General features: G+C 44.6%; 1 protein-coding gene across 1 annotated transcript; it reads left to right on the forward strand.

The window, feature by feature from the left end:
* Positions 1–24974: 24974 nt before the first annotated feature.
* On the forward strand, positions 24975–25379 carry LOC147984901 (uncharacterized). Its single transcript, XM_087541312.1, has one exon. It carries the CDS (start codon positions 24975–24977, stop codon positions 25377–25379), a length of 405 nt encoding a protein of 134 aa, XP_087397438.1.
* The last annotated feature ends 46710 nt before the right edge of the window (positions 25380–72089 follow it).

The raw sequence follows: 72089 nt of genomic DNA on the forward strand, positions 1-72089 counted from the left end.
TAATAGGCGGCCTCACCCCCGGTCCATAGTGGTCACCAATGTTTGGACTATGGAGTGTATGAGGATGCCGCCGAAACGCATCATCGGAGGGAGTGGCGACACCGGGGCTGGTGAAGCACCCGCGCAACACGTGAAGCTGGGCACATAGGTTGTCGTCCCCACCTACGAGGTCCTACGCAGGCAGCAGCACGACCTTGACTTCGGCGGCGCCGTCGTGCCCCCCCCCCCCCCCAAGCCGGAGCCGGAGGTCAACAACAACTCCGGCAATAACTGTGACTCCGACGGAAAACCAGTTAGTCATCTATATACCCATTTTATGCGGCAAACATATAATGTGTTTTCTCTGGTTACTCCCCCCCCTCTATAATTTTTCTAGAGTACAAATCCTATGGTTAGGTTCTCTCAGTCCATGAAATTAGAGTAATAAAGATCCTTTAGATGCAGGTAGTGTATTGACTGTTTGAATGTTATCCTTATAGAGTTAGTGATTAATTGTTTGTTCTGTATGAATGATTTTTGCTAATAATCCGACTAGGGTTAGCTTGTGTGCTAATAATTCGTGGCCAGATCTTGAGAATTGATTTTGAATGTCCTACATATATATATGTGCCTTTTTTCTTCTAGATCTTGAGAATTTATTTTGAATGTACTACATGTATGTTTGTGCCATTTTTTTCTTTCAGATTGGTATGTACACAGATGAGGCTCCGGCCAGCGCCGCTACCAGATGTAGATCTTGGACCCGGCTGTGCGGCCAGAAGCGAACCCTCCTAGACCTGAGGAACGAGTAGAATCTCCGGTGGACCGCATCAGCAATCTCCCGGACGACATCCTTAGGGAGATTATTTCCTTCTCCCCACCAAGGATGGCTGCAGCACACAAGTCCTCGCATCTCGGTGGTGCAGTCTATGTCGTGTCGCGCCTCTTAATCTCGACTATCGTCAGCTATCTGTCGATGATGATTTTGAAATCCCCGGAGCCATCATCTCCTCCCACCATGGCTCCATTAAACGCATCTGCATCCCGGCATGCTACTTGCTAGAGATACCCTGCACGGTGGCCGCCTGGCTGACATCCCGTCATTTTGTTAAACTCCAGCATCTTGAGTTCTACCATGACTATGTATGTAACATACCACAAACCGATGTATCTGTGCCCTCACCACCGATGTCCATCACGTGGTTTTCCTCCTCTCTCCACACAGCCACATTCGCTCGGTGCCGTCTAGCAGACAATCTGGTACAAATGCTTCGAATCCCACTGTTAAAAAAACTTGTGCTTTTGGTGGTTGATCTGTCGGAGGCCGCACTTGTAACGCCCTTGATGCGGCTATATCTCCCACGTGTCGAAGCACGACTTAGAGGCATAACCGCATTGAAAGCAATGTCGCAAGTGAGGTAATCTTCACACAACCCATGTAATACATAAGGGAAGAGATACATAGTTGGCTTACAATCGCCACTTCACACAATACATGAATAAAGCATTACATCATCCAGATACAATCAAGGTCCGACTACGGAACCAAAATAAAAGAAGACTACCCCAAATGCTACACAGATCCCTGATCGACCCCAACTGGGCTCCACTACTGATCGACTAGAACGAAACAACACAAAGGGCAAGATCTTCATCGAGCTCCTCCTTGAGCTCGGTTGCGTCACCTGCACGGTATCATCGGCACCTGCAAACTGGTTTTGGAAGTAAACTGTGAGTCACGGGGACTCAGCAATCTCACACCCTCGCGATCAAGACTATTTAAGCTTATGGGTAGGTAAAAGGTATGAGGTGGAGCTGCAGCAAGCACTAGCATATATGGTGGCTAACATACGCAAATAAGAGCGAGAAGAGAAGGCAAAGGCACGGTTGAGAAACTATGATCAAGAAGTGATCCTAGAACAACCTACGTCAAGCATTACTCCAACACCGTGTTCACTTTCCGGATCCCGCAGAGAAGAGACCATCACGGCAACACACGCGGTTGATGCATTTTAATTAAGTTAAGTTTCAGGTTTTTCTACAACCGGACATTAACAAATTCCCATCTGTCCATAACCGCAGGCACGGCTTTCGAAAGTTCAATCCTTGTAGGGGTGTCCCAACTTAGCCCATCACAAGCTCTCACGGTCAACGAAGGATATTCCTTCTCCCAAGACAATCCGATCGGACTCGGCATCCCGGTTACAGGACATCCTCGACAATGGTAAAACAAGTCTAGCAACACCACCCGAATGTGCCGACAAATACCGATAGGAGCTGCACATGTCTCGTTCTCAGGGCACACCGGATAAGCAATCCGTACAACTAAAACCAACCCTTGAGTTTCCCCGAGGTGGTGCTGCAAGGGGCTCTAGTTTGGACCAACACTCAGAGGAGCACTGCCCAGGGGGTTTAATAAAGATGACCCTTGAGTCCGCGGAACCCAAGGGAAAAAGAGGCTAGGTGGCTAATAGTAAAACCAATGTTGGGCATTGCTGGAGGAGTTTTATTCAAGGCGAACTGTCAAGGGGTTCCCATTATAACCCAACCATGTAAGGAACGCAAAATCTGAGAACATAACACCGATATGACGGAAACTAGGGCGGCAAGAGTGGAACAAAACACCAGGCATAAGGCCGAGCCTTCCACCCTTTACAAAGTATATAGATGCATTACATAAATAAGATATATTGTGATATCCCAACATGAACATATCCGAACAATAACCATGTTCCAACAAGGAACAAACTCCAATCTTCACATGCAACTAGCAACGCTATAAGAGGGGCTGAGCAAAGCAGTAACATAGCCAAACAACGGTTTGGTAGGACAAGGTGGGTTAGAGGTTTGGCTTAACAATATCGGAGGCATGATAAGCAAGTGGTAGGTATCGCGTCATAGGCATAGCAAAAGAGCGAGCAACTAGCAAGCAAAGATAGAAATGATTTCGAGGGTATGGTCATCTTGCCTGAAATCCCGCAAGGAAGAAGAACGAGTCCATGAAGAAGACAAATGGACGTAGTCGAACGGGTCCTCACAAACGCGACATTATCGGAACCAACCCGAAGAAGCAACACCGGAAAGAAGCACACAACATAGTAAACAACCAACACATGAACATGGCATTATATGCGGGATGCGGTATGCGGTGATTAATGCATGATTTGGGAAGGAATGATTGAACCTTGCATCAACTTGGAAATCCAAGATTGCCACTGCGAATTTGAGTTGATTTCATTCGAAATCGATATAAAGATGACCGGAAATGGATGCACGGTTTGGAAATGGCAAGCAAAACAAATATGGCACCGGTCTGCGATTAACATCAGGAGACCATATAAATGCATCAAGAACAACATGCTACAGCACTCCAACATGACAACAAAATACATGGCAGGGATCCACTCATAATGCTTGACAAAGGATGAACACTGAGTTACGGCTAATTCACTCAATAACAGGTTCAAACAAGCATGGAAAAAATGCAAAAGATAACATGTTTCAGACTTAGTGAAATTAACCACAAGTGAGGAATTTATCATCAGGAAGCAATGTTTAGATCACGATAACTACATGCTACAGGTACATAACATGGCAAAGCAAGTCATGGCATGAAGCCACTCAAATCATACAACAAAAGTCCCTTACTGACCATGAGCCAAAAGGGATCAGAAATACGATTGCAAGCATGTGAACATTGCAATTAACGAAAACAGATTTAGACTTAGTGAAAAACTGGAGCTTGGCAAAACAGATAACGAGTAGGCATGTTTACGAGCTCGATGCACTCACTACGACGCATTGCATGGCAAACTAAGTAGACATCCAGCAAGTAGACACGGCATAGAAGCTAGACATGGCAAGGCCAACAACATAGCATGCACGGATGAATTACAACAAGCTCGGCAAAATTGCTAAACATGTTAACAATTTGCCAGGAACATTTTATAGCAAAAGTAGAGCTCGATTGACTCTAGCTAGGGTGCTCCATAATTGCAAACAAATACATGGATGGATAGAGCACAACAATATCTACAAAACATCCTTACTGATCATGCTCAAAAGAGGCACGGATCACTAGGAAACAACATGAACATATGGCATAAAAATAATGACAGGGCTAGGACTTAGTGAAATTCCAAGTCCCTGAAATCAGCATCATCGAGTAAGCTACTTTGCATGCTTGTGCTAGTCACCACAAAGATCAAAAAAATACATGGCATACACCCCTATAAATATGGCATGGCATACTTCAAAGCACATATAGAGTTCAGGATCATAGCATGCACACATTAATCATGGCAAAAATCACAAAAGTGCAATTGCTGAAACAGATCTGAACTATCATCACATAGCCCTCTTCCAACAGCATTTCGGGCATCAAGATGAGCTCAAATGAAAATGATGCAATGAGATAAATTATGTACTCGTCTAGACGAACATTTTGATATGCTACACGCACGAATCGGAGCAATGATGATGAATTTATGATGCGATGAAAAGTGCATAATATTACTGGGACTTAGGAGAAATTTAAATCTCTCCGAGAAAGTCAACGGGATCAGACGGAGCGGGATGATGAGATCCGGATCGAGAGATGCGCGTTTGGATGGATGAAGGGGTGGATCTGATCCACCTTGCCCAGATCTGGCGAGGGGCGGTTCCGGCGAGGTTGCAACTCCGGCGAGGGGCGGTACCTGCACGGTGACGGTGGGTCGGAGCCGGCGCGAGGTGGCGCATGGCGGCGGCGACGCTCGGCAGGGAGGCGTGGAGGCGCGGGGCGGCGCCGTGCGGACGGCGAGGCGGCGAAGAGCGGCGGAGGCGGTGGTGCCGGCGAGCCGGACTGCGACGGCGGCGACGAGAGCGAGGCGGCGGGGCTGGAGCTCGGTGGCGGCGCGGGGCGAGGTGCAGCCTCGGGCGGCGGCGCGGCTCCAGGCCCGCGCGGGCCCCGGATGGGCTCCGCGGGCCGGCAGGCGCGGGGGCGAAGTGGGGCGCGGGCGCCGGACAGGTGGCGCGCGCTGAGTGGGAGGAGGCGGCGGTCATGCTGAGGTGTCGTGCTCCCATTGGTCAGGTGAGGTGGTCGGGCGAGCGGACACGTCCGGCGGCGAACGGGGAAATTCTTAGGGTTTCAACTGCGCGAGAGTTTTGGAGGGGATCACATATATATATGTAGAGGGAGCTAGGAGAGTCCAAAAGAGGTGCGGTTTGCGGCCACGCGATCGTGATCGAACGGCCTAGATGATGGAGGAGGTTTAGGTGGGTTTTGGGCCACTTTGGAGGGGTGTTGGGCTGCAACACACACGAGGCCTTTTCGGTCCCTCGGTTAACCATTGGAGTATCAAACGAAGTCCTAATGGCACGAAACTTGATAGGCGGTCTACCGGTAGTAAGCCAAGGCCGCATGACAAGTCTCGGTCCAATCCGAAAATGTTTAACACCCACACACGAAAAGAGGTAGAAAGGGACACTGGAGGACATAGGAGCGCCGGAATGCAAAACGGACAACGAGAAAAATGCTCGGATGCATGAGACGAACATGTATGCAAAAGAAATGCACATGATGACATGATATGCAATGCATGACACGCTAGCAAAGACAAGGCAACAACAGCGAATAACTGGAACACACCTGGCACATCGGTCTCGGGGCGTCACAACACTCCACCACTATGAGAGGATCTCGTCCCGAGATCTAGAATGGCACCGGAGGGAAAAACGGAAGAGAGAGAGAAGAGGTAAAAACTAAGTTTCTTCTTTGACAAACGAGTGAAACCAAAGAACCTTGCAAGGTTGAGCAAATTTGAAAGTAAGAATACAACAAAGATGAACATAGTTGAAAACCTCTGTTAGTAAAGAGGAACAAGGATGAACAACTTTGGGCAGCACTCCGGTTGAGAAGGGATGCAAGACTTTATAAGATGAAAAGAACTAGAAGAGATGACACAACACTCCGGTTAGATGGATAAGCACAGGAAAGAACATGATCTTTGATGAAACGAGATGATGGTTGAAGAAAGCAATATCACAATGCCTCCGAAATGAAAGAATAGAAGTTGGATCGTCGGAACAAAAGAACAGAGAAGAAAACGACATCTTCTACCTCCGATGAGCCTGAAAAGCATCTTAAAGAGAAGGGTCGCACGGAGTTGTTGGAAAACCAACAACGAAAAGAACAAGTTTGTAGTGGACTTATGGAAAACATCTCAAAATTATGAGGTGAAATTCTGCCATTACTAGAAGCAATAGATTGGATTGATAAGAACAAGTAGACCAGAAAACTTATCTCACCGGGAGGATAAACGAAGAACTTGGGTCATTTATAAACACCATAAATAGCAACAATCCTTAGGGAAGGCTTTAGGTGAACTATAACCCAAGATAACTCCAATGACGAGATTGATGGGTTTAAAATATCTCATTCTTACAACATGTGAATCATGAAACATGAACTCAAATTATCAAGAATGACATAATACCACCTCGAATGATACGGTTGAAAGAATTGCACTTTGAAATGCAAGATAAAGAATACTTGAGCTCCTATGAAAATAATCTCGATGAACACTTCGAGAAGGAATTAAATCCTTGATGAACCACCATGTAGAACCTTCATGAGGAACTCTGGTAAACAAAGGAATGTTCAAACGAAAAGAAAGATGAAAAGAGTAAGGGTGAAGCCTTGCAATGATTAGATGAAGCTTTGTGATGAGATAAAGTGGAAACTTGGAACTCCGGAAAAGAAAAGACGAAACAAGTGAAACCGAGAATTTGACGGACCTCCGAAATAAGCAATTAACCACTTGGAAGAAACAAGAATAAGAATTACGTTATGCTTATCCTTCATCAATTTAAATTGATGACAAGCAACGGATTTGGCACACTACTTATTCTCGTAGCAAGGATTAAGAGAGATATAACATAAACTTGGGAAAAAACTTCAATGAACCACCGGTAGAATCGAAACAATGAATGAATTGATATGATAAAGAAGGAAGAGAAATCTTGAACGAACCACCGTAAGGATTGAAAATGAACGAAGTAAAGGGATGAATCACTGGTAAGAATTACCAAATGAACAAAGATACATGAGAGTGTTTAAATACAAAAGAACGAAGAGATCATGAATTGATTAGAGGATATTTGATCGATGCACCGGTAAGATTTGGAGAACGAGAGCTGAAAGATGAATATGAATAATCCCGAAATGATGGCCTCCGGAGAATCAAACTGAAAAGACTCTTGAATAGCTCTGGATGGGTGAAAAGAATTCTGACAATCAAAAACAATTATGAGAGGATGACAATAAGCTAGAACCATGAATCTTGAAGAGAATGGAGCAAGATGTGGAGAAAATTTCTTCTTCGGTCTTCAAATGTCGAGAATGACTATGAGAAACACCACCATGAATTTTTGAGTCACTCTGGAATGGAAAATTAGAAAGGTTGAACCAACAATGCAAAGAATTTGAAAGATCTTGGAGAAATACATATGACTGATGATGAATCATTCTTACGTCAAACTTCGAAAATAATTTGGGAGTAACTCCGGGAAAAATTAGGAGAGTCAGGTAAGATCCTGGGAAAAGACCTGTGGGTTAGGGCCCACTCAAAAGAAACACCATTGAACGATTGCTTGAAAAGAGAGATTCCGCTAGTTGATTTAAATGGCTTGAATTCGATAACAACCTCGAAATAGGTTGAACGGATCTTGAATGACAAGACTAGCCTTTTGAGATATCGTGAGCACTCCGGAACAAATGAATAGCGAGAAGTGAATTATTATGAGGTGCACCGGTATGAGAAGGCATTTGAAACAAGGAAAAAGGGATAAGAACAACATTGAAGGCTTGATTTGCATCTACCGGAGGAGAAAAGAACGCATAATGATGAACTTGTAGAGCATCTTCATGAGAAACACCGGGTAAGAACAAGACGGAAAAAGAATGGAGAGACTTCCATCACTAAAATGGATAGTGATTAAGAAATCTGAATCCTTGAAGAAAAAAAAGGTGGGAGAGCGGGGGAAAACAAAGACAACTTGGGACAGATGAAACAAACAACGTTGAGAAGAACTGATAATTGATCTTGCGGATGTTGAGATGATCGGATCCACTTGAAGAGAAACACACCGGTGAAAAGGATTGACATGACAATCTCGATTATCATGAAGGATTGGAATTCGCATCGGAGTATGACAACACCATTAGGGAAGGTATGGAATCAACACTTGACATTGAAGCAACTCGAATACCACAACTAAAAACAAAACAAAGGATTGGCTTGCAAAATAAGCCAGAACAAACATATGATAGAGATTTCGTCCGAAGTTTTCGTGGTGGGGCCTACACGGGTTTGATCGTACAGCACCATCATGTACAAGGCAGTGCACATGACATACGAAGCGTCCCCGAGTTGGCATAGCCAAGGACTCTTTAAGACACAATGAGACCACTGTAAAACCAACCGTGGATAGGCGGACCACTAGACGTCGAACCCCAATTTCATATCATACATCTGTCAGAAAGATATCCTAAGAGCTACTTGAATTCCCACTTATAAACTCCCGCAACTTTCCAGTTATGCAATCAGGTGTTGGGGATACAGGGGAAGCATAATATCTCACCCAAAACTAGCAAATCCTACATCCAGATGTATCCATCCTTCAACACATAACCAAGAAACCTTCGGAAATCATTTACCTCAACCTTCGAAAAGCATCCGTTATACGAGTTATGGCAATACTCCCAAACTCCCGCCCCAGTACTGGGTAGCATCGAGGTTATCTCACTAAGAACTACATAAAAGAGATTTTTGATGTCGGCGAAACTCAGGTATTCCAGAATTGCAACAATAAAATTGTGACGACAACACCTCAGAGCTCAACTCCCCGGGACACTGCCACAACCCCTAAATGTCAGGAGGCACCAAGAACAATGTTCTCGTCACAAAACCATCGGAACGATTCCAAGATACCCGTGTGATCCTAAAAAAAATTTAAGTGAAATTTGAGAAGAGAAGAGTCAAAACTCTACGTCAGGATGCCTCACCAGAGTGACGAAGGGACTGAGGAGTAAAAAGAATTCCTAACTCTCCGATATATATAATCCTAAATGACTCAAAGCATTTTTCTAGACTCAACAACGCCAACGATTCGATCAAGCAGGGGGCTCCTAAGTCGGGGAAGGCTCTGATTACCAACTTGTAATGCCCTCGATGCGGCTATATCTCCCACGTGTCGAAGCACGACTTAGAGGCATAACCGCATTGATAGCAATGTCGCAAGTGAGGTAATCTTCACACAACCCATGTAATACATAAGGGAAAGAGATACATAGTTGGCTTACAATCGCCACTTCATACAATACATGAATAAAGCATTACATCATCCAGATACAATCAAGGTCCTACTGCGGAACCAAAATAAAAGAAGACTACCCCAAATGCTACATAGATCCCCGATCGACCCCAACTGGGCTCCACTACTGATCGACTAGAATGAAACAACACAAAGGGCAAGATCTTCATTGAGCTCCTCCTTGAGCTCGGCTGCGTCACCTGCACGGTATCATCGGCACCTGCAAACTGGTTTTGGAAGTAAACTGTGAGTCACGGGGACTCAGCAATCTCACACCCTCGCGATCAAGACTATTTATGCTTATGGGTAGGTAAAAGGTATGAGGTGGAGCTGCACATGTCTTGTTCTCAGGGCACACCGGATAATCAATCCATACAACTAAAACCAGCCCTCGAGTTTCCTCGAGGTGGCGCTGCAAGGGGCTCTAGTTTGGACCAACACTCAAAGGAGCACTGGCCCGGGGGGTTTAATAAAGATGACCCTTGAGTCCACGGAACCCAAGGGAAAAAGAGGCTAGGTGGCGAATAGTAAAACCAATGTTGGGCATTGCAGGAGGAGTTTTATTCAAGGCGAACTGTCAAGGGGTTCCCATTATAACCCAACCATGTAAGGAACGCAAAATCCGGGAACATAACACCGATATGACGGAAACTATGGCGGCAAGAGTGGAACAAAACACCAGGCATAAGACCGAGCCTTCCACCCTTTACCAAGTATATAGATGCATTAAGTAAATAAGATATATTGTGATATCCCAACAATAACCATGTTCCAACAAGGAACAAACTCCAATCTTCACCTGCAACTAGCAATGCTATAAGAGGGGCTGAGCAGAGCGGTAACATAGCCAAACAATGGTTTGCTAGGACAAGGTGGGTTAGAGGTTTGGCTTAACAATATGTGAGGCATGATAAGCAAGTGGTAGGTATCGCAGCATAGGCATAGCAAAAGAGCAAGCAACTAGCAAGCAAAGATAGAAATGATTTCGAGGGTATGGTCATCTTGCCTGAAATCACGCAAGGAAGAAGAACGAGTCCATGAAGAAGACAAACGGACATAGTAGAATGGGTCCTCACAAACGCGACGGTATCGGAACCAACCCGAAGAAGCAACACTGGAAAGAAGCACACAATATAGTAAACAACCAACACACGAACATGGCATGATATGCGGGATGCGGTATGCAGTGCATAATGCATGATTTGGAAAGGAATGATTGAACCTGGCCTCAACTTGGAAATCCAAGAGTGCCACTGGAAAGGTGAGTTGATTTCAGTCGAAATCGATATAAAGATCACCGGAAACGGATGCACGGTTTGGAAATGGCAAGCAAAACAAATATGGCACCAGTCTGCGATTAACAGCTCGAGACCATCTAAATGCATCAAGAGCAACATGCTACAGCACTCCAACATGACAACAAAATACATGACATGGATCCACTCATAATTCTTGACAAAAGATGAACACTGAACTATGGCTAATTCACTCAATAACAGGTTCAAACAAGCATGGCAAAAATGCAAAAGATAACAGGTTTCAGACTTAGTGAAATTAACCACAAGTCAGGAATTTATCATCAGGAAGCAATGTTTAGAGCACGATAACTACATGCTACAGGAACATAACATGGCAAAGAAAGGCATGGCATGAAGCCACTCAAAGAATACAACAAAAGTCCCTTACTAACCATGAGCCAAAAGGGATCAGAAAATACGATTGCAAGCATGTGAACATAGCAATTAATGAAAACAAATTCAGACTTAGTGAAAAACTGAAGCTTGGCAAAATAGATAACGAGTAGGCATGTTTACGAGCTCGATGCACTCACTACGAGGCATTGCATGACAAACTAAGCATACATCCAGCAAGTAGACATGGCATAGAAGCTAGACATGGCAAGAACAACAACATAGCATGCTCGGATCAATTACAACAAGCTCGGCAAAGTTGCTAAACATGTTAACAATCTGCCAGGAACATTTTATAGCAAAAGTAGAGCTCGATTGACTCTAGCTAGGGTGCTCCATAATTGCAAACAAAGACATGGATGGATAGAGCACAACAATATCTACAAAACATCCTTACTGATCATGCTCAAAATAGGCACGGATCACTAGGGAACAACATGAACATATGGTATAAAAATAATGACAGGGCAAGCACTTAGTGAAATTCCAAGTACCTGAAATCAGCATCATCGAGTAAGCTACTTTCCATGCTTGTGCTAGTCACCACAAAGATCACCAAAATACATGGCATACACCCCTATAAAGATGGCATGGCATACTTCAAAACACATACAGAGCTCAGGATCATAGCATGCACACATTAATCATGGCAAAAATGGCAAAAGTGCAATTACTGAAACAGATCTGAAACTATCATCACATAGCCCCCTTCCAACAGCATTTCGGGCATCAAGATGAGCTCAAATGAAAATGATGCAATGAGATGAAATAATGTACTCGTCGAGGCGAACATTTTGATATGCTACACGCGCGAATCAGAGCAACAGTGATGAAGTTATGATGCGATGAAAAGTGCATAAATTTACTAGGACTTGGGCGAAATTTAGACCTCTCCGAGAAAGTCAACAGGATCGGACGGAGCGGGGTGACGAGATCCGGATCAGGAGATGCGGGTTTGGATGGATGAAGGGGTGGATCTAATCCACCTTGCCCAGATCCGGCGAGGGGCGGTTCTGGCGAGGTTGCAACTCCGGCGAGGGGCGGTACCGGCAAGGTGACGGCGGGGCGGCGCTGACGCGAGGCGGTGCATGGCGGCGGCGGCGCTCGGCACGGAGGCGTGGAGGCGCGGGGCGGCGCCGTGCGGACGGCAAGGCGGCGAAGAGCGGTGGAGGCGGCGGCGGCGACGAGAGCGAAGCGGCGGGGCTGGAGCTTGGTGGCGGCGAGGGGCGAGGCGCAGCCTCGGGCGGCGGCACGGCTTCAGGCCCGCGCGGGCCCCAAATGGGCTCCGCGGGCCAGCGGGCGCGGGGGTGAAGTGGGGCGCGGGCGCCGGCCAGGTGGCGCGCGCTGAGTGGAAGGAGGCGGCGATGATGCTGAGGTGTTGTGCTCCCATTGGTCGGGTGAGGTGGCCGGGCGAGCGGACACGTCCGGTGGCGGGACAGACATGTCCGTCTGCGAACGGGGAAATTCTTAGGGTTTCAACTGCGCGAGATTTTTGGAGGGGATCACATATATATAGGTAGAGGGAGCTAGGAGAGTCCAAAAGAGGTGCGGTTTGCGGCCACGTGATCGTGATCGAACGGCCTAGATGATGGACGCGGTTTAGGTGGGGTTTGGGCCACTTTGGAGGGGTGTTGGGCTGCAACACACACGAGGCCTTTTCGGTCCCTCGGTCCGCTGGACTATCAAACGAAGTCCAAATGGCACGAAACTTGACAGGCGGTCTACTGGTAGTAAGCCAAGGCCGCATGACAAGTCTCGGTCCAATCCGAAAACGTTTAACACCCGCACACGAAAAGAGGTAGAAAGGGACACCGGAGGACATAGGAGCGCCGGAATGCAAACGGACAACGGGAGAAATGCTCGGATGCATGAGACGAACATGTATGCAAAAGAAATGCACATGATGACATGATATGCAATGCATGACACGCTAGCAAAGACAAGGCAACAACAGCAAATAACTGGAAGACACCTGGCACATCGGTCTTGGGCGTCACAACACTGCACAGCATCATCCACTCCAGCTGCCCTGCCCTGGAGAGCTTGCTGCTTGTTTTTGGAATAGAAATTCATATCCATTGTCTCAAAATAAAGTCGCCCCACCTTCTAAGCATGGGAATTTTTTTGGACATGATCTCATCATGGAAGATGCCCCGTCACTTCAAAGGTTGCTCCTTGATTCTATTATAGTTCCTTCGCAAATAACTATAGTCTCTGCGCCAAAGCTGGAGACCTTGGGGAGCAATTCGTGATCCTTTTAGATGGTTCAAGATGGTGTTTGGCTCCACACCTATTGAGTTATTGTATATTATTCACGTAAACTTTTGTAATTCGCTTTTTTCATTTGTGCGCATAAGTATTATCTTGGAGTACACTTTTAGTACTAATATTATGTTCTTTTCTCAATGAAGAGCTTGCCCATCCTATCAGTGGTATTGGATTCTTTTAAGACCTTACATATCAGTATGTGGTGTTTTGATCTGAACTTGATTATTAGCTTGCTGCAATGCTTTCCATGTATGGAAAAATTTGTATATAAAAGTGATGATTTCACGCACATTGAAAGTATATATAATGTACTATAATTAATTGTTCACCTATCACTCTTTCAACATAATCTTTTTTAGACATTAAGTGTTTTCAATCTTCATCTCTATTTAGGCACTAACACATGGAAAAAAGTATAACCAATCGATGGTTCAAGAAGCACCGTGATTTTCTCAGATCTCATGACATTCTTTTGAAGATAGTAACACTGGAAGGATACACATCCGACAATGCAAACACTAGCTTTGTCACATTGTTCATGTTGAATGCGAGGGCACTATTTTCCGTGAGGATTCCGTTTTTCGACCTGAAATTTCTTACAGCTGCAAGTGTTGAACAATATAAAAAGAAGATTCAGGTGGACCTAAGGGCTTCTGATCATGCTCGGCTTCTATTTACAACAGATTGTCATCATGGACCAGTAGAATTCCTGGGCCAGGATCTTGATTTTATGAATCAGACCGATCCATTTGATTGTGACAGTTGAAAACTTTGGTTGAGTTAGATGTCATTGTCATGTTCAATCTGGATTTTGTCTAAACCTGATGAGCAATTAATCGTCGTGCTTTTGTACTGTTTGTAAGCTGGATTTAGATATTGTTGCCCTTTTCAACTCGGCTTTGACCCATGTTTTCTTTCATACTGGGCCAATGGCTTGCCATTTCTTTAATTAAGACATAAATATTATAAGCATTCACGACATAGGGAAAGAACATCACTCTCACGGGATCCTTGAGATCTTTGTTCATTACAGAACCGCAAGTTCTTAGCTCCCACAAACTTATTTTCAGCTAGCACACCAGATGGGATGTAATTCTTAATAAGAAAAGCTGCATGGTAGTGACAGATTTGGATTTGTCATTTGGGACCCACGAGGAAAAAGTTTATCCAGGGCGGTGCCGACTCGACAGTAAACATTGGGAAACCTGGTTTTAAAATTACTATAAATCCAAAACTTGCCTCAAAATCATGAAACTTGGCACGGTGTTATGACATAGCACCAACAAGCTGTGGTAAAAAATTAGTCCAATTTGGGACAAGTTTTGGTACGAACTTCTTACAAACCGGAGCTTCTCTCAAAAAGGCTCATGGTTCCAAGAGGGAACTTGTCACCTATGTGTGTGAAACGACAAAGTTGTCCCTTCCCGCCTTGATTTATTTTACAGAGGCAACATGCAACGATAGTAGCATCTTCCTAAAAATATGAAATTATTCAGGGTTCGTTTTGCCTTTTTACACATTATTTGAGTTTTCTAGGAATTTTGGAACATACTTTGGTGTGTGCAAAGGTCATGTGTGTACTAGCCACATATGTAATTGGATGTTCAATCTGTGTATGGAACCAAGTCCTTACAAGTTATAAGTACATATATTGTTGTTCTGTGTGCAATGGCATCGCACACGGACCATACTAGGAAACCCGTCGGTTATGATTTCATCAATCGCTGACAATTGTATACCACCAAGTGTTTGACCACAACACACATGGTTTATTAGAAGCAATCATCTGTATCATTATCGGTCTTTGCACACATTTCTTGTCACAGACCTGTTTGCTGCGTATCACACACATCTTAGTAAATTGAACTGTTTCTGTTCTCTTGGCTCAAAGCAAACAGTTCATGGAAGTGAACCATATGTCGTATATCGCACACACCTTGATATGGCTGACAGTTTCTTTTGTGTTGCCTAATCACAAACAGTTCATCCGAGTGAACTGTATGTCGTATATCGCACACGCCTTCATCTGGCTGCCCATTTCTTTTGTTCTGCCTCATCACAAACAGTGCATTGAACTCAACTGTATGCCTAGAATTGCACACGCAACTAAAATATGAATCGTGTTTGATGTATCCGCCATCGCAAACATTTTGCACCTTTTTTGACGGGTTTTTACATCGTCGTTTGCGATTAATGCATCATACACAGTTTCGTCGAATGGTCTCTGATTGTAGTGTCGCATTAGCAGCATCCTGCATTAGTGAAATGAAGGCCATCATTAAGCATAACTAACACCGAACAATGCACCACAAGTAGGATGTAATTTCATTGCATAGCTATTCACTTTCGTTCTTGCATAGGGAATCACAAACCTTAACATCAATATTCTTACTAAATCATAATTAATCATCAATGCGACTCACATATTATATCATCATATCGCAAAACTATTACAAGGAATCTAGTTTATTTTCTCCAATGATCTTCATGAAAGTTTTTATTATATCCCTCTTGAATATCTATTAGTTTGGGACTAAATTTATATGTTTCTTTTGATAGCTCAAACAAATCTAAGTGAAGAACATGAGCATAAAATTTTTTCTTCTCTCAAAATAATTTAAGTAAAGCAAGAGAGAATTTCATAAAAAATACTAAAGCACACCGTGCTCAAAAAGATTTAAGTGAAGCACTAGAGCAATTCCATAGCTCAAAAAGATATAAGTGAAGCATAGAGAGCAATTGTAAGACGTCATAACATAATTTTGGCTCTCTCAAATAGGTGTATCCACCAAGGATAGATGACTAAAAATAAAAAGAAAAACAAGAAAAGACTCATATCATACAAGACGTTCCAAGCAAAACTCATGATATGTGATGAATAAAAATGTAGCTCCAAGTAAAATACCGATGGTCGTTACAAGAAAGAGGGGATGCAACTCAGGCATCCCCAATCTTAGTTGCTTTCTTCTCTTTTATATAATGGCTTGGGATGCCATGGGGCATTCCCAACCATAGGCTCTTCTTCCTCCTTATTCCTTCAACCATCGTGATCTCACCCAAAACTTGAAAACTTCAATCACACAAAACTCAACAAAACATCCGTGAGATCCGTTAGTATAACAAGGTAAATCACTACTATAAGTACTGTTGCAAACCCATTCGTATTTTATTTTTGCATTGTATCTACTGTATTACAACTTTGCTATAGCTTATACCCTGCAATACACACCATAGATTCATGGAAATAAGCACACAATGCAAAGAAAACAGAATCTGTCAAAAATAGAACAATCTGTAGTAATATGGAAACTTTCAATACTTCTGTAACTCCAAAAATTCTTAAAAATTAGGACAACGTTGGAACTTTGTATATCAATCTTGTGTACAAAAATCAAGATTTTATCGCACTCCTGTTAAAAATGAAAAATATTTTTCTGGGCGCAAAAGTTTCTGTTTTTCAACAAGATCAAAGCAACTATCATCCAACATGGTCCCAAAGGCTTTGCTCGGCACAAACACTAATTGAAACATAAAAAACACAATCATAACAGTATCATAATTTTGCAAACACTCAAGAACAAAAATAAAAAGACAAAAATAAATTTTATTCATTGGGCTGCGTCCCAAGAATCGCTATCGTTTTACACCCCTAGCTAGGCATAATGCAAAGATTCAAGTATTGTCATCTTTCTTTTCCCTAGCAGTGTTTTTGTCAGAGGGTTTTGCGAAAACAACATAAAACACCTTATCCATAGATACTTTAGCACCATCAAGTTGCTTATCATTATATCCCCTTTGATTTCTAGCAACAATACAAGAATGTTGATTAACATCATTAAAAACTTGTTGGATTATATCTAAAATAGGGACTTCATTTTTAAGATTCTCATCGAAGATTCGATTATCCCCAAGAAAATGTCTTAGCGCATAATCACTATTATAAAGTATCTCATATAGCACTGGTTTTTCATGATTCATACCATAGAAATCAAAATTTCCCTAGCTTCCCATATTATGTAATCAAATTCATTCATAAGAACAAGGCTAGCCAATTTTTTAGCTTTGGGATTCTTTATATCGGGTAGCTCAAAAAACAATCTTTGCAAGGTAGGACAGGTAAGGATAAATTTATTTTCAAGTTTCAAAACTAGTGCCGAAATAGCTTCCGCATAAGATTTAGTCCTTTTTAGTATAGGAACATCGTCAAGACTTAAATTTCCAACATAATTGAAAAATTCATGGATACGTTGTTTTCCTATAACATTTCCTTGTCCCAAAACAAAAGTTTTAGCATCACGATTGCCAGATTTTCCAATTTTAGGAGTTAGGCCATCATCTGTTTCTGTCGTACCAAAATAAATCATGATGACAAATCCTAGCAAGCAAAAATTCCAACGAGAAACGCGAAAGAAAAAGAGGGCAAATAAAATGATAAATTTTTCTGAAGTGGGGGAGATGGAAACAAGAGGCAAATGGCAAATAATGTAAATTGCAAAGAGATGAGATTTGTGATTAGGAACATGGTATATGTTGGTGATGTCTCCCCGGCAATGGTGCCAGAAATTCCTTTCGATTGCGGCTTGAACTACGTCGGTATTTCCCCAAAGCGGAAAGGATGATGTAGCACAACGACGGTAGGTAGTTCCCTTAGTGATGAGACCAAGGATATTGAACCAGTAGGAGAACCATGCAACACTACGTGAACGGTACCTGCACACAAAGAACAAATACTTGCAACCCGATTTGTTAAAGGGGTTGTCAATCCCTTTCGGGTAATGGTGCCAAAAATTGTCGAGTTGACTGGATAAAAATATGATAGATTGGATAAATAGCTCTCGGATAAACGCAAAAGAAGATATAGTGCAGCATGGTATTTTTGGGTTTTTATAAATATAGATCTGAAAATAAAAGTGAATAAAAATAGATCTTGAAGGCAAATATTATAAAGAACAGACCCTGGGGCCATAGCTTTCACTAGTGGCTTCGCTCGAGAAAAATACCATACGGTGGTTGAATAAATTACTGTTGGGCAATTGATAGAACTTCAAATAATTATGACGATATCTAGGCAATGATCATTATATACGCATCACGTCCAAGATTAGTAGACCGACTCCTGCCTGCATCTACTACTATTACTCCACAGGTTGACCGCCATCCAGCATTTATCTAGTGTATTAAGTTCTTGGAGAAATGGAGTAATGCAATAAGAACAATGGCATGATGTAGACAAGATCTATTTATGTAGAAATAGACCCCATCTTGTTATCCATAATGGCAACGATACATAAGTGTTGTTCCCCTTCTGTCACTAGGATCAAGCACCATAAGATCGAACCCATCACAAAGCACCTCTTCCCATGTCAAGAAAAATCAATCTAGTCTGCCTAACAAAACCAAAGATTCGAAGAAGAAATATGAGGCTATAAGTAATCATGCATATAATAGATCAAAGAAACTCAAAAATCTTTCATGGAAAAAAACATAGATCTGATCACAAACTCAAAGTTCATCGGATCCCAACAAACACACCGCAAAAAGAGATACATAAAATAGATCTCCAACGGACCATTGTATTGAGAATCAACAGAGATAGAGGAAGCCATCTAGCTACTAAATACGGACATGTAGGTCTACAATGAACTACTCACGCATCATCAGAGAGGCACCAACGAGGATGATGAAGCCCTCTGTGATGGTGTCTAGATTGGATCTGGTGGTTCTTGAACATGCGGCGACTGGAATTGATTTTTGTCGTCTTCCCTAGGGTTTCTAGCATATTGGGGTATTCATTGAGCAAAGAGGCGGTGCGGGAGGCCACCGAGGTGGGTACAACCCACTTGGGCACGATTGGGCCCCCATGCATGCCCAAGTGGGTTGTGACCCCCTCGGGCCACCCCTCTGGTACTTATTGGGCCCATCATGTGTCTTCTAGCCCAAAAAAATTCTCAAAAAAGTTTCGTTCCATTTGGACTACGTTTGGTATTGATGTTCTGTGAAGTAAAAAAGAAGCAAAAAACCGCAACTAGCACGGGGCACTATGTCAATAGGTTAGTCACAAAAGATGATATAAAGTTGCTATAAAATGATTGTAAAACATCTAAGAATGATAATATAACATCATAGGACAATAAAAAATTATAGATATGTTGGAGACGTATCAAAGCTTCTGTTTGCAGGATGATATAAAGTTGCTATAAAAATTTACCACAGCATGTTGGTGCCATGTCATGACACCTTGCCAAGTTTCATGATTTTCAGGCATGTTTTGGATTTACATGAATTAAAAACCAAGTTTCTCAATATTTAAGGTTGAGCCATGACGCCAAAATGTTTGAATTCCATTCCCGTTTCTTGCATGGGACCTAGAAATTCATCCAGGACACACATGTGATTTTTCAACCAACTTTGGTGCACTGGAGCATGTGCTTGTAGTTCAAATTTGAATTATGAAAATTAATTGATGAGAGATTCAATTAATGTATAAAAAGGCCAAACGAACCTGGAATAATTCCAAAATTTAGTATGAAACTCCTATTTGGGCTAAGCTGTCTGTGTAAAAAATTAAGGCAGGAGAAGGCAGTGTATGTTGTCTCACACACGAATGTGACACGTTCCCTCTCGGAACCATGAGCCTTCTTGAGAGAAGCTCCAGTTTACAAGAAGTTTATACCAAAGCTTGTCCCAATTCGGCCAAAAAAATTACCACAGCATGTTGGTGCCATGTCATGACACCATGCCAGTTTCATGATTTTCAAGCGTGTTTTGGATTTGTAGGAATTAAAAAAACTAGGTTTTTCAATATTTTCGGCCGAGCCATGATGCCCACATGTTTGAATTTCACTCCCATTTCTTGCATGGGACCTAAAAATGCACCCAAGGACACACATGGGATTTTTTAACGATCTTTGGTGCACTGGAGCATGTGCTTGTAGTTGAAATTTGAATTATGCACATTAAATGCCCAAAAATTCAATTAATGTATAAAAAAGGCCAAACGAACATGGAATAAATTCCAAATTTTAACACGACACTCTTATTGTTCTATGTTGCCTCTGTAAAAATCAAGGGTGGTGGAGGTAGCGTATATCATTTCGCTCACAAAGGTGACACTTCCGCCCTCAGGAACCACGAGTCTTCTCGATAGAAGCTCCGGTTTGCAAGAAGCTTATACGAAAACTTGTTCAAACGCGGCTTATTTTTACCGCAGCATGTCGGTGCCATGAAATGACACCATGCCAAGTTTCGTGATTTTCAGGCGCGTTTTGATTTTACAGGAATTTAAAAACCAAGTTTCTCAATGTTCCCCGGCTAACCACGACGCCCAGATGTTTGAATTTCATTCCCACTCTTGCATGTGACCTATAAATTCACCCAAAGACACACATGTGATTTTTCAACAAACTTTGGTGCACTGGAGCATGTGCTTGTAGTTCAAATTTGAATTATGCACATTAAATGCATAAAACTCAACTAATGCATAAAAATGCCAAACGAACCAGGAATAACTCCAAATTTAAAAACGACACTCATGTAGTTGCATGTTCACTGTACATAAATGTTCTAGCAATTGAAACACCATCCATTCCCTTCGTAACACCATTTTGTCTTTCAAAACATAATAAAAAAATCAGGTATATGACAAATAGTTTACTAGCAAGAATCGTGTGGGACGCGATATAAAATATCTTGGCACACCATCTTGTCTGGCTTACGCAGGAAGCTTCGTTGTCCACAGTCCACCGCTCGCGCTTGAACCACACTTGTGCACCAGTTTCTCGTGGCACTGAGCGAAATTTTTCTGCCACCATGGAAATATCTATCTCCCCGCCACCTCCCTCTGACCAAAAGTCACATTTCCACGGTTCCTCCCGGCTTTCCAAGTTCAAACCGTCACTGCTGCTTACTGGCAGCTCCGCCTCCTCGCCGGCGACCCTTCTTCTTGCAGCGCTGCCTCCTCCCCGGCGACCCTTCTTCTTGCAGTGCCGCCTCCTCACCGGCGACCCCTCTTGTTGCAGTGCCGCCTCCTTGCCGCCGACCCTTCTTCTTGCAGCGTTGCCTCCTCGCTGGCGACCCTTCTTCTTGCAGCGCCGCCTCCTCATCGGCAACCCTTCTTCTTGCTGCGCGTCTTCCTCGCTGACGACCCTTATTCTTGCTACGTGGCCTCGTCGATTTGGTTAGGTCATCCACACCCCACCCACACCATCCTCCTCCTTCCTCGTCCCACAGGCCTTCCCCCCCGACAGCGCGGCACCTTCCACTGAAATTAGTGGCCCCGTCCTACAATTAAGCGCTGCCCACAGCCATTTTGCACGCATTATAACATGGAGCTCAGTAGTATATGGCAGCAGAGAAGCAAACCGAGGCCGCACTGGCGCATGAGGTTAGTATGGCTGCCATGCGTGCCGACCGCCAGATCCTGGAGGAGCACCTCGCCTTCGAGGCAACCGTCGACACCGCCATGCGGTTGTCTACTTTAAAATACAGTTCGTGTTGTTTTCTCGGGGCCACAACAAGTGCCTTCTAGTGATTTTTCCTCTGTTATGTCAATATGCAATCTGATGTTGAGTTAACAGTTTGGTTCTTTGAAATGTAATGTTCAGTTAGCAGTTTGGTCCAACAATTGCTACATTTTGTAGTAACGTTCTCAAGCATTCTTTGTTTTGTTAACTATATATCTCCTAGTACATGTTTCTATTCTGCAATGTCGTTCTTGGTTAACTATTTTGGTTCATTTGGTTTGATGTCCATTTAACTGTTTGGTTCAATTCTGCACTTTGATTTTCATTTTTTGTGGGTACAATTTTGTATTGTTATGCATGTGAGAAATAAATCGAATTTAGATGTACTCAATACATATTCTACTGAGAGTATGGCAACTCTCAGTTAACCTGATCAAGATCTTCCTTTCGCTAATATGTGTTCCAGGGTAACAATGGGAGACACTGCGGTTTACCATCGAGGCTTGCTCATGCATGGTCCTTTCGTTGATAGCACATTATTCTGCAGTTACAAAATCATTCTAATATTTAGGTCTCTTATAATTCGGTCTTGCACATGTAGGTCATGCTGTCAGAGGCTTAGACCCACTGTTCGACCCATTCTGCATATGGCGAAATGAGATGTCCATGAATATCAGTCAAGTCAAGAAACTTAGAAAGATTGTTAGGATGAAGAAACTTGCGATGAATAAAAGCAAGATCTTTGTTTGCACAATGAAGAAGACATCAGTCAACTATAGGATGGTACAAACTCTTTTACCTTGCTTCTACCCCTTTTGCAATTTCAAAATTTATAACATCGATTTATGCATATCTTTGTTTTCAGTACTTATAAAAGCAGTTCGCCGCTGATTACCTCTTAAACCACCTGCATGGTCAAGAGGCGAGGAAGGTATTCATTCAACACCCACGGTACAATATTGAAGTCTTCCTGAAGAGGATAAAGGTTGGGCGGGCAATTATCCATAGCCACTAGCCTAAAGTTGCATGGACATTCAACATCATTACTGAAGGCTCAATATTTGCCTTTCGCCTCTGCAGTTTCCCAGGTGAGATTCATCTGTCTATTTACCATGTATGATGTTACTTCCCAAAGGTTTTCGATGTTTCATGTGAAACTTGGTGCTATTGCGTAATGGCGTAACTGAGTGTTAAAGCTATCTGATGTAATTCCATTATGAAATCCTGCTATTGTATGGATATGAAATATCTAATTTGTTTTATAAGAAATGTCAATTTAATTACTATATGGATTATCAATAATAGGCTAATTAGCCTGCTTATTGGGTTTTTCTATTGCAGACAATTACTCAGACAACACCATGGGCGATGAACTCAAACAACCCACACGGTTTCTAGAAAGTAAGCGTGTTGGATCAACTAACAATCACACACGGCTTCCGGCAGAGAACTGTTTACGGTAGGCCACCTTGCACAAAAGTTTCCACAAAAAACTGTATGTGATATACATACGAACAGAAATGTTTTTCTGGGATTCATCGTGTGGGATGTACATACGAACGGAAACGAATGGGTTTCGATGCGTCGCCCGATCTCACACAAGCTCATTTTGTCCACGTGTGTGTGGTCGGAGGGCCTATCCCCGATGGTTTCTGGGTCGTGTGGGAAGGACCCCCCTATCGCACACACTCACTAGGCGACGGTTTAAAACTCTGTCACGGAAAGGGGGTAAAAACCGTTTGTATAGCACATCTCTGCACCAATGTGTGTTCAATGACATCAGAGAGCCATGGAGGATGTATGGTCCTGTGATGGACGTACAGATTTATCCACTTACCGCAGTGATCTGTCAGATAGGCGAGACAATTAGCATGATGTCTTCGTAATTCATATATCTTGTGGGAACTTGGCGAATTACAACCTTGAGCAAATCAAACTTGGTATCATGTTGGCTACTGTAAGATTCCGGGCATTCTGGGCTACGGTGCCAAAGCAGTGATGTGTTAATCGAATGAATGGGGATCAATCGCCGTGTGTAGACCTCCACAAGCATCCACTTGCCACGACCGTCAATGAGCACCATACAAGACATGTTCATGCCAAAACAGTACATGTCGTTAATGTAGTTGAGGGTGACTGCAATTAGATTGTAGTCGAGGGGGTTGATGCTTGCCACCCTACGATTGTTATGCTTAGTGACATGCCGTTTCTTAAGATCAGGTGGCATCAGCTAGTAGGGAGCTCCCTTAAAAAGCTCTAGCCTAAGGGCTTTGATTAAATGGTATAGCACAGACAAGCACATGGCAAGTGGCATGGTACTGAGATTGTCCACATGCAAAGCAATGCATTTGATTACCCCTGTGGGGAGCGAATTCCAACCACTCTTTTGTAGGATGCTGCTCGGTTCTGCCATTGTTACTGCCTGCGTTTCCGAGGAGGGGGGAGGCGCCTAGCAGGGATGGAAGATTGGGTAATTATGTGCGGCTGAGGATGGAGAAGCGAATATGTGTTGCGGGAAGTGAATAGGTGATGATGAAAATGTAGCAGGAGCATGCCGCTTGACTTACGAGACACATCCCAGCAGCATAGGGTCATATCAATACCATACAACTTGATTACCTACTACTATGCCCGAGGAGTATAGTGGAGTAGTAGGACTCTGCTCTACTAGTACCGGAGTAGGAGTAGTGTATTATAAATAGTTGCAAACTTCAATGCCCGAGTGTGGAATGACTACGAACCGCCATCGGTGCTAACGTCAATCCCTAGCAAACTTTCTCTAGGAGACATGGCAGTTGGAAATGCTCGCGTCGCTGCTACATTACATGTGTAAGGGTGACAGTTTTGCCAAATACCATGGCTTAAAAAAAGCCCACCATCGGATGGAAATCGGACGGTTATGTGGGCATTCGCCAGGATTGGGCTTGTTGCGAACAATCACCTGATATCATTACTAAAAAAAGGTTAAAACACCAGGGCCTAGAACTTGCACTGGCTGACCACTAACATTGATACTACTATAGTTGTAAGATGGTACTGTGCTACGTAGTCCGTGTTTCTGGGAAACAAATGTGTCTACGTGGTGTTTGGAATTATATGCGAACTAAAAAGAAATGCAGGGAGTACTAATACGTAGACAATCTACCGCTTCGTGTGCTACTCATGTGCTCCATGCGGCGGGCACGACGTCCCCTACAGCCACTCCCGTTTCATGGACGGCATGGTCGATGCCTGCAAGGTGCCCTGTGTCTACCAGAGTTTCGGTTGCATGAGGTACGTCGACTACCACTCCGTGGTGGACCATAGGTCCAGATGCACGCACACGCCCTGCTACTGCTATGAGTGGACACCGACGTTTGAGGGCTCGCAGGTGAGCATCGTGCATCACTTCACGGCACCATCCTACAATCACTCCTTGCCCTCGGAGAACATCGAGTACGATACATACTACCCGTTCGTTGTGCCGGAGTCGCTGGAAGATCACTGTCGCCTGCTAGTCATGGAAGAGGACGACAACGTCTTCCTATTGTCTGTGGGAACCGGCAAGGCCCATGCAGGTTGCAGCCCCGTCTCTGTCGTGTGCCTCAGGGGCAACGCTACCGACGCCAACACGAGGCCGATGTAAAAGTGTCTCCTCACTATTGATGCCCCTCCAGTGTACGACAGCGACCTTGGCGCCTCCCTCACGGTGAACCAGATTATTGTGAGCTACTCCGTTCCCGGCAAGGTGGACAGGGAACAAGGCTAGCTTCATGCACACCCCAAGATGATGCACGGGGACTCCATGGAGGTTCACCTGGGCATATGCATTACCAAGTTAACTCTTCATCATTAGTCTTCGCTCAATGTAAGCCGTTGTCTAAGCATGTGGACACTTCTTATTTAGTCTAGATCCTTCCATGCATGATCTTCCTCTATTAGTGTGTCACGCTTGAATAAAAGTGTATCCATTTATGGTTTAGCTAGTCTAGAATCCTCCATGTATGCTCTTGCTCCGTTAGAGTTCTTGCTTGCCATTTATGATATTAATTGCGATTTTTTACTCATTGTGAAAGACTTATGATGAACCATTTCTTACAGTACATGTATCTTTTTGAGAGAATTTCAAGCAAATGCAGCAACACTATCTTTGCATATTCATGAATTTAGCCTTGAGGCCAATACATATAATCTGTCATATACATGTATTAAAACACTATGCAGCTAAGGTTTTCCTATTTTAATGATGTAATATGTAAGTGTTAGTTGTATGTTACTAACATTGTGTTGTAACAATATCTCACAACTCACGTGGAAAGAACGTGTAACTCACTAGTAGGAGTATATAGTACTAATGCAGAGGGCGGCATTGTACGGGAGTCTCACCTCATCGTGGCATGGCAGTAAAGTCATCATATCACAAAACCCCACCACCCCAAGTAAAAAGTGGCCTGGTAAAATGAGCGGACAAGCAACCATCACATCACTCTTCTCTATTTTGCATTTCATCTCTCTAGTAGTGCGTATAGATTTTTTGAAAAGTCAAACTTTACAAACTTTGACCAAGTTAATATAAAAAACTACTTAGAGCATAGTTAATAATATAGCTAGGAGCCAGCTATATGGATTTGCCATGTCACTTATAGCCAATCTAATAGCTCACTCATACAATAGTTAGCCATAATAGTATGTCATACAATAAATACATGGCACACTACTTTCTCTCGCAGAAAGGTTGTTGGGTCTCGTGCTACAGCCAACTATAAGCTTGTAGCCCGCTCCCCTTGTCCCTCTTATCTTCTCTCCTCCTACTAGGCACAAATCTAACGCGGCATTTCTTATATCCCTCCTACGTCACTCTATTGTACTTGGTCTTATATAGTACTCCCTCCGTCCCAAAATTCTTGTCTTAGATTTTTCTAGATACAGATGTATCTAATACTAAAACGTGACTTGGTACATCCGTATTTAGACTAATCTAAGACAAGAATTTTGGGACGGAGGGAGTAAATATATAAATTATGAAACTATATATTGTGATGAATGTAGTGATATATGTTTTTGCATTCTCGTTGCAAATATCCCCCCCCCCCCCCGAAAACTGGGTCAAATTTAGTGAAGTTTGACTTTTCAAAATATTTATATGCACTACACCATGGAACGGAGGGTAGTAGTAGGAGTACATGCTAGTATGCATGGTGTGCCTCCAAAGGCCACTACTCCCTCCCCGGTGCATAGGACATAGACCGAATGGCTGATCTGTGGGACTTGATTGAACAGTACTAGCTGGTGCTACCCTCAAACTGTATTGTAACAATCGCAGGGGCACTTGTCCAAAAAATTGCATGCCTTCACGACCAGTGAGATACTACGTACAAAGTACGATAGAGAAAAACCACAGAGAGAAGGAAGCTAGTAAACAATCAAACGAGCATTCTTGCATTCTTTTACATTGAATCATTTCACAAGGTTGGCTAGTGCTGTTTTTCTACTTTTACCAAAACTGCATCGTAATGTCAAAGCATGCATTTGCACGTGCATAGACATACTAGTAGTAGTACAATCTATGTCGGGGTATGCAAACAGGGGCATATGTTTCCCCCTGACTTGTGCACGGACAGCAAAACCACCGACATGGCAAGATTGCAGCATCCAAGACCAGACCAAGCACAAGTGATCAGCTCTTTGAGGAATTAGAGTGCGGATCAAGAAGACCAATTCAAGCCAAAGAGGCAAGATACCACTAAGGGAAAACCTCCCTTGTTGGGCAGGTGAGCATGATGAGGCCAAGGTTACCCCGGAAACAAACCTCATGACCACCCTGGCAGGCATGTCGGGCCCTACGAAGGTGAACTACTTCGCGAAGGCTCCACCACACCACCTCACAGCGACATAAGTCATCGATCGATGCGGTGTCTAGCCCCCAAGTGACTAAGTGGCTGTTTTTTGCCACATCGCAGCCACTTCCTATGGGAATCACCTCCAAATGACACCCGTACAGATATGTGTCATGCAGGCAGGAGAGAAGGTGGCCGAACAGCCTGGCAATGCTTGCCGGGCTGGTCATGACGTGACACTAAGTGGCACATTTAATGCGCTCTGCCCTGTATGCAGAGTTAGGTATGATACCACTGTTTGCTATCTAATCAGTGCACAATGACTGATTTGCCATTGTGGTGACCCCTTTATCTATAAAAGGAGGCTCGTGGCAACCATAGAAAGGATTCAGATTCGGACCATTGTACACTCATACGCGCGTAGCCGTTCTCGCCCCGAGGCAACCCTGCCGGCCTAGAGCGTTGCGCTTCCACGACAATCCACCATCAATCCACCGAAGCAGGAGTAGGGTTTTACTCCTTGCGGTGGTCCGAACCTAGGTAAAATTGCCCGTGTGATCTCTACCGTGCAACGTGATGTTCTCCGCTCTTTGTGCAATGTGCTCATCCCCCCTGCCGAACCACAAGGGGCTGATGGCCACATAGGTGGCCGTGGTTTCCCATGACATCTTTGGCACGCTAGGTAGGCGGAGGCACTTGCGTGAACCCGAGAAGCATACATAGCGCGTCATCTTTGTCATCGTTTTCTTCATCAACGACTCCATCATTCTTGGCGCCCAAGAAGAAACCCGATGCCGCCACCCAGCCATCCTCCTCGGAGGCCCCACCACACATGACCACCAACGCCGCGTGGGCTACAGGGATGTCTAGGGATGTCAACGTTGTGGGGGACATGGTCGACGCAGGCGGCGGCGTCACCAGCTCCCCTGTGGCTGCAATAGGAGCAGGAGGCACCAGAGAAGGATAGCACCAACAGCATCCTAGCGGCCACGATCATGAGGTATGGGAGGAGAGATCATTCCATCTGCACCTCTATGCCCGGCCGAGGGACATAGCCACAACGGCGACACTCACTCTGGGGCAAGTCGCAATCCCCTGGCCGCCCCCGTTGCAGGTGTGACAGCAGGACATGCACCACCCCCGGAGCGAGCTGACCCGCCCAATGCACCAGACAGGGCCTCTCACGATGTCACCATGCTATCCTGGCGACTGGCTCACGATGACGAGAGCACGGCACAGCCACTACCGGCACCGTCAGGAGCTGGGAGACGTTCCGATCTTCATCGTCATCCATGCCAAGCACCACTTCGGAGGCCATGGTGTGGGCCCAGCTACTGTTGAGATTTCCGCCAGCACCAGATCAGATGGATGAGTGGAGAGCCACCATTCAGAACTTGATTCATTTCACCGAGGCGGCAGAGCAAGCCGCCCCGGCCTCCCCAGGCAACGACAATGGCTCACGCTGTTGGCCGCACGGAAGGGGCCACCCCACGGTGTAGTCCCTCCACGGCAGCCAGCGTAGGAGTCCAACGATCAAGAGCCCAACGACATCTCGATGGCTTCATCTGACCCTCAAGCGCGTCAAAGGCCATCGGCGGGTCCTGGAGGACAGGCAAAGGGAAGGCACGTGCGTCACCATTGAGCGACGCTGCGACACCCGTCGCTAGTCCGATTGGCGTGATGGCCCCGACATCGAAGAGCCCGTGCTCAGAGAAGGCGGGTAACTACCTTTCGAGGCTGGGTGCCCTGCCTTCATCCATGAGTTGCGGAAAGTCCGTTGGCCATCCAGTCGCATGTTCCAGCCAGAGATACCAGAGACGTATGATGGGAGACTGAACCCTGTGGAGTTCTTGAGCATCTATGCCATCGCTATTTAGGCTGCCGGAGGAAAGGATGAGAAGGTGTTCGCCGACTACTTCCCTTTGGTGTTCAAGCCAGATGTGAGGTCTTGGTGTTGGGGAACGTAGCAGAAATTCAAAATTTTCTACGCATCACCAAGATCAATCTATGGAGTAATCTAGCAACGAGGGGAAGGAGAGTGCATCTACATACCCTTGTAGATCGCTAAGCGGAAGCGTTCAAGTGAACGGGGTTGATGGAGTCGTACTCATCATGATCCAAATCACCGATGATCCTAGTGCCGAACGGATGGCACCTCCGTGTTCAACACACGTACAGCCCGGTGACGTCTCCTACGCCTTGATCCAGAAAGGGGAGAAGGAGAGGTGGGGGAAGACTCCATCCAGAAGCACGACGGCGTGGTGGTGGTGGAGGAGCGTGGTACTCCAGCAGGGCTTCGCCAAGCACCGCAAGAGACGAGGAGGGAGAGGGGTAGGGCTACGCCAAGAAGGATATTGAATCGTGTCTATGGCAGCCCAAAACCTCAAGTATATATAGGGGGAGGGGAGGGGCTGCGCCCCCATCTAGGTTTCCACCCCTAGGGGTGGCGGCCAGCCCTAGATCCCATCTAGGGGGGCAGCCAAGGGGGAGAGAGGGGGGGCGCACCACTAGGTGGGCCTTAGGCCCATCTGAGCCTAGGGTTTGCCCCCTTCCACTCTCCCTTGCGCCTTGGGCCTTGGTGGGGGGGGGGCACCAGCCCACCTGGGGCTGGTCCCCTCCCACACTTGGCTCATGCAGCACTCCGGGGCTGGTGGCCCCACTTGGTGGACCCCCGGGACCCTCCCGGTGGTCCCGGTACGTTACCGATAAAACCCGAAACTTTTCCGGTGACCAAAACAGGACTTCCCATATATAAATCTTTACCTCCGAACCATTCCGGAACTCCTCGTGACGTCCGGGATCTCATCCGGGACTCCGAACAACATTCGGTAACCACGTATATCTATTCCCTATAACCCTAGCGTCATCGAACGTTAAGTGTGTAGACCCTACGGGTTCGGGAACCATGCAGACATGACCGAGATAACTCTCCGGTCAATGACCAACAGCGGGATCTGGATACCCATGTTGGCTCCCACATGTTCCACGATGATCTCATTGGATGAACCACGATGTCAAGGACTTAATCAATCTCGTATACAATTCCCTTTGTCTAGCGGTACGATACTTTCCCGAGATTCGATCGTCGGTATCCCGATACCTTGTTCAATCTCGTTACTGGCAAGTCTCTTTTACTCGTTCCGTAACACATCATCCCGTGATCAACTCCTTGATCACATTGTGCACATTATGATGATGTCCTACCGAGTGGGCCCAGAGATACCTCTCCGTTTACACGGAGTGACAAATCCCAGTCTCGATTCGTGCCAACCCAACAGACACTTTCGGAGATACCTGTAATGTACCTTTATAGCCACCCAGTTACGTTGTGACGTTTGGCACACCCAAAGCACTCCTACGGTATCCGGGAGTTGCACAATCTCATGGTCTAAGGAAATGATACTTGACATTAGAAAAGCTTTACCATAGGAACTACATGATCTTGTGCTAGGCTTAGGCTTGGGTCTTGTCCATCACATCATTCTCCTAATGATGTGATCCCGTTATCAATGACATCCAATGTCCATGGTCAGGAAACTGTAACCATCTATTGATCAACGAGCTAGTCAACTAGAGGCTTACTAGGGACATGGTGTTGTCTATGTATCCACACATGTATCTGAGTTTCCTATCAATACAATTCTAGCATGGATAATAAACGATTATCATGAACAAGGAAATATAATAATAACCAATTTATTATTGCCTCTAGGGCATATTTCCAACAGTCTCCCACTTGCACTAGAGTCGATAATCCAGTTCACATCGATATGTGATTAACACTCAAGGTCACATCCCCATGTGACTAACACCCAAAGAGTTCTAGGTTTGATCATGTTATGCTTGTGAGAGAGGTTGTAGTCAATGGGTCTGCAACATTCAGATCCGTATGTACTTCGCAAATTTCTATGTCATCTTGTAGATGCAACTACTACGCTACATTTGGAGCCATTTCAAATAACTGTTCTACTTGGAGCTATTCTAAATTGTTGCTCCATTATACATATCCGGTATCTCTACTCAGAGCTATCCGGATAGGTGTTAAGCTTGCATCGACGTAACTCTTTACGTCGAACTCTTTATCACCTCCATAACCGAGAAACATATCCTTATTCCTCTAAGGATAATTTAAACCGCTATCTGGTGATCTACTCCTAGATCACCTTTGTACCCTCTTGCCAGACATGTGGCAAGGCACACATCAGGTGCGGTACTCGGCATGGCATACCGTATAGAGCCTATGACAAAAGCATAGGGGACGACCTTCGTCCTTCCTCTTTCTTCTGCCGTGGTCGAGCTTTAAGTCTTAACTTCATACCTTACAACTCAGGCAAGAACTCCTTTGACTGATCCATGTTGAACACCTTCAAGATCATGTCAAGGTATGTGCTCATTTGAAAGTACCATTAAGCGTTTTGATCTATCCTTATAGATCTTGATGCTCAATGTTCAAGTAGCTTAATCCAGGCTTTCCATTAAAAACACTTTCCAAATAACCCTATATGCTTTCCAGAAATTCTACGTCATTTCTGATCAACAATATGTCAACAACATATATTCATCAGAAATTCTATAGTGCTCCCACTCACTTCTTTGGAAATACAAGTTTCTCATAAACTTTGTATACACCCAAAATCTTTGATCATCTCATCAAAGCATACATTCCAACTCCAAGATGCTTACTCCAGTCCTTAGAAGGATTGCTGGAGCTTTGCATACTTGTTAGCATCTTTCAGGATTGACAAAACCTTCTGGTTGTATCACATACAACCTTTCCTCAAGAAAATCGTCGAGGAAACAATGTTTTGACATCCTATCTGCAAGATTTCATAAATAATGCAGTAATCGCTAATATAATTCCAACAGACTCTTAGCATATCTACGAGTGAGAAAGTCTCATCGTAGTCAACTCCTTGAACTTGTCGGAAAACATCTTAACGACAAGTCAAGCTTTCTTAATGGTGATACTTACCATCATTGTCCGTCTTCCTTTTAAAATCCATATGTACCTAACAGCCTTACGACCATCAAGTAGTTCTTCCAAAGTCTACACTTTTGTTTCATATATGGATCCTCTCTCGGATTATATGGCCTCGAGCCATTTTGGAATCCAGGCCCACCATCGCTTCTCCATAGCTCGTAGGTTCATTGTTGTCTAGCAACATGACTTCCAAGACAGGATTACGTACCACTCTGAAGTAGTACGCATCCTTGTCATCCCACGAGGTTTGGTAGTGACTTGATCTGAAGTTTCATGATCACTATCATAAGCTTCCACTTCAATTGGTGTAGGTGCCACAGGAACAACTCCCTGTGCCCTGCCACACACTAGTTGAAGAGACGGTTCAATAACCTCATCAAGTCTCCACCATCCTCCCACTCAATTCTTTCGAGAGAAACTTTTCCTCGAGAAAGGACCCGATTCTAGAAACAATCCCTTATTGCTCTCGGATCTGAGACAGGAGGTATACCCAACTGTTTTGGGTGTCCTATGAAGATGCATTTATCCGCTTTGGGTTCAAGCTTATCAGCATAAAACTTCTTCACATAAGCGTCGCAGCCCCAAACTTTTAAGAAATGACAGCTTAGGTTTCTCTAAACCATAGTTCATATAGTGTCATCTCATCGGAATTACGTGGTGCCCTATTTAAAGTGAATGTGGTTGTCTCTAATGCCTAACCCATAAACTATCATGGTAATTCGATAAGAGACATCATGGTATGCATCATATCCAATAGGGTGCAGTTATGATGTTCGGACACACCATCACACTATGGTGTTCCAGGCTGTATTAGTTGTGAAATGATTTCCACAATGTCTTAATTCTGTGCCAAACTTGTAATTCAGATATTCATCTCTATGATCATATCATAGATATTTTATCCTCTTGTAACGACAATCTTTCAACTTCACCCTGAAATTACTTGAACCTTTCAATAATTCAGACTCGTGATTCATCATGTAAATATACTCAACATCTACTCAAATCATCTGCGAAGTAAGAACATAACGATATCCACTACACGCCTCAGCACTCATTGGACTGCACACATCAAAATGTATTACTTCCAACAAGTTGCTTTCTAGTTCCATTTTACTGAAAACGAGGCTTTCGGTCATCTTGCCCATGTGGTATGATTTGCATGTCTCAAGTGATTCAAAATCAAGTGAGTCCAAATGGTCCATTTGCATGGAGTTTCTTCATGCATATACACCAGTAGACATGGTTCGCATGTCTCAAACTTTTCAAAAACAAGTGAGCCCAAAGATCCATCAACATGGAGCTTCTTCATGCGTTTTATACCGATATGACTTACGTGGTAGTGCCACAAGTAGGTGGTACTATCATTACTATCTTATATCTTTTGGCATGAACATGTGTATCACTACGATCGAGATTCAATAAACCATTCATTTTAGGTGCAAGACTATTGAAGGTATTATTCAAATAAACAGAGTAACCATTATTCTCCTTAATTGAATAAACGTATTGCGATAGACATAATCCAATCATGTCTATGCTCAACGCAAACACCAATCTCGATGGTAGAGGGAGCGTGCGATGCTTGATGACATCAAGCTTGGAAAAAACTTCCAACACATATTGCCAGCTCACCTTTAGCTAGTCTCCGTTTACTCCGCAGCCTTTTATTTCGAGTTTACTAACATTTAGCAACCGAACCGGTATCTAATACCATGGTGCTACTAGGAGTACTAGTAAAGTACACATTAACACAATGTATATCCTATATACTTCTATTGACCTTGCCAGCCTTCTCATCTACCAAGTATCTAGGGTAATTCTGCTCCAGTGGCTGTTCCCCTTATTACAGAAGCACTTAGTCTCGGGTTTGGGTTCAACCTTGGGTTTCTTCACTAGAGCAGCAGCTGATTTGTCGTTTCATGAAGTATCCCTTTTTGCCCTTGCCCTTCTTGAAACTAGTGGTTTCACCAACCATCAACGATTGATGCTCCTTCTTGATTTCTACTTTTGTGGTGTCAAACATCGCGAATATCTCAAGGATCATCATATATGTCCCTGATATATTATAGTTCATCACGAAGCTCTAGCAGCTTGGTGGTAATGACTTCGGAGAAACATCACTATCTCATCTGGAAGATCAACTCCCACTCGATTCTAATGATTGTTGTACTCAGACAATCTGACCACAAGCTCAACAATTGAGCTTTTCTCCCTTAGTTTGCGGGCTAAGAAAATCGTCGGAGGTCTTATACCTCTTGACGTGGGCACGAGCCTGAAATCCCAATTTCAGCCCTCGAAACATCTCATATGTTTCGCGACGTTTCAAAACGTCTTTGGTGCCTCAACTCTAAACCGTTTAACTGAACCATCACGTAGTTATCAAAATGTGTATATCAGATGTTCGCAACATCCACAGACGACGTTCGAGGTTCAGCACACTGAGCGGTGCATTAAGGACATAAGCCTTCTATGAAGCAATGAGGACAATCCTCAGTTTACGGACCTAGTCCGCATAATTGCTACTATCAACTTTCAACTAAATTTTCTCTAGGAACATATCTAAATAGTAGAACTGAAGCGCGAGCTACGACATAATTTGCGAAGACCTTTTGACCATGTTCAGGATAATTAAGTTCATCTTATGAACTCCCACTCAGATAGACATCCCTCTAGTCATCTAAGTGATTACATGATCCGAGTCAACTAGTCCGTGTCCGATCATCACGTGAGACGGACTAGTCAACATCGGTGAACATCTTCATGTTGATCGTATCTGCCATACGACTCATGCTCGACCTTTCGGTCTCTTGTGTTCCGAGGCCATGTCTGTACATGCTAGGCTCGTCAAGTCAACCTAAGTGTTTTGCATGTGTTCCGAGGCCATGTCTGTACATGCTAGGCTCGTCAACACCCGTTGTATTCGAATGTAAGAATCTATCACACCCGATCATCACGTGGTGCTTCAAAACGACGAACTTTCGCAACGATGCACAGTTAGGGGGAACACTTTCTTGAAATTTTAACGAGGGATCATCTTATTTACTACCGTCGTTCTAAGCAAATAAGATGTATAAACATGATAAACATCACATGCAATCAAATAGTGACATGATATGGCCAATATCATATTGCTCCTTTTGATCTCCATCTTCGGGGCTCCATGATCATCATCGTCACCAGCATGACACCATGATCTCCATCATTGTGTCTTCATGAAGTTGTCTCGCCAACTATTACTTCTACTACTACAGCTAATGGTTAGCAATAAAGTAAAGTAATTACATGACGTTTATGTTGACACGCAGGTCATAAATAAATTAAGACAACTCCTATGGCTCCTGCCGGTTGTCATACTCATTGACATGCAAGTCGTGATTCCTATTACAAGAACATGATCATCTCATACATCACATATATCATTCATCACATCCTTTGGCCATATCACATCACATAGCATACCCTGCAAAAACAAGTTAGACATCCTCTAATTGTTGTTTGCATGTTTTACGTGGCTGTTATGGGTTTCTAGCAAGAACGTTTCTTACCTACGCAAAAAAACCACAACGTGATATGCCAATTGCTATTTACCCTTCATAAGGACCCTTTTCATCGAATCCGATCCGACTAAAGTGGGAGAGACAGACACCCGCTAGCCACCTTATGCAACTAGTGCATGTCAGTCGGTGGAACCAGTCTCACGTAAGAGTACGTGTAAGGTCGGTCCGGGCCGCTTCATCCCACGATGCCGCTGAATCAAGATAAGACTAGTAACGGCAAGTAAATTGACAAAATCAATGCCCACAACTGCTTTGTGTTCTACTCGTGCACAGAAACTACGCATAGACCTAGCTCATGATGCCACTGTTGGGGAACGTAGCAGAAATTCAAAATTTTCTACGCATCACCAAGATCAATCTATGGAGTAATCTAGCAACGAGGGGAAGGAGAGTGCATCTACATACCCTTGTAGATCGCTAAGCGGAAGCGTTCAAGTGAACGGGGTTGATGGAGTCGTACTCGTCGTGATCCAAATCACCGATGATCCTAGTGCCGAACGGACGACACCTCCGTGTTCAACACACGTACAACCCGGTGACGTCTCCTACGCCTTGATCCAGCAAGGGGAGAAGGAGAGGTTGGGGAAGACTCCATCCAGTAGCAGCACAACGGCGTGGTGGTGGTGGAGGAGTGTGGTACTCCAGCAGGGCTTCGCCAAGCACCGCAAGAGACGAGGAGGGAGAGGGGTAGGGCTGCGCCAAGAAGGAGATTGAATCGTGTCTATGGCAGCCCAAAACCTCAAGTATACATAGGGGGAGGGGAGGGGCTGCGCCCCCATCTAGGTTTCCACCTCTAGGGGTGGCGGCCAGCCCTAGATCCCATCTAGGGGGGCGGCCAAGGGGGGAGAGAGGGGGGCGCACCACTAGGTGGGCCTTAGGCCCATCTGAGCCTAGGGTTTGCCCCCTTCCACTCTCCCTTGCGCCTTGGGCCTTGGTGGGGGGGCGCACCAGCCCACCTGGGGCTGGTCCCCTCCCACACTTGGCTCATGCATCCCTCCGGGGCTGGTGGCCCCACTTGGTGGACCCCCGGGACCCTCCCGGTGGTCCCAGTACGTTACCGATAAAACCCGAAACTTTTCCGATGACCAAAACAGGACTTCCCATATATAAATCTTTACCTCCGGACCATTCCGGAACTCCTCGTGACGTCCAGGATCTCATCCGGGACTCCGAACAACATTCGGTAACCACGTATATCCATTCCCTATAACCCTAGCGTCATCGAACCTTAAGTGTGCAGACCCTACGGGTTCGGGAACCATGAAGACATGACCGAGATAACTCTCCAGTCAATAACCAACAGCGGGATCTGGATACCCATGTTGGCTCCCACATGTTCCACGATGATCTCATCGGATGAACCACAATGTCAAGGACTTAATCAATCCCGTATACAATTCCCTTTGTCTAGCGGTACGATACTTGCCCGAGATTCGATCGTTGGTATCCCGATACCTTGTTCAATCTCGTTACTGGCAAGTCTCTTTTACTCGTTCCGTAACACATCATCCCGTGATCAACTCCTTGATCACATTGTGCACATTATGATGATGTCCTACCGAGTGGGCCCAGAGATACCTCTCCGTTTACATAGAGTGACAAATCCCAGTCTCGATTCGTGCCAACCCAACAGACACTTTCGGAGATACCTGTAATGTACCTTTATAGCCACCCAGTTACGTTGTGATGTTTGGCACACCCAAAGCACTCCTACGGTATCCGGGAATTGCAAAATCTCATGGTCTAAGGAAATGATACTTGACATTAGAAAAGCTTTAGCATACGAACTACATGATCTTGTGCTAGGCTTAGGATTGGGTCTTGTCCATCACATCATTCTCCTAATGATGTGATCCCGTTATCAATGACATCCAATGTCCATGGTCAGGAAACCATAACCATCTATTGATCAACGAGCTAGTCAACTAGAGGCTTACTAGGGACATGGTGTTGTCTATGTATCCACACATGTATCTGAGTTTCCTATCAATACATTCTAGCATGGATAATAAACGATTATCATGAACAAGGGAATATAATAATAACCAATTTATTATTGCCTCTAGGGCATATTTCCAACACTTGGCTGATGCACCTACTGGAGAACTCCATTTGGATCTGGGATGAATTGTGCCTTGAGTTCATTGGCGCCATCGCGTGCGGCCATAAAGAACCAGGGTGGCCCAGCGACTTGAAGCTCCTCCCTTAGAAAGGGGAGACTATGCAGAAGTACATGCAGAGGTTCAGCCGAGTCCACAGAAATATTCCAGACATCCACCTGGAAGTTGCGATAGCGGCGTTCCAGTACAACGTGCGCAATTGTCGGATATGTTCCAAGATAAACGTTCAATTTCCCAAGACTGTGAAGGAGCTTTACACTCTGGTTGATAAGTGTGCTTGAGTGGAGGAGGGGAGACGCCCTCCCCGGAGAAGAGGATGGTGTCTACATCGACTCAGAGGATGATGACGAGGCCACTATCTAGAAGAAGAAGAACAAGAAGCGCAATAAAAGGCGCAAGGATAAGGAAGTGATGACCATTGAAGGATCGGGCACGCCTAGTACCAGCAAGAATGCCAAGACCGAGTTACCCGGCAAGGAAGTTTCCACATGCACTGATTGCCGGGAGCCCGCGACAGTGGAGAGGGCTGGGAAAGGTGATGGGCCATACTGGAAGATTCATCAGACCAAGGGCCACGATCTCCAGGAGTGTCATCAGGTTGAGCAGCTCGTCAAGAAGCAGAGAGCTGAGTATGAGAAGCGTGATAATGAGAAAGGTCAGAATGGCACTCGCGGGAAGGGCCAAGGTGGCAGCAAGCCGCCCCGGCAAGGCTCCTCAAAATCAAGGAAAATCCGCCAGAGGCCGTGAGATGGAGGATTGCATTGATGACAGTGATGGAGGAGATGAAGAGGAAACCAGCGAGCTGGAATTCCAGAAAGCCACTAACGCCCTATGCATTGACGGGGTGCATTCCTACACTCCTCCCAATGCCAACCTAAACAGTGGGTGCGTGAAGTCAATGTCATGGAGCCAGCGGCAAATTCTCGAAGGCCGCTCAAGTGGTCTCACAAGCCCATCACCTGCGACATAGAGGATCATCCTGTCTGCACCACTATAGTACGGTGCTTGTCATTGTTGGTCTCACTAACAATCCGCAACCTCAAAGTCACAAAGATGTTGGTTGATGGTGGGGCCGGGTTGAATCCATTTCTCCAAAGGTCATCAAAAAACTTTAGATAGCAGAGGAAGAGCTCAAGGTTGCTGGTAAGTTTCAAGGGATCAACCCCAGTAGGAGTCGTCCTAAGGGGAAGAACATGCTACCGACCACATTCTTGGGGAGGGGAGTTGAACTACCGGACTGAGAAGATCATGTTTGATGTGGTCGAACTCCCCTGCCGTATGATGGAATCCTTCACTACTTCAGGATGGTCCAAACACGACAATTGAATCAGAGACCCTTTGACGAAACTGTGTGCGATGCATCAATCACAAACGGCGATGTAATAAAACTGTCAAAAAAGAAGCAAAACATTTGTGATGGTGGTGACATCAAACACGGTTCATATTAGAGTTGCGTGTGCGATGAGTGGCAAACGGTTAATAGAAAACACGATTCAACTGAACAAGATGTGCGTGATACGCGGCAAACCAGTCTGTAATAAAAGATGTGTGCGAAGACCAGTAATAACACAAACGATTGCTGTTAATAAGCCATAATAGTTGCTCTGTGTACAGAAGAATAACATGTATATATATAACTGAAATAAACATCCAATTACATAAGTGACTATACAAATCATTCGCACACACCTCAATAAACAATTGCATGGATTCTTAACTAGGGGAAACGATCGTCTAGTCATCTACTTCTTGTGATGCTGCTGCCACTACTCTGTGGCTCGATCCCTCATCTGGGGCAGGAACAAGACACTCCCTCATGTCAACGATCCGCATGTACATCTCGTAGCTTGTGTACACGTCCTTGGCCGCGTACTTAACATGTTGTTCATCCAGTCTCTCATGCTAGACACTGTGCCAGGCGTTCTTGTCCTTCTTGCTCACATCCTTCATCTTCATGTAGTAGGGGTCGATGATGGCCGAGGCGAGGTCAACCAGGGAGTTCGGTTTGTTGTTATCGCTGGCCCAGAATTTGTAGTGGTCTTGTATGTTGATAAGTTTCTGGCATTTCAAGCCCAAAACCTTGAGCGTTTTTAGATCGTTGGTGTTGTCCACCATAGCGAAACTATAATCGGAGCTGTTGATAAACCTAGAAAAACGCTCACAAGGACTTGTGGCCAGGTGGTAGTGGTAGACGAGGACGTCATATCACATGCAAAACTGGGCAACGACAACCTTCTGATCATGCCCGGCACGACCGATGGTGTACTCGAGGTCAAAGCAGACCACTTGGTACTTGTCCTCAGGAAGCAACTGCTCCACAGTTTGCATGGAGCTCTCCACCTAGACCGGATCATTCGTGTACACCACCGAGAGGGCCTTTCCCTTCATGTGGTTGTCCACAATGTGATGATTGGTGAAATACCCGCTGTTGTCATCGTTGGCAGCTGGGAGCGCCATTGGAGCCACAGGGAGCGCCATTGGAACCGCTCGATGTCCTCTCTGTATGTGTCGTCATGGGTGTTCTTATTGTGTTGTGTGACGCGAGAGATGAAGGTAAATGGCCGCAGGAACAAATGGGGGCCGGGCGGCCTGGATTCTCGGTGCGTCTGCATGGCAGTTTTTGCAGCGGGTAACTGCATCGTCGTGTCGTGACCGGCGCAACCGCATGCACACGAACATGCATGATCGTGTGCCGGCCCAAAACACCAGAAACACACATGGAGGGACAAGGGCAGAGTGCCCGGAGGGACGCGAGATCAGAGCGTGGGCGGCGGGACGCGAGCAGAGCACGCTGCGGCTGCCTCGACCGCAAGCAACTACACGCATAGAGCATTTGAACATGCATGAAATGGTCACATACAAGCCGGCTGACAGTTGTGTCACTACGTAGAGAGTGGACATGTGCTACTACCTCCGTCTTGGTCTATTAGTCCCCTTCATATTCGGTGCCATACTTTGCCCTTAAATTTAACCAAAAAAATGTTAATCCATGTTATAAAAATTATATAACTAGAAACTATGTTCAAATACGAATCCAACTATATACTCTTTGGCGACATGCACTCGTATGTTATTAGTTAAATCCTACTTAGAAACCAGGACGAGGGTATAGTGTGTAATTAAATCGCAAACATTTTTTATTAACCGTATGTGTATGTGGCCTTTCGTCCTCCTCTCGCATGTCTTGTCACCCCGCTGTCGTAGACGGCTCACAGCGCAAGCTTGCGCAGCACGTGGGGGCATTCTTTTGGCCAAATGGTGGCTCGAAGTGCCGCCAAAGAATCATCGGTTAGCCCGTTCCCGCGCAACCTCGCAGGTTCGCGCTCAAGCTTCCCGCCCAACTCGGCGAAATCCCCAAAAATCCCAATGCTTACCGGCTTGCTATATAAACCCTCATGGCCGGCGAGTCCTGCGTCGCATTTTCCCCTCCCTCCCTATAGCTTATCTCATCTACTTCTCCCACAATCGCTCATGGCACCGGTCCATCGTCGTCGCTCAGCCACTCTGCCGTCATCATAAGACAACTCTGGCTGGAAGGCTACACCGCGGCGGCAGCGCAGTCCCCGGCGTAGTGTAGTGCGCATGGCGTCCCTGTTGGGTGTGCGCGGAACACCCACCGCACGCTCCATTGCCGCTGCCATTGCCGCCACGCCACCATCTGTTGTCATGGCCGCCACACCACCATAGAAAGCCAGGGCCATCACCCACTCCGCCGCCGTGGCCCGAACATGGGAGATGGCCGTCGTGGCTGCCACCCCACTGCCGGCCATTGTGGCCATCACTTGCTCTGCCGCCGCGGTCCGAAGGCAGGAGGTAGTGGTCGTGGCTGCCACCCCATTATCAGCTGGCATGGCTGCCAGCCCTTCGTGGACTGTCGGGGTCATCACTCGGTCCGCCACCGCCGCCTGAAGGCGGGAGGCAGAGGTGGAGGCCCGCATATGCATCAGCGATCTTGCGTGCTACGTCGAGTTCCTACGGTAGGAGGAGGAGCGCCTCATTGTGACGCAAAGAGCCTGACCGCCGCCGTCGCTGCATAGGTGAGGAATCAGGAGATCTACGAGGAGAACCACCACTTCGAGAGGGGTCTTCTAGAGCAGCAGAGGGCATTCGAGGTGAGTGTCGCTGAAGGTGCAGAAGCGGTAGGCACCGTGTTGAAGTTGTCCAGCTCGTCGGTAGGCTCCTCCTCCTCTGCCTCTTACTGAGCGCGCTCCACAGAGGTGAGGCTGCCAGAAGTGGTATAAAGCCCCTCTGTAGTAGTAGTATTTAGGGGCTATTTTGTTCAGTTCATCTCACTATAGATGTGGTGGAACTGTACAACATACTTAAAATTAGCTAGTATATATTGTTGAACTAGCTATTTATGTACGTGGTTGGCAACAATTGGGGAAAAGTTAGGTCGGTTCAGCTATCGAGTTGAACTGTTTCTATAAATAATGACTGCTTAATCTATGAATGAAATCTATGCTTAATTACTGAATTTTAGTTGCAAAAATTAGATAGTGCTAGTGATTTTTAGCTGCATATTTTGACAAATCGCAGTGTTACAAGGTTGGCAAATGAAAATGTTACTAGATCAACAAATGTCAATCTTTCTAGTTTGACAAATGGCAATATACACAATATGACAGATGCTAATCTAAGCAAATTGTCTGTGCGTGGTTGCACACGGGTCATCCAAAACAACCGTTTGCATTGAAGGGATGTACAAATCATGCTTGGCACATTTTCTCTTTGCTTAGCAATCTGTCTTTGCAAACCATATTCAATCTGAACCATTTGCGTTGAAGAGATACAAAAATACTGTGCTGCGAATTTTCCCCTGACTAAAGGGGGAAGACCATAGCTCTCACATTGCATACCGGTGTTCTATCTAAAACGTTTGCGATAAAGAGCTGCACAAATCCTGCTCAACACATTTTCCCTTGGCCTCCTGGGGAAGCTGTCGGTTTGCATACGGGTGTTCTAACTAAAATGTTTGCGATGAGTGTTCTATATTTAAAAACCATTGACGTTTTTTCAAAAGAAAATCGTTTGATAAGTCTGTACACTAAGAGAGGAAAATGCAGGTTCATTCAGTGACGCTGCGAATTTATATTCATATGATCGAGATACAATATTAAACCCACAAAAAACTATTTCCGGTGGTGCCCGAGGCGGCATGCCGCACCAGCGTTGTCGTTGTCATCCTCTGGGATGCCATTGTTGAAGTCTTCAAGGCAGCACATAATGTTCTTCACTTGGAAATCGAACATCATGTCGTCATGCGATCGACGGGCGACGCTGCGAGGTAGCGGTCGACGGCGACATCCCATGCCGCTGAGGAGAGCGCGCGCATGGTCACGGGTGCGGCGGGTGCAGGCAAACAGACGGGGACCGGCACTACGGTGGGTGGAGGGGCGCGCACAGGCAAGGGATTAGGCGCTAGCATTGGCATGTACATGAGCTCGTGTGGGTCCCCAGACACCTTGCTGACGGCCGCGGTTTCCAGCTCTACGATAGTGCTCGGCGACCAGCACGTCAATGCTACGGGGATGGTCACTCGCGTGGGTGTGGGGATGGGAGGTGGGATGGGCGCGGGGGCGGCAACCGCCGCAACCAGCTCATTCCGGGCCATGTCCATGAGGCTCCATTCCTCCTTATTTTCTATCTCCTCTCGCTCGGAGTCGACTTCACCAAACTTGAAGAATAGTGGCAGATGATCCTTCTATGCCATGGTGTTGGTGGAGGTCTGTGAGAGGGAGGGTAATGGCAGGAGAAAAGTAAGGCCGCCCATATTAACAGCGGCTCGGTGCCATTAATGGAGAGGATGCAAGCAAGGCGCGCGGCCATGGAAGTCAAAAGGCTAGCTTCCTAGTGAGCCTGTGTAGTGTACAACTCGCAAACTTCCAGGTGAGCTTACGCGTTGGAGGACAGCTTCTACGCCTCTCGGTCAGCCTGCGCACCGGAGTGCGCTCGCACGCCTCCCGTTCAGTCAAGCAGTTGTCCGCACGACACCTCCTGTGGCCATTAAAACCAAGACACGTGGCATCACGTGAATGGTTAACATAACACGCATGATTTAAATTATACAAACATTTGAGATATTAAAGAGGCAGCTATTTTTTCAAAATGCCATTGTTGGCTGTTATTCGAGTGCACCTTCTCTCAAAATGGACACAAAAATACCACAACAGGTCGGGTGCCATTCCATGATAGCATGCCAAGTTTTATGAATTTCAGATGAGTATTGGATTTACTAGAATTTAAAAACAAAGTATCTCAATGCTTTGTCGGCAATCAATAGTGCCCCCGTGTTTAAAATTCATTCCCATTTCTTGCATGGGACCTAAGCATGCACCCAAGGACACACATTTCATACGTCAACCCATTTTTCTGCACTTGAGCATGTGCATGTAGTTCAAATTTAAATTATGCACATAAAATGCCTAGAAAACCTAGTTAATGTAAAAAATGTCCAGGCGAACCCCGAAAAATCCCAAAAATTGACACAACACTTCTGTCGTTCTATGTTGACACTAGAAAAATTTTGAAAGCAAGAAGAGGCAACAGATATCGTTTCGTCCCCAAGGGTGACACGGTCCCTCCCGAAACCATCAGGCTTGTTGTGAGAAGCTCTGGTTTGCGAGAACCTTATACCCAAAACTTCACCAAATGGGACAATTTTTTACCACAGCATGTTGATGCCGCTCCATGATAGCATGTCAAGTTTCATGAACTTCAGACGTGTTTGACATTCATTTCCATTTCTTGAATGGGACCTAAGCATGTAGCCAGGGACACAGATTTGTTTTTTCAAACAATTTACATGCACTGGAGCATGTGCCTGTAGTTTAAATTTTAATTATGCACATAAATGCATAGAAAACTTAGTTAATGTATAAATATGTCCAAGCGAACCCTGAAAAATTCCTAAGATTAACACAACACTCATGTTGTTCTATGTTGACACTAGAAAAAAATTGAAATCAAGAAGAGGCAACGGATATTGTTTCATTCAGAAACGTGAAACATCCCTACCTTAAGCATGAGGCTTGTTGTGAGAAGCTCTGGTTTGTGACAAGCTTATATACCCAAACCTACCCGAAACAGTATAATATTTTTAGCATGGCATGCTGATGCCGTTCCATGCTAGCATGTCAAGTTTCATAAATTTTAGACGCATTTTAGATTTACTAGAATTTAAAAACCTTGTATCTCAATGTTAGCGGCCGAGCGATGGTGGCAAGGTGTTTGACATCCATTCTCATTTCTTGCATGGGACATAAGCATGCAATCAAGGACACACATTTCAATTTTGAACCCATTTATATGCACTGGAGCATGTGTATGCAATCAAGAAAACTCAGTTAATTTATAAAAATGTCCAAGCGAACCCCGAAAAATCCTGAAAATTGAAACCACACTCCTATTTTTCTAAGTTGACACGAGAAAAAAATTGAAAGTAAGAAGAGGCAACAATTATAGTTTCGTCCCCCAAGGTGGTACATTCCTTACCAAAACCATCAGGCTTGTTGTGAGAGAAGCTCTAGTTTGCGAGAAGCTTATACCCAAACCTGCCCCAAATGGGATAATATTTTTACCACGGCATGTCGATGCCGTTCCATGATATCATGTCAAGTTTCATGAATTTCAGACGAGTTTTTGATTTACTAGAATTTTACAACCATGTATCTAAATGTTAGCGGACGAGCGACAGTGTCAAGGTGTTTGACATTCATTGTCATTTCTTGCATGTGACCTAACCTTGCAACCAAGGATACACATTTGATTTTGCAACCCATTTTTATGTATTGGAGCATGTGCATGTAGTTCAATTTTGAATTATGCACATAAATGCCTAGAAAACTCAGTTAACGTATAAAAATGTCCAAACGATCCCCGAAAAATTCCAAATATTAACATGACTCTCCTGTTGTTTTATGTTGACACAAGGAAAAAATTGAAGCAAGAAGAGGCGAAAAATATCGTTTTGTCCACAAAGGTGACACGTTCCCCTAACGGAACCATGAGGCCTCTTGTGAGAAGCTCTGGTTTGTGAAAAGCTTATACCATAACCTGCCCCAAATGGGACAATATTTTTTACCCGAGCATGTTGATGCCATTCCATGATAGCATACCAAGGTTCATGAATTTCAGACGGGTTTTTGATTTGCTAGAATTACAAAAGCAAGTACCTCAACATTTTCTGGAGAGCCACAGTGTCGTGGTGTTTGAAATTCGTCCCCATTTCTTGCATGGGACATAAGCATAAACCCATGGACACATATATGATTTTACAACCCATGTTGGTGCACCGGATCTTGTACATGTACTTTAAAATGTCCAAACGAACCCCGAATAATTCCATTTTTTATGACACACATATAGTTGCATGTTCACTACAGATAAAATTTCTACCTATTCAAACACCTTCTATTGCTGTTGTGACCCCATTATATAATTCAAATGAAGATGAAAAATCAACTAGATCGCACAGAGTTTATTATCACCAATCGTGTGACATGTTGTACAAAATATCTTGGAGCACCGTCAATGTATAGTACACCTATGGCTTATGTGAGAAGTTGTGTCGGCTACAGTCGATAGCCGGCATGTCAAGCACACTAGCTCGCTCCCCAAATATCATTTCACTGTTCAATCATCACCGTGAAAGATGGGGACACATGGACCCGCATCGTGAGGCAACTTCGGCGGCTCACTCTGGCAAGAGCGCAGCCACAGCCGCCATGTGCGTGCTAAGAAAGTGCATGAGCACGGCCGCAATCTGCGACCGGGCGGCCAAGGCAGCCCAAACGGCCATTGTTGCTTCTCAGGTGGCAGCAATAACATCTGCCTCGGGGATAGCACCTGGCGAGAGCGGTACAACAGCTGTCCGTTCCGTAGCGGTGGCCTTAGCCCTGATGGAGGCCGCCCACGCCAGCTCATGGCGCTCACCACACAAATCGAATGAAGGTTCTCCGACAATGGTCAGTAGCATACCGCCGAAGAGTTGGCAATCGCGGAGAGCGTTCGAGCAGCCATCCGTTCCTCTGCCGCATACCTTGCAATGACGAAACCCGTCCAAGCCCAGATCGTGGCCGCCCACGCCTAGCTCGTGGCGGCCTTTTACAAAGAGATGGCAAGATGCTAGCCAAGTATGGTTCGTTGGATTCCAAGGAGCCCCTTCCCCAGGAGACCGTCGGGCGCGAGATGGACATTTACGAGTCGACGGAGATTGACGATCACCAGTCGTAGTAGTACTGTTTGTTTTTATAATTTAGAGCGCCATTCTTTAATTTGTTACTGTATTGTTTAGGTCAGCTAGTTTTGTTTAATTGTTGAACTTGCTAGATTAACAAGTGTGGGTGTGATGTAGTCTCCTTTGTGTACCCAAATTATGCAATGACGTGGATGACTCATCACACACGGATTAAGCTGCCAGAATCGTTTATGATGTTCACATATCCTACAGAGTTCTGAATAAGGGACCGTGTCTAATGACACTTTGCACGCTAGTTTTTTTGCTGAACCGCTTCAACAGTTTTGGCTTCCGCGGAAATATCTACCTCCCTGCCCCCTTCCCCTTACCAAAAGCCACATTTCCCCTGTTTGCGCCTACCTTTCCAAGTTAAAACCTTCACTCATTGCTTGAAGCGCCGCCTCCTCGCCGGTGGCCCTCCTTCACGCTGCTCAGCCTCGTCTATCCAGGCACGTAATCCATACCTGACACCCATTCTCCTCCTCCTTCCACACCCCACATGCCTCGACCGCCGACGCGACACCTTCCACCCAAATCACTGACCCCTACACCAAATAAGTGCTGCCCTAAGCCATGGTGCATGCAGTATAGCCAGGAGCTCAAGTAGCATTTGGCAACGGAGTAGCAAATCACGGCCGCACGCGTGGATGACATCGCGATGGCTGCCATTCGTGCCAACCCCCAAATCTTGGAGGAGCACCTTGCCATTTGCTAGATATGTCGGTTAAGCATGCTCGGTTTACACATTGCGTGTGCTGCTCCTGCCTTTCCTTAAGAAATTCTCGTGAATTGTGCTATCTAATTTTACCATGCAATTTGTTTCTCTAGTGTATATGTTCTATATGTCGTGCAATGTGGTGCTCACTAATTAACTGTTTGGTTAATTAGTTGATGTTCAATTCTTCAGGCTGCAATTTTGTATTGTCTTCCATGTGAGAAATAACTCTAATTTATCTTTACAAAATACATGAGAAACAAATACAATTGCTATATTTCCAAGTTGTCAAGCATGCTTGGTTTGGTTAACTGTCTGATCTTCTAGTATGTTATACATTGTGAAATGTGGAGCTTAGTTAATGTTTGGTTCATTTGTTGTGGTGTTTAGTGAACTGTTTGGTTCAATTCTGCAATGCGATGTTCAATACTTGCGGGTGCATTCTGTTATTGTATACCATGTGAGAAGTAAATCAAATTTGGTTGTACTAAATACATGAGCAACAAAATACAATTGCAACATTTCCAATTTGTTAAGCATGCTTGGTTTGGTTAACTGTCGGATCTTCTATTAGGAGTATGTTATATTGTGCAATGTGGTGCTCAGTTAACGTTTGGTTCATTTTTTGTGGTGTTAGTTAACTATTTGGTTCAATTCTGCAATGTGATGTTCAATTGTTGTGGGTGCATTCTTTTATTGTATACCATATGAGAAGTAAATTGAATTTGGATGTACTAAATACATGAGAAACAAATACAATTGCTATATTTCCAAGTTGTTAAGCGTGCTTGGTTTGGTTAACTATCTGATCTTCTATTAGCAGTATGTTATATTGTGCAATGTTGTGCTTGGTTAATGTTTGGTTCATTTATTGTGGTGCTTAGTTAACTGCTTGGCTCAATTCTGTAGTACGATGTCCAATTTTCATGGGTCGATTTTTGTATTGTTGTGCATGTGAGGAATAAATTGAATTTGGCTCCACTTAATACATGAGAAACATATACAAGTGCTATCTTATCTAGTTCTTAATAATGCTTGGTTTGGACAAATGGGTTATCCATGTGTCTTGAATTAATCTGATGAATCTGCAATGTGCTTATTTTTCATCAACATATTTTACTGATAACATGCGAACCCTCACTTAACCTAATGACTAACTACCTTATATGTGTTGTAGGGAAACAATGGGAAGCACTGAGGTTTACAGTCGAGGTTAGCACATGCATGGTCCATTGTGTAATAGCACATTATTGTGCAATTGCAGGAACCATTCTAATATTTAGGTTTTTAACAATTTGGTATTGCACATGTAGGTCCTGTTGTCAGAGGTTTTGACCCACTGTTTGAACCTTTTCGCATATGGGGAAATGAGTTGTCCATGAATATCAATCAAGTCAAGAAACTCAGAAAGATTGTTAGATAAAGAAATTAGCAACAAAAAACAACAAGATCTTTGTCTGCACAATGAAGAAGACCTCAGGTCACTACAAGATGGTACTAACTATTATACCTTGCCTTTTTTTATTCCTTTGCCCCATTTCCAATATAGAGAAGATATTTATGCACATCATTGTTTTTAGGCCTTTCCAAAGCAGTTCATCGATGATTACCTCTCAAACCACCTTTATGGTTAGGAGGCGAGGAAGGTTTTCATACAACACCCATGGTTCAATATTGAAGTGTTCCTGACAAGGACGAAGGATGGATGGTCAATCATCCACAGGCACTAGCCTAAAGTTGCAAATACCTTCAACATCAATGAAGTCTCAATATTCGCCTTCCGCTTTAGCAGTTTTCCAGATGAGATGCATCTGTCTATGTACCATCTATAATGCTAATGTCGAAAGGTTCTAGATGTTGCATGTGAAACTTGGTGCTGGTGCAGTTGTGTAATGGGGTAGCTGAGTGCTGAAGCTCTATGATGTTGTACCCTAATGTATTTTAGTTATGAAATCTTGCTTCCTTAATATGGAAATGAAATATATTGTGTGCTTAATATGAAATGTCAATTAGATTAACAAATGGATTATTAATAATAGGGCAATTAGCCTGCTAATGGCCAATTGGCCTGCTAATTGGTTTTTTTTATTGCAAACGGTTACTGAGAAAATACCATGGGCGATGATCTCATGCAACGCACACCGTTTCTAGGAATAAACCGTGTTGGATCAATGAACAATCACATATGACATCCTCTTGAAAACAGTTTGCATTAGGCCACCTCACGCAAACGTTTACCAAATAAAAACTCTGTGTGATTGACAGCCTTTGCCACACAGTTTCTTCTACGCACCGGGTGTGATGCATTCAATAACGCAAACGATTAAATTGTTAATATCGTGTGCAATGGCAACGCTATCACAAACAATTTAACGGGGAAACTTGTGTGTGATGTACCTGCGAACGGAAATGTTTTCCTTGGAGTGACTGTGTGGGATGTATATACGAATGGAAACGTTTAGCAGGGACTGACTATGTGGAATGTACTTACGACCGAAAACGATTTCGCCTGTATAATTGTGTTTTCTTGAGCATTACTTCTACTTCTTGAGCTTGCATTGGTGATAACCCAATAGTATAGGGGATCACAACAGTTTTCAAGGCTAGATTATTCAGCCCAAATTTATGAATTCGACAGAAGGAGAGCCAAAGAATATTCTCAAGTATTAACAGCTGAGTTGTCAATTCAACCACACCTGAAAGACTTAATATCTGCAGCAAAGTATTTAGTAGCAAAGTAGTATGGGAGTAACGGTAACGGTGGCAAAACTAACATTAGCAGTTTTGTAGCAATCGTAACAGTGGCAACGGAAAAGTAGCTTAGCAAAGATCAATATGAAATGAACTCATAGGCAATGGATCAATGATGGATAATTATGTCGGATGGCATTCATCATGCAACAGTTACAAGATAGGGTGACACAGAACTAGCTCCAATTCATCAATATAATGTAGGCATGTATTCCGAATATAGTCATACATTCTTATGGAAAAGAACTTGCATGACATCTTTTGTCCTACCCTCCTGTAGCAGTGGGGTCCTAATGGAAACTAAGGGATATTTAGGCCTCCTTTTAATAGTGAACCGGACCAAAGCATTAGAACTTAGTGAATACATGAACTCATCAAACTACGGTCATCGCCGGGAAGTGTCACCGACTATTGTCACTCCGGGGTTGCCGGATCATAACACGTAGTAGGTGACTATAACGCGCAAGATAGGATCAAGAACACAAATATATTCGTGAAAACATAGTAGGTTCAGATTTGAAATCATGGCACTCGGGCCCTAGTGACAAGCATTAATCATAGCAATGTCATAGCAATATCAATCTTAGAACATAGTGGATATTAGGGATCAAAGCCTAACAAAACTATAACGATTACATGGTAAATCTCATCCAACCAATGATCGTCCAGCAAGCCTACGCTGGGATTACTCACACACGGCGGTGAGCATCATGAAATTGGTGATGGATGATGGTTGATGATGATGGCGATGATTGCCCCTCTTCGGAGCCCAAAACGGACTCCAGATCTGCCCTCCCGATGAAGAACATGAGGTGGCAGCGGCTCTCTATCATAAAACGCGATGAATCCTTCTCTTTGATTTTTTCCCCGTACGTGAATATATGTTGTTGGAGTTGAGGTCGGTGGAGGTCCAGGGGACCCACAAGGCAGGGGGGCGCACCCTCCACCCTTGTGGACAACCAGTGGATCCTCCTCTATTGATTAATTCACAAATATTTTTTACTTATTCCAAAAATATTCTCTGTGAAGTTTTAGGTCATTCTGAGAACTTTTATTTCTGCACAAAAATAACACCATGGCAATTCTGCTGAAAACAACGTCAGCCGGGTTTGTTCCATTCAAATCATGCAAATTAGAGTCCAAAACAAGGGAAAAAGAGTTTGGAAAAGGAGATATGATGGAGACGTATCAACTCCCCCAAGATTAAGGCATTGCTTGTCCTCAAGAAATTCAGTTGACAAACTGAAAGTGATAAAGAATTTTTTTTGCAAACTCCGTTTGATCTTGTTGTTGCAAATATGTAAAGCCAGCATTCAAGTTTTTAGCAAATAATATGAACTAACCATATTCACAATAACATTTAGGTCTCACATTTAAACATATCAATGGCATAATCAACTAGCAAGCAATAATAATAAATCTTCGATGACAACACTTTGCCAAAACAATCAAGATATGATATAACAAGATGGTATCTTGCTAGCCCTTTCTGAGACCGCAAAACATAAATGCAGAGCACCCCTGAAGATCAAGGACTGACTAGACATTGTAATTCATGGTGAAAGAGATCCATTCATAGTCATACTCAATATCGATTAATAACAATGCATACAAATGACAATGGTGCTCTCTAACTGGTGCTTTTTATAAGAAAATGATGAGTCATCAATAAAAGTAAATACATAGGCCCTTCGCAGAGGGAAGCGGGGATATGCAGAGGTGCCAGAGCTCCAGTTTTAAAACAGGGACAAATAATATTTGAGCGACATGCTTTCATTCTCAACATAAGAACCAAGAGATCTCGGTATCTTCCATACTAGATAATTAATATGCGGTTCCCAAATAGAATGGTAAAGTTTATACTCCCCCACCACCAACGAGCACATTCCACGGCTGGTCCAAAACAATGGCTACAGTGCAGCTAACAATAGTCCTGGGGGATTTTTGTTTGCAATTATATTTTGATTTGATTTGAGCATGGGACTAGGCATCCTGGTTACCAGCCATTTTCTCGTGAATGATGAGCGGAGTCCACTCATCGTGAGAATAACCCACCTATCTTGGAAGATACTGATAGCCCCAGTCGCCACATGAGCGATTCGGGCATATAAAACAAATTATCATTTGAAGATCTAGAGTTTTGCACATGCGAATTTACATGGAACGGGAGGTAAATACCGCATATAGGTAGGTATGGTGGACTCATATGGAACAACTTTGGGTTTATGGAAGTGGATGCACAAGCAGTATTCCCGCTTAGTACAAGTGAAGGCTAGAATAAGACTAGGGAGCGACCAACTAGAGAGCGACAACAGTCATAAACATGCATTAAGAGTAGCCAACATTGAGTGCAAGCATGAATAGGATATAAATCACCATGAACATAAATATCATGGAGGCTATATGTTGATTTTGTTTCAATTACATTTGTGAACATGTGCCAAGTCAAGCCACTCGAATCATTCAAAGGAGGATACCATCCTATCATACTACATCACAACCATTTGAAAAGCATGTTGGCACGCAAGGTAAACCATTATAAACTCCTAGCTAATTAAGCGTGGCATGAGTAACTATAATCTCTAATTGTCATTGCAAACATGTTTCACTCATAATGTGCTGAATCAGGAACGATGAACTAATCATATTTACAAAAACAAGATAGGTCGAGTTCATACCTACTTTTCCTCATCTCAATCACTTCATCTTATACCGTCATTATTGCCTTTCACTTGCATGACCGAACGGTGTGGATAATAATAATAGTGCACGTGCATTGGACTAAGTTGGAATATGTAAATATTTATTTGAAGGAGAAGAAAAGGTAATATGGGCTCTTTGTTAGATCAACAATAATGCATATGAGAGCCACTCAACATTGTCATCGTGGTCTTCTCCTCTCGACCCCCAAAGAAAAGAAAAGAAAAGAATTTCAAAGAAACACACAAAAAAGTTTTTGGATTTTTGGTTTTTCTAAAGAAAGTAAAACAAGAACGAGAAAAACTATTTACACGGGAAAGCTCCCAATAAGCAAAAGAAGAATGAGAAATCGCTTTAGGTTTTATTTTAATACTACTACTACTAAGTGAACATGGAAAGTAACCTAAACTAGAACTAATTTTTTTTGTTTTTTCTCAAAGTTTTTCAAACACACAAGAAAGCGAGAAAAATAAATAAACTAACATGGATAATACAATTAAAAAGTGTGAACACCGACAACTGGAATGAGTGTGTGAACATGAGTGTAATGTCGGTGTGAAATACGTACTCCCCCAACCTTAGGCTTTTGGCCTAAGTTGGTCTAAGGCCACGACTGGTCCAAATTGTATCTGAAATCACATTTGGGGTTGTACTATGCTGCATCAGCTACCGCTTGGCGAGCTGCTTCTTGGAGGCGAGCGGCCTTCGCTGCTCTCTCATACTCGTTCGCCTCCTCTCTAGTTATAAAATATCTCCCATTTACCTGAAAGTTAAAGAAGGTAGGAGCAGGAAGGTTAATATGGACAGCACGCCGTCTGTCAAAGATTAGTCGGTGTAGGAGGGACTGTTCGTTCCTCTCAAGAAACTGGTAGCGTACCATAGAATTATAATCTAGAAAATCAGGTGGCAACTCAATGTCATTCCCTCTTATGCGTACACCATCATAATTAGCTAAACAAGTTGCATAAATCCCACCAAATAAATCTCCATCTTTAGCATTAAGATGTAACCTCCTCGCAATAATGGCTCCCAAGTTATATCGCTTATCACCTAACACCGCACACTTGAGGACACTAAGATCTGGAATGCAAGGTGGCAATGCTCATGCTTACCGTTAATGCATCTAACTATAAAGAGGGAAAAATAATGTATGGCCGGAAAGTGAATACTCCTTATGGTAGCTTGTGTGGTATTTCTAGTTTCTCCCACAGCGATGCTACCAAGGAAATCATTGTATTCAGCTTTGTGAGGCTCACTAAGAAGGCCCCATTGTGGGATTTTGCAAGCAGTATTGAAATCTTCAAGGTCCATGGTACATGATTCATCAAAAAGATCAAATAAAATAGTATGGGTATTTCGCTTAGATGAAAATTCAAACCTCCGTACAAAGGAATCGTTGAGGTGATGGTATTGTCGACACTTCTCTAACATGAACTCCTCAAGGACGACATTTCGTACGTATGCATCAAGCTCATGCTTGAAACCTGCATGAACCATGAATTCATCCGACGACCATTCACAAGGACACACTTGAGCGTACCTTGGTGGTTCAAGGTCCGGCTCACGTATCGCGAGCCTCGGTGCTTCCTTCCTCGAAGAATCACCTTGGTACATTTTCCTAGACATTTTTTTCTTCCTCTGAAAAATTTCTGAAATTTTTAGTGAGTCAAAATAAAAGTGAACCAAACTCAACAAAATTGATAGCAACTACTCCTACAAGTGTCTAGAAGCTAAATCATGCATCAAAACTACTTTGGACCATATAAATTTGACATGCAAGCTCAAGAACAAGGTCACCACAGAAGCAAAAGTTTGCAATAAATAAAGCACTAGAACAAAAACTAATTGGACCAATGGAGGAGTCACATACCAACGAACAATCCCCCAAAATAGTTTTGCAAATGGAGCTTTGCACAACGAGATGGAAAATGGTAGCAAGATGAGCAAGAACACGGGTTTGAGCTACTGGATATTTTTTTCTGGAGGAAGACAAAGAGGATGGTACTGGCATAAGTGGAGGGGACTCACATGGGACCCACAAGGCAGGGGGCGTGCCCAAGGGGGTAGGGCGTGCCCTCCACCCTTGTGGCCCACTGGTGCATCCCCCATGTGCATGTTCAGTGTTAGAAATTCTTAAATATTCTATAAAAAATCATACAAAATTTTGAAGGCATTTGGAGAACTTTTATTTTCAGGACATTTTTTATTGCATGGATAATTCAGATCACAGACAGATAATAGTGTTTTTTTATTTAGTCTAGGTAACAGAAAGTAAAAAATAGGTACAGAAAGTTGTGCCTTCTAAATTCATCCATATCATGCTCATCAAAAGGAATACATTAAAAAGGTTGATCAAGTCTTATTAACAAAATTCTTCCGAATAACATGAAAACGGAGAATTTTCAAATAGCACTAGGTTACCTCAAAAGGGATATGCATGTCCGCAATAATAAGAATATCATATTTCTGTTTGACATTACGAAGAGGGAATTCAAAACCTCCAATAGTAATCATTGAAATTTTTCCAATAGAATTGATAATATGAACTTGAGGTTGTTTCTTTGGGAAGTGTACCATATGCTCATTACCATTAACATGAAAAGTGGCATTGCCCTTATTGCAACCAATAACAGCCCCTGCAGTATTCAAAAGGGGTCTATCAAGGATGATCGACATACTGTCGTCCTCAGGAATATCAAGAATAACAAAGTCCATTAAGATAGTAACGTTTGCAACCACAAGAGGCACATCCTCACAAATATCGATTGGTATAGCACTTGATTTATCAGCCATTTGCAAAGAGATTTCAGTAGGTGTCAATTTATTCAATTCAAGTCTATGGTATAAAGAGAAAGGCATAACACTAACACCGGCTGCAAGAGCACATAAAGGTAGTTTTAACATAGTTTATTTTAATGGAGAATGGTATAATTGGTACTCCTGGATCTCCAAGTTTCTTTGGTATTCCACCCTTAAAAGTGTAATTAGCAAGCATGGTGGAAATCTCAGCTTCAAGTATCTTTCTTTTATTAGTAACAATATCTTTCATATACTTAGCATAAGGAGACATTTTCGGCATATCAGTCGAACGCATACGCAAAAAGATAGGTCTAATCAAAATCCTCATCATCCTTTTTCTTGGATGGTTTAGGAGGAAAGGGCATGGGTTACTGAACCCATGGTTCTCTTTCTTTACCATGTTTCCTAGCAACGAAGTCTCTCTTATCATAACGTTGATTCTTTGATTGTGGGTTATCAAAATCAACAGCAGGTTCTATCTCAACATCATTATCATTATTAGGTTGAGCATCAACATGAACATCGTTATTAACATTATCACTAGGTTCATGTTCATCACCAGATTGTGTCTCAGCATCAGAAATAGAAATAACATTGGGATTCTCAGGTGTGTCTACAACAGGTTCACTAGAAGCATGCTAAATCCTATTAGGTTTCTTTTTCTTTTTATTACTAGGACTTGATGCATCAGTATTAGTTCCCTGAGAATCTTTCTCAACTCTCTTAGGATGGCCCTCATGATACAAAGGTTCCTGGGACATTTTACCACCTCTAGTCATAACCGTAACAACATTATCATTATTCTTACTATTCAACTCATTGAGCAAACATCTTGTGCCTCAAGTACTTGGTCTGCTTGAGTTGTAACCTTGGTAGCATGTTTACTAGTAAGCATAAGATCACTAACAGTTCTACTCATATAATCACTCAAGTAGTCAAGCAAGTGAGCATTACGTTTCAATTTTCTACTAACATAAGCATTGAAATTTTCTTGTTTAACAATAAAATTATTGAATTCATCCAAGCATTGACTAGCAGATTTATTATGAGGAATATCACCTTCATCAAATCTATAGAAGTAGTTTACCTCTACTACCTTTGTCGAGTTATCAAGACTATGTATTTCTTCAATAGGCGGTAGATTTTTAACATCCTTAGCTTTAATACCTTTTTCTTTCATAGATTTCTTTGCCTCTTGCATATCTTCAAGACTGAGAAATATAATACCTCTTTTCTTCGGAGTTGGCTTAGGAGTTGGTTCAGGAAGTGTCAAATCATTATCATTACTCAATATATTATTCAATAGCAATTCAGCTTGCTCAATAGTTCTTTCCCTGAAAACACAACCAACAGAACTATCCAGGTGGTCTCTGGAAGCATCGGTTAGTCCATTATAAAAGATATCAAGTATTTCATTTTTCTTGAGAGGATGATCAGGAAAAGCATTAAGTAATTGGAGAAGCCTCCCCCAAGCTTGTGGGAGACTCTCGTCTTCAATTTGCACAAAGTTAAATATTTCCTTCAAAGAAGCTTGTTTCTTATGGGCACGGAAATATTTTTCGAAGAAGTAGTAAATCATATCCTGGGGACTATGCACACAACCAGGAGCAAGAGAATTAAACCATAACTTAGCATCACCCTTTAATGAGAAAGGAAACAATTTAAGGATATAGTAATAGCGAATTTTCCCCATGAGAAAATATGGTGGCTATATCATTCTATTTTGTAAGATGTGCCACAACAGTTTTAGATTCATAACCATAGAAAGGATTAGATTCAACCAAAGTAATTAACTGAGGATCGACAAAGAATTCATAATCCTTATTAGTAACAAAGATAGGTGAAGTAGCAAACTTAGGATCATATTGCATTCTGGCATTCAAAGACTTTTCTTTCAGCTTAGCTAACAGGTTCTTAAAATCATCTCTACCGTTGCAATAAAAAAGTCTCTAGCAATTTCTTCATCCATAATATAACCCTCATGTATAATAGGCAATTCCTATCTAGGGGAGAATCATAATCTTTAGTTTCAATAATATCATCAGTTTCAGTAATTTCATTCTCTCTAACCTAGCAAGTTGTTCATCAAGAAAATGCCACGGGCACTTCATACCTTGAAGCCAGTATACTACGTATCCATTGTCCTTACACCATGCAAATCCCGGTACCCCCATTATCAAAAGATAGCATACGCGGTCTTCATGGCATCCCGAAAGCTACGACACTACTTCCAGGAGTGTTCGATCACGGTGGCTTCCAAAGTACCACTCAACAACATAATAAACAACCGTGATGCCACGGGCCGGATTGCCAAATGGGCCATTGAGCTATTTCCATTTGATATTACATACAAACCACGTCGAGCTATTAAATCCCAAGTACGGGCTGACTTCATTGCCGAATGGACAGAGTCCGAACTCCCTAAAGAGTACTGCACATATTCCAATTGGCTTATGTATTTCGATGGCTCCAAAATGCTGGCAGGGCTAGGAGCGGGCGTCGTTTTAACGTCCCCCACTAGAAACGTTGTTCAGTACGTACTCCAAAATACTGTACACAGACTCCAACAATGCAGCCGAATACGAGGCCTTATTGCATGGTCTTCGGATGGCTGTCTCCATGGGCATACATCACCTGGAAGTGCGCGGGGACTCAAACCTTGCAATATCTCAAATAAATGGGGACTTCAATGCCGAAGATCCGAAGATGGCAGCTTATCGTAATGCCGTCCTAAAAATGTCGGCTCGGTTCAAGCGGCTCGAGTTCCATCACGTGGCCCGAGAAAGTAATCAAGCGGCGGACGTCCTTGCTCATATTGGCGCCAAGCGCGACCCCGTCCCACCCAATATGTTTCTGGAAAGGCTTTTTAAGCCATCCGTAGTGTGGCAGGGGGAGAGCAGTAACACCAGTCCGGATCCGAACACAACCCCAGATTCTGAACCCACCGACATCATCGGAGGCTCAGCCACCGAAAGAACACCATCGGCCCATCTCTTTATGGCAGTCATTGCTCCATGGACCGAACCCTTCTTGGCCTACCTTAATAGGAAGGAACTAGGATCAGAATGAGGCCCACCGCATTGTCCGCTGTTTGAAGGCCTACAAGGTTCACGACAGAGAGCTCTATAAGAGAAGCGCTACCGGAGTCCTTCGAAGATGTATCTCCGAGGAGGAGCGGCGGCAGCTCCTGGCTGAGATTCACGCCGGTCTCGGCGGGCACCACGCCGCAGCTTAGGCCCTTGTTAGCAAGGCCTTCCGTATAGGGTTTTATTGGCCAACGTCCCGAGCAGGTGCACAGGACCTTGTCCAATGTTGCGTCGAATGCCAACTCATCGCCAACCAAAGCCATATGCCCCCACCGCCCTACGAACAATCCCCATCACTTGGCCTTTTGCGGTCTGGGTACTAGTTATGGTTGGACCCCTTAAAGGAGGAAGCCATAAGAAAAAATATCTGCTGGTTATGATGAATCAATTCACTAAGTGGATAGAGGCCAAACCAGTTAAAACGGCCGAGTCCAGGCCGGTGATAGAATTCATATCCGGTATTGTACACCATTATGGCATTCCACACAGCATCATCACCGATAACGGCTCCAATTTCACAGCCGATGAGGTGAAAACCTGGTGTGCTAATCTGGGCATTAAACTCGATTACGCCTCTGTCTATCATCCACAAACAAATGGTCAAGTCGAACGATCCAATGGTCTTATTATGAGCGGCATAAAGCCCAGACTAGTGCGCTCTTTGAAGGAATCAGACACACACTGGGTTGAGGAGCTTGCCTCCGTACTCTGGGGGCTGCAGACCACGCCCAATCGCACTACCAGATACACACCTTTTTTCATGTTGTACGGCGCAAAGGCTGTGCTACCCTGCGACATTATATATGACTCACATCGGGTGCGCATGTACAAAGAGAGAGAGACCGAGCTCGATTGGCAGGACAGCCTAGATGCCCTGGAGGAGGAGCGCGACGTTGCAAAAGCCCATTCCACATTTTATCAACAACAGGCCCGCAGATATCAAATCAGAGAAGTACGGGCCAAGACTTATAACATTGGCGAACTTGTTCTACACTTGCTGGAGAAGAAAAAGGACAAACTCAAGCCCAAATGGGAGGGTCCCTTCATCATTGACGAGGTTCTCACCAGAGGAGTGTACCGCCTGCGTGATGCATCAGATAATCGCCTCGAACCGAACCCATGGAACGCGGCCACACTCCAAAGATTCTACACCTAAGAGCCAAACTCTTTGTTCGTCTCCTTCTCCCTACTGTTTCCATAATATATTTTTTCGTCTTTCTCTCTCTTTTCCTTTTTCTCTTTAGCCTTAAAGCTTTCATGCGGTTAGACCGCGCACCCCTGACACAAATATGTAGGTCCATTATACCTGGGGGCTTCTTGTACAGAAGCTCGCTATTATTATCCGAGCATCAAGCTTATCACATATGCGATTTTCCCATATGTACCTTTTCTTCACCATTATATGCATCGATATGACTTAAGTTTTGGCCAAGCTGTGTTGCCTGGCTCCTGTGCTTATGCCCTACGTTCTCGTTAGTTCGGCTAGGGCATAAAGGGAGCACCTCTACGATTGTTACTGCCGGATCATCCGGATGTGTACCTCAGACTAGGTGAAGCCAAAAGCTAGCGTTCTTAAGGGAATATTCGGTCGGTGGATTAAAGATGTTTTTTCCATTCGCTCCATTGCGAACCCCCAGAATATATATATATATATATACTGCGTTTTTTTCAATCACATTTTGGACATGCACTGTAACGCATGCACACCTAGGGAAAGGAACCCTTAACGGAACTATTCTCTCTGGAAGATGTTTCTTACAACTTTAATGTAATATAACATAACTAGTCGAATACAACTTGTCTGTTCAAGCAACTATGACCCCTACGTCTGGTTTCCATGCATTCCTTGGTCTATTCGGCCGCACGGATATTAGGAAACACTCCGCACCTTCGGGTCCCGAGGTTGAAGCGAAAACGTCTGCCATGACAATCGTTTCACAATTCAGCTAGAATTTACATATGTCAAGGAAAGTACATAGTCACTTAGATTCATAAATTTCCTCCTCTATACCATCCAACAGGGTATCTAACTTACAATCCTGTTGAGAATATTTGGCAGCTACTGCTACTTGGTCATATACCAAATTAACGGGCACTTCTTTCCCATCTGACCCTAAAGGTCCGACCCGGGCCATGTGATTCGGATCAAACTTGGTATACCATGTTTTCACCATGGCCCAGGCATATCGCGCACCCTCCCGGCAGGCCGATATCTTCCATAATCGAATACGTCGCTGCGCTCTGTTGAATAGCTCTACAAGCTCTTCCATACTTCCTGGAGGGGAGGCGGATGGCCATAAGGCCTTAGAAACACTCCGCATTGCCTGCCGAGCTTGCTCGTGCATTTGCGAGAGCTCCTACAGCAGATCATCCGACGATCCGGACACCTCCTCTTCGGGACGGTTTGTCAGCATAGCTGCAAACATAACTTTGTCAGTACCTTTCATCTTCGAACTATTATAAGGTAAGTCCAGCCACATACTGAATATGCCGCCTTGGAGCCTTTTATTATCCTTCACGGAATCGGCCAGTTGGGCCTGCACATCTTTTAGTTCCTCGCCCAGATGGATGTTGGAATCCTGGAGTTTTTTTTCTCCTCTCTGACTCGGGTCAGAATGCGCTCGCCTGCGGCATGCAGTCTTTTCGCCTCTTTCTCGTCCATTTGAGCGGCCTTCAGTTTCTCTTCCATTTGGTCCGACGATCCTGTTATGAGACAAGCAGCAGTATCAACACAGCTGGCATATAATCATTGTTTCTCAATGGAGGGAAATATTACCATAGGACGCCTTCTTTAGCTTTTCCAGTTCGGCGGTAGAAGCAGTTAGCTATGTCCCGCACTTTTCCAGCTCTTGGCTAGCAGGTCATTCTTCTCAGTAAGAACCTGGTTATACAACGATCCTTAAATCATTTGTACCAACTGCTTCTAGTCTCGGGGGCTACTGGCATATGGTTATCATATTCGGACATAGTAAACATACCTACACATCTTTGAAATGTTGCTGTGTGGCTCTGTTAAGCCCATCTCGAGCAGCTTGGATATATGCATCATCCGAATCAGACAAAGGGGATGAAGGCGTTAAATGCCTCTTCTGAAAAACCGGGGTCTTGTAAAATGGCCCTGCGGCACCAATGATTCATGGCACTCTCCACTTCCGAGTTGGTGAGGGATACATCATCGGAATCGTCAGCTGGAGCACAGTTCGGCGTCACCCCTGCATCAACCCCCGTCTTTACAACAGGATCTGGATCCTGGCTGCGGCAGGTGTGACCGGCCGGAACCCCGGATATAGTCCGGCACGCCTTTTTCCTGATACAGGGTAAACGGAAAGGTCACGGTTGGATGTGACTACCAAGGTGCGTATTTGCAAATCCATGCCTCTTTGATGAAGGCTTGGCCGTATCTTCGTTTGCCTTCCTCTTCGAAGGCTTGCCCGGTGTGGGGCCGCCCTCTTTGGAGATGCCCCCCGAGGCAGCATGGCGCACCGAATGCCTCCCCTTTTGAGCACAGGACAGTGTGGTGGGTGAGGTGGAATGAGAAAACTCTCTTGGACAGGGTGTCTCCGGATTACTTACATGCGAAGCAGGAAGGAGACCGGGGTAATCGGCGATGATGGGTACATCCGTACCGTCATAGCTCAGGTGGTAGAATATTCCATCCTCGAGCTCCACAAATATGTCCGGATCTTCCTCATATCCGGGGTCAAGATCCCGGTTGCGATTCTCCAGCTGAGGGACAGGGTCGTGGATCACCTCGACAACCATTCGCCATTCCTGTTTTAAGTGGATAAGATATTGCCTGTCAAGAATGATTCAGGGACAGGAGTAAAATAGTGGAGTTAGAGCTTACCCAGCTAGGAGGATTATACATGAAATATCCATCTCGATATTGGAGACGGGTAAACTCCTCCTTCTCCCCTTCATACAGTTTGGCCACTATTTTGGCCAGAGCGGCAGGAGTCTTTGGGACCTTCCAACCGTAGCATGAGGCGTCATCTTCCCCGTTATAATGCCATATGGGAAGCCCTCGGTATTGTAGTGGCTGGATCCCCCGTGTTATGGAGATTGCCATTACCTCGACTATTGACAATCCGGACTGGGCAAGCATCTTAATCTTGCCCAGCAGCAGGCTGATCTCTGCACTATCCTCTTCCTCGAGGCTCTGAGGACGCCAGCTATCGCGTTTCTTCAACGGAGCGCTTGAAAACTCGGGAAGGCCCATACGGACGGTGCCAGGAAGAGCGATATCATCGATGTAAAACCATTCGGAAGGCCTCTTCGGAAGCTTTCTTTGGCGTGCCGGACTAGTATCCGGTCCCGGCGATGCGCCACACTTCGGCTCCTCCCACTTCAAAAATTGGCCCACCTTGATTACGAGGGACGAGGCAGAACAATCTTCTCCATAAATCGAAATGGGCCCTGCAACCGAGGAATAGCTCGCATAGAGCGACATAACCCGCAATATGAAGGATAGAGGCGGGAGTGACACTATGCAGTTGGAGGCCATAATACTCCAGCAGACCTCAAAGGAAGGGATGGATTGGAAATATGACACCTCTTAACAAGAAGGGGACGAAGCATACTCGTTCTCCCCTGGACGGATTGGGGAAGTTCTCCGCTTGAGCCCCGCCCTTGAAAGACGTCATCCCTGCTCGTACGGGGACCAAATCCACGGGGGGAAGAAAGCCCTGTGTTTGCAGATTCCCCAACTGACTGTGAGAAACTGAACATCTCTCCCAATCCCCCTTCTCGGAGATGTGGGGACGAGAGGAAGAGCTGGGAGCGCTAGCCATGTTCGGGCGGTTCTTCTCCACAAGCTCTAAGGGTTTCTTCCGTGAGATTTGGAGGGAATCTGAGATGTATTCTCTTTAAATAGGCCCCTTTCTTGTATGGTCAGGGTGGTATGTGCAAAAATACCCTGACCTCTCGCATTCGCTCGACACGTGGAAGCTGAAGTTGTCGATGCGCAGAAGCCAAGGGGTACAATATTAAATGGAAGGCCGAACACACTACTTGGAAGTCACCAGTGGAGGATCCCGCCTTGCAATGCCGAAGACAATCTATGCGCCAAACACCTCGTCATTGAAGACTGGTTTGGGGGCTACTGAGGGAGTCCTGGACTAAGGGGTCCTCAGGCGTCCGGCTTGTTAGCCATGGTCCGGAATGATGGGCTGTGAAGATACGAAGACCGAAGACTGCACCTTTGTCCGGACGGGGCTCTCCTTGGCGTGGAAGGCAAGCTTGGCGATCAAATAAGTAGATTCCTTTCTCTGTAACCGACCTTATGTAACCCTATATCCCCCCAGTGTCTATATAAACCGGAGGACTTAGTCCATAGGGGGGACAATCATTATCATAGCCAGACTAGACTTTTAGGGTTTAGGCATTACGATCTCGTGGAAGATCAACTCTTGTAATACTCATATTCATCAAGATCAATCAAGTAGGACGAAGGATATTACCTCCATAGAGAGGGCCCGAACCTGGGTAAAACATTGTGTCCCCCATCTCCTGTTACCATCGATCCTAGATGCACAGTTCGGGACCCCCTACCCGAGATCCGCCGGTTTTGACACCGACACCCTCCCCCCCCCCAACTGACATTCATCCTAGCAAAGTGCGAAGTAGCTGGCAGCCCCTTCCCTCGTGTCGACATGAAGGGAATCCTAAGATATGAATGCATGCCCCCCAAAACAAGGTTCACCCTAGCAAAGTGCAAAGTAGCTAGCAGCCCCCCTCCCTCGTGTCGGCACAAAGGGGATCCTAAGCTATGAATGTATGCCCCCCCAACCGACGTTCACCTAGAAAAGTGCGAAGTAGCTAGCAGCCCCCCTCCCTCGTGTCGACACGAAGGGAATCCTAAGCTATGAATGGATGCCCCCCAACCGAGGTTCACCTAGAAAAGTGGGAAGTAGCTAGCAGCCCTCCCCCCTCATGTTGGCACGAAGGGAATCCTAAGCTATGAACGCATGCCCCCCAACCGAGGTTCACGTAGCAAAGTGCGAAGAAGAACCCCCCACACACACACACACAAACTTTCAGTCGGCGGGCCAGAGAGGCATATCTCATCAAGATGGATCGTAAAACGGACCAATAATAACCACCTTGGTCATAAAACCTCTCTCTTGTTGTTGGTCAAAGTGATGGCCGTCCATGCACCCTGGAGATGCGCTAGCTCGCCAATAATCATGCAAGTAACTAGTCCTAGAAGACAACCACTGCATGCGTGTGGCCCAAACATATGTATGGAGAGGTGTGTTTTGAGTAAAAATGGAACAACTTTGATGTGGCACCGTGATTTCGAACTAGAAATCCCCACACTGAGTGAGGGTTAGGTTGACGATACCTATGTATGTTACACCACACTTCAAGACAACGACGGGGATTCATGTAAGCATGCGTGCATAGTATATGCACTCAAACTTAAGGTCTGAATCTCAACATGACCTATACTACCATAACACTAACCAAATGAAGAATGCGCCATGGTAACCTATATTGTTGTTGGTCAAGGTGATCATGGATGTCCACGCGAACCCACGAATATATAGGCTTGTCGCTGATAACCACACGAGGGAGTGTACCGTTCGAAGGCAACCACTACATGCATATGTATGGAGGTGATGCGTGCATGCATGTTTGAATACACAACATTGATGTGGCTCGTGCGTCAAAAATCGTACACCCACTCAGAGCGAGATTGGTTCATGATGTGTCGTTGTACTAGCCACTTCGACTCGATGGGAGGGATTCATGCGTACACATGCATGTGTGTGTGCTCAAACTTTATCATGCATGTCATCCCAGATCAAAAATAATAATCCCCTACTAAGTGAAATTAACCTCTCTTGTTGTCAGGCAAAAAGTAGTGATGGACCAAGCGGGCCCATAGATGGAAAGCATCGATATCGCTGATAACCGCTTAAGTGGGTGCGAGAGGACAACCACCACCACTTTGCATGTGGGCCAGACATATATATGTTGAATACCCAAAATGTACAACTTTGATGTGCCAAATGCCTCGAAAACCATAAACCATGCACCCACACAGAGCGAGGTTCATCAAGTGTACTACATATGATGGTCCCCTTCCCCCCTCTTCACCGCATACTATATGCTCCTGTCATATTATATGTAAAACCTAAAAGAATCCTCATCGATGGTGAAATTAACTAACCTCTCCTGATGTAGGTCAAAGTGATGCATGCATGCATCGATGATGGCCTCGTGGTCCCACAAATGGAAGCGTCACATGTGAGTGTCCTAGCTAGGATATGCATGTGGCCCAAAAAGGTGTTGTGTGATGTTTGAATATCCAATTTCACAATTTTGATGTGGCACATGCGTCAGAAACCAAAAAAACCTGACACTAAGTGAGGTGTACTTGTTCACGGACACGTACATATAGTATATATGCTAGTCCCCTCCCACCTCTTCGAAACGTACTATATACCACCATAACACAAACAAAAAATATTCTACCTTGTTGGTCAAATTAACCTCACTGCCGGCTGTTTGTCAAAGTGATGGACGACGACCTCGCGGGCCCACAGAAAGCGTCACATGTGAGTATCAAGTGTCGTGTAGGACAACCATCGACTGCATGTGGCCAAAACATTTATGTATGAAAGGGTTGTGTAATGTTTTAAATAACGATTTCACGACTCTGATGTGGCACCGGCCTGCCTAACAAAACGGGCAACCCACACGGTGGCTCACAACTCATAGTGTACTGCGAACCACTCGCTCCCCCCAGACGCACACACCCACACACACACCGCGAATCCACCACAACTACGATGCATGTTGAATTAATTATCCCGCAGTGAACATACATATATATATACATACATATATATATATATGTTACCAAAGGAGGGACATTTTAATTTCACAAAAATCACAGAGATCATTAAGATGTTTTAGTACATTGACTGATTGATTTTCTACGGGTATAATGTGCAAAAATAAAATTTGAGCTACATGCACACGTGACAGTGCACCTAAATGGATTGCAAAAACACATGTGTCTCACTTGGTGCATGTTTACTCCCTGCAACAAATTTCAAACATTGAGAATCTTGATTTTTAAATTCTAGTACATCCTAAACTTATTTGAAGTTCATGAAACTTATCGTGTTGTCATATGGACACCAATACAAAGTGGCATTGTACTTTTTTTTGTCAAATTTGAGACTAGTTTTGATGTAATCTTTATCTAATTATAGATGGGAGATTATTAATAATTGGGAACCAATATCCCAAATGGATTATTTATTTGAACTATGAGCATTAGACCAACAATGGATACGTGCCATGCTTCGGTTAAGCAATAAAGCGGCAACATTAATCATCCAAATAGAAAAACAATATACGTGCCGCCGTGCGACCTGTGTGCCATGCGAGCAGGCGTGAGTTGACAGGACGCGTCCGCTGCACAGGTAGATGGGGAGGCGTGCGTGTAGGTGTGTGAATTGACAGGGGCGTGCTTGTCGGTGTCAAAACCGGCGGATCTCGGGTAGGGGGTCCCGAACTGTGCATCTAGGATCGATGGTAATAGGAGACAGGGGACACGATGTTTACCCAGGTTCAGGCCCTCTCTATGGAGGTAATACCCTACTTCCTTCTTGATTGATCTTGATGAATATGAGTATTACAAGAGTTGATCTACCAGGAGATCGTAATGGCTAAACCCTAGACGTGTAGCCTATGAATATGGTAATGAGTATATGTGGTGTCCTTTCCGGACTATCCCCTATGGTTTATATAGACACCAAGGGGATCTAGGGTTTACATGGAGTCGGTTACATAAGAAGGAATCTTCGTTCGCCAAGCTTGCCTTCCACGCCAAGTAGAGTCCAATCCGGACATGGTGCAGTCTTCGGTCTTCATGTCTTCGCAGCCCATCAGTCCGGCCCATAGATAACATGCCGGACGCCCGAGGACCCCTTAGTCCAGGACTCCCTAAGTAGCCCCCAAACCAGTCTTCAATAGCAAAGTGCGCGGCACACATGTTGTCTTCGGCATTGCAAGGCGGGTTCCCCCTTCAATGATCTCCAAGTAATGTATTCGGCCATTGACCCTAATGTCGCCTCCTTGGCTTCTGTGTGTTGAATAATCTTCACCCTCCACGTGTCGAGCAATTGTGCAAAGTCAGGGTGTTTTTTTGCGAATAACACCTCATCCATGCGAGGAAGAGCGCATATTTAACGAGATTGGATCCTAGATCCATTCAGCGCTGCGCAGAAGAAATCCCTAGAGACTTCTTAGGAGAAACCATTCCAGCATGGCTAGCGTCCCCAGCTCCTCCGCTCGTCCTAGCCCAGAGAAATGCGAGTGGGAGAAGTGTTACGTGTCTCATAGCCGTTTGACGAAGTTGCAAACGCAGGGATACCTTCCCCACACAGATCTTGTCCCTGTTCGAGCGGGGCTAGCTTCCTTTAATGAGGGGACTTAGGCAGAGGACTTCCCCAATCCGTCCGGGGGAGAGCGAGTGTGTTTGGTCCCCTACCTATTAAGAGGAGTTGGATTTCCTATCCATCCGTTCCTCCGAGGGATCCTGGAGTACTACGGCCTCCAGTTGCACAACTTCACTCTGGCCTCTATTCTGCACATTGTGGGTTAGGTTGCTTTATGCGAACTTTTCCTGGGCGTCGAGGCTCATTTCCAGTTGTGGAGGAAGATGTTTTGTCTCGTCCCGCGTAATCACGAAGGATCAATATTTGAAGTGGGCGGTGCCGAAGTATGGCGTGTCGCCGATACCAGATACCCATCCAGTACACCAAGGAAGGCACATGATGACTGGCCCTCCGAATGGTTTTATATAGAGGACGTTGCGCTTCCCGACCCGGTTCAAAAGGGTCTTCCCAAATTTGTCCGCGTCCCACTAAAGAAACGCCATAGTTGGCGTCCCCGGAGTCTCGAAGAGGAAGATGGCACGGATGTTCGTCAGCTGATGAGGAGAATGAAAGAGCTCACTCAGTCTGGACTAACAATAATTGAGGTTATGGCGATTTCCATAACGCGTGGGGTTCAGCCACTCCAATATAGAGGGCTTCCAATGTGGCACTTCAATGGGGAGGACGACGCCTCTCGTTGCGGCCGGAAAGGTCCGGATACCCCTGCCGCTTTGGCTAAAACATTAGCTGAACTGTTCAAAGTGGAGGAAAAGGAATTCTCCACATCAAATTCTTAGATGGGTATTCTATGTACAACCCTCCCAGCTGGGTAAGGCCCGACCCCTCTATTTTTACTCCTTCCATTTCTGGATTTCCTTTGATGAACTTTTTAACTTTGTCTGCCTATGACAGCACTGGCAAGTCATCGAGGGATTTTATAGTCCCGCCCCACAGCCGAGAATCACAACTGGGAGCTTGATCCCTAGTTTGAAGAGGATCTAGAGATATTTGTGGTGCTTGCGGAGGGGGTGTTTTACCAGACGAGCTACGATGGCACAGTGGTGGCCATCATCGCCGACTACCCCGGTCTTCTTCCAGCTTCACACGTAAGTGATCCGAGCACACCTTATTCACAAAAAGATTTCTCCTTCCTTCTTACCCACTGCACCGTCTTGTGCTCCAAAGTGGAAGGGTTCGGCGCGCCGTACTACTCCCAGGGTACCTCCGAAGATTGCGTTCCCCACACCGGGCTGATACGTCCATTTTGCATCATGCTTTCATATCGATATTTATTGCATTATGGGTTGTTATTACACATTATGCCACAATACTTATGCCTATTCTCTCTTATTTTACAAGGTTTACATAGAGGGAGAATGCCGGCAACTGGGATTTTGGGCTGGAAAAGGAGCAAATATTAGAGACCTATTCTGCACAGCTCCAAAATCCCTGAAACTTCACGGAAGTTATTTTTAGAATATATAAAAAATACTGAGCGCAACAAGTACCAGAGGGGGCCACTCACCAGCCACGAGAATGGAGGGCGCACCCTACCCCCTGGGCGTGCCCCCTCCCTCGTGGGCCTCCTGGTGGCCCTCCGATGCCTATCTTCCGCTATATGAGGTCTTTCGTCCGAGAAAAAATCATAAGCAAGCTTTCGGGATGAGACTCCGCCGCCACAACGCGGAACCTTGGCGGAACCAATCTAGGGCTCCGGCGGAGTTGTTCTGCCAGGGATACTTCCCTCCGGGAGGGGGAAATCATCACCATCATCATCACTAAAGCTCCTCTCATCGGGAGGGGGCCAATATCCATCAACATCTTCACCAGCACCATCTCCTCTCAAACCCTAGTTCATCTCTTGTATCAAATTCTTGTCTCTAAGTTTGGGATTGGTACCTGTAGGTTGCTGATGTCTACTACACAATCTTCTTCTTGTAGACGTTATTGCGCCTCCAAGTGCAGAGGTTTGTAGGATAGTACAAATTTCCCTCAAGTGGATGACCTAAGGTTTATCAATCCGTAGGAGGTGTAGGATGAAGATGGTCTCTCTCAAGCAACCATGCAACCAAATAACAAAGAGTCTCTTGTGTCCCCAACACACCCAATGCAGTGGTAAATTGTATAGGTGCACTAGTTCAGCGAAGAGATGGTGATAGAAGTTGTATATAGATAGTAGATATAAGTTTTTGTAATCTGAAAATATAAAAACAGCAAGGTAACTAATGAAAAAAGTGAGTGTAAACGGTATTGCAATGCATTGAAACAAGGCCTAGGGTTCATACTTTCGCTAGTGCAAGTCCTCTCAACAATAATATCATAATTGGATCACATCACTATCCCTCAACATGCAACAAAGAGTCACTCCAAAGTCACTAATAGCGGAGAACGAACGAAGAGATTATGGTAGGGTACGAAACCACCTCAAAGTTATTCTTTCCAATCAATCCGTTGGGCTATTCCTATAAGTGTCACAAACAGCCCTAGAGTCCGTACTAGAATAACACCTTAAGACACAAATCAACCAAAACCCTAATGTCACCTAGATACTCCAATGTCACCTCAAGTATCCGTGGGTATGATTATACGATATGCATCACACAATCTCAGATTCATCTATTCAACCAACACATAGGACCTGAAAGAGTGCCCCAAAGTTTCTACCGGAGAATCACGACGAAAACGTGTGCCAACCCCTATGCATAGGTTCATGGGCGGAACCTGCAAGTTGATCACCAAAACATACATCAAGTGAATCATGTGGTATCCCATTGTCACCACAGATATGCACGGCAAGACATACATCAAGTGTTCTCAAATCTATAAAGACTCAATCCGATAAGATTACTTCAAAGGGGAAACTCAATTCATTACAAGAGAGAAGAGGGGGAGGAGAAACATAAGATCCAACTATAATAGCAAAGCTCGCGATACATCAAGATCGTGCCAAATCAATAACACGAAAGAGAGAGAGAGAGAGAGATCAAACACATAGCTACTGGTACATACCCTCAGCCCCGAGGAGAACTACTCCCTCCTCGTCGTGGAGAGTACCGGGATGATGAAGATGGCCACCGGTGAGGGATTGCCCCCTCCGGCAGGGTGCCGAAACGGGTCTAGATTGGTTTTTGGTGGCTACGGAGGCTTCTGGCGGCGGAACTCCCGATCTAATCT

Source organism: Triticum urartu, chromosome 2A, assembly GCF_056163025.1.
Source record: "Triticum urartu cultivar PI428250 chromosome 2A, HENAU_Tu73, whole genome shotgun sequence".
Classification (NCBI taxonomy): domain Eukaryota; kingdom Viridiplantae; phylum Streptophyta; class Magnoliopsida; order Poales; family Poaceae; genus Triticum; species Triticum urartu.

Excerpts from the sequence above, each read along its gene's own strand:
- LOC147984901 (XM_087541312.1), top strand. The coding sequence starts at position 24,975 with ATGGTCGATGCCTGCAAGGTGCCCTGTGTCTACCAGAGTTTCGGTTGC.